This window comes from Larimichthys crocea, chromosome XX (assembly GCF_000972845.2).
Source record: "Larimichthys crocea isolate SSNF chromosome XX, L_crocea_2.0, whole genome shotgun sequence".
In the NCBI taxonomy this organism is placed as follows: Eukaryota; Metazoa; Chordata; class Actinopteri; family Sciaenidae; genus Larimichthys; species Larimichthys crocea.
The window spans coordinates 6,267,888-6,338,779 of NC_040030.1; the positions used below are offsets into that span (position 1 = coordinate 6,267,888).

A 70,892-nucleotide genomic window follows, 5' to 3' on the forward strand; every position below is an offset into this window, starting at 1 on the left:
GTGTGGACAGTGTCCAGGAATCACACTCATCCCCTTCATTGCCCTCTTATCCTCCACTGATTTTCCAGTTTTCACAGCCAGACTCCATGGAAAGTGTGAGTAAGCGTTTCCTGTGGAAAAAAAAAAGTATTCTCAACATAATAATTTGGCTTGTGCAGCCGTGCTACTGTTAAAAGACACACGTGGAACAGCAGGAGAGTGGAGATGAGGAGAGAAAAGAAAAATGCAGCGTCTACTGAGAGATGACAGATCCACATTTAACACTCCTCAGGGTGTTAATAGAGAGGATAGATGATGGAGGGGTCGGGCAGTGCAGGGTCAAAGGTCAGTGCTGTGAGGACACTGCACAAGGTCTGCACTATTAAAGAGATATTTATGGAGCCATTAGCCTGAGTGAGGCATCAGCTTACAAGTCCGAGACACAATTAGGACACATTGGTTTGCAGATACGGTGAAGAACAGATAGCACTAGGAGCACACGTAAAGTTCGATCCAACATGATTTAAAGCTGCTATGTGTTGATTTTACATGTGCACAGCAACTTTCAGATTACTAGTGTTTATTGTGTTTTCATATTTAGTTTAAGAGAGACAGGAAATGGGAAAAGAAAGAAGATCACATGCAGTAGCGACTTAGCCTTAGCACACAGGGCCTTTATTTGAGACAGCTTAAGAGAGACAGGAAATGGTGAGATACTGCAGCAACTTAAAAACTAGAGCAGCCTGTGACACTTTCAGCCCTTCATATTATTACCACTGGCAATTGATGTACCAAGACGTTTTTTAATTAAGGTGGCCCAGATAGGTGCATTAACTTATACAAGGGGTCAAGGCATGAGCATGATCTCAATCATCTCATCAAACTGCTGTCGAGAAAGTGCTTCTCTCAAAAAGTTTGCAGCCAAGCTTACCAAGCTACTCCCACAGTCCAAAGACATGCACTTTATAGGTTAATTGGTGACTCTAAACTGTCTGTAGTCATGAATGTGAATGGTTGTTGTCTCTATGTGCCCTGTGATGAACTCCTCCTGGGATAGGTTCCAGTCCCCCATGACCCTGATGAAGATAAGCGGTTACAGAAAATGGATGGATGGACCCTCCTAAATGTTACACAGTGGACCTTTAAATCAAAGTACTACATATGTTGAAGAGAGCTGCATCTTTTACTCTTCAATCTGGAGAGTCGATGTTGTTCCATTTCACTGTCTATGCAGAAAGTTGACTTTTTACTTCTGGAAATGTAATGCCTCAGACTATACTAGTTCATGGGAGCTGGAAAGAATAGAACAAAAAAACACTTTACAGTCTTCTGCACTTCTGATTGTGAGAGACAGTCTGCCATGAACTATTATCAGACGAGCCGTGAGAATTTTACACCTCAGTGCCTCCAGAAATTCATCACCCTTTTCACCGTGTTCCACCTTATCACCAGCAGCTATACACAACAGACAGTAAATTAAGCAGTCAGTCTCTCCTGCAAACCCAAAATAAAGAGGCCGAGGCATGTGAGGGTTGAAAGCAGAGCAGGACTGCCACAGGTGTGAACTGTTCTCCTCAGCACCTCACAGGCGCCAGGCTGATATGTTCAGGCTAATCTCATCTTCCTATAAACTATGATTACAGTGTAAAGAGAGGGGGTGATTTAAGAACACTTTGTCCTATCAACCGTGAATCTTTGGTTTACTACTGTTGCCACGCCATGTACACACACACGCACACACTTGTCAGTGTGTTTTTCTGTAAATGCTGACACACACACAGGTTAATTGAATCTGTCTGTCCAATGGAGCATTCCTCTCTCACATGTTTATCATCTATAGTAATGTTCTGAATGCATATTGGTCGCATTCCTGACCTGTACTCGCCTTCCACTGGAGTTAAGTTGTAGCTGAGAAAGATATCGAGCCCCTCAGGCTGTTACTTATAGTAAACAGACTAATGTCATGTGAGTTAATTCAGGCATGGAGTGATAAAAAAAGGGGACAAGCTCTGCTGACTTTACAAAACAACAGACTTTCTTACTTTGCATCATGCCCTGTTTCGACATCTTGTGTGTGTGACTCAGAGCGGATTTCTGGCACGACTTACCGGCTTCAAAAGCTCAAATCTCCCGCAACCACTGTGGCCTTCACCAGGATTATCAGACAACATGTTATAAAGACCACTTCAATAAGATGGGTATAAAACAACAAGTTAAAAAAGATTTAAAACAGCCAAACATATAAAAACACATACATATCAGCCAATGGGAGGTACCCAAGCCTCTATGAAGGAGGTGTTTATTGAAAAAGGCCTCTTTAGTGTGGCTGCAGTCTGGGTTCTTTTAAACCACTTTACAAAGTGCTAAATATATTAACTGTGTCTTAAAATGTAAAAGCTGCAATAACATAAAAATAAACAATGAAGCAGCAGTGAGACACACGTTAAAACACAGAATGTGAAATGACATAATGTGACTGTTCATGTATGTAATCTGGGATTTATGGAATAATTCATTCTCTCTATTGGTCGACATCGTGGAACATATTAAGCTGTCAAAACAGGTGAAGGTTCTTGATCTTTCCTCAGGTGTCCCGGATACTGCCATGCTACAAACTGTTCCCACGTACACTGAGCTGATATTGTGTCACCTGAATTTATCAGCAGGCACATCTCTAATCTAAAAGGCAGCATGCATTCATTTTTTTTACTGTGAATGTGTCATGTACAAAGTAGATGACTGGAGACTGAAGCCAACAAGTTAGAGAACTCAGTGTGCATTTGCCAAAATTTCTTGATGGCCTTGCTGCTGTTATAAAAACACTGATGTAATGTTCATTTAGCACTGTTACATGGAGTTCCATAAATAATAAGCACTCTGAGTTAAAACATTCAACACAAAACTGGCCAATCAAAAACAAGAACACAAGCAATAAACAAGACCTTATGTAAGTTAATGAATATGTTGCCTCCACAAAGGCATTTACAACCTCCTCCTCCTCCCACTGTCCCTCCACTAACACACTTCTCTCCTGTTTGGAGAACAGTGTGTTAACATACTGGCTCTCTGTAACAGTCCCATTGTGTCGTCACTCAGGTGATAAAGCTCTAATTTAGCTGTTGAGGACAGAAGAGCAGGCAACATTATACCTGTAGCACATTCTGTACTTGACGGTTGTTTTTCAGGCGGAGGAATGAGCGTCCATCATCAGCATAGACGCATCGTACAGAGCTAATGTGTACACATTTAACTCAGCAAGGCGATGAAGGGTGATTACATCCATTTAATTGTCACTTTAATGCAATGATTTACTGTTCTGTTTGTCGAGTGGCTCAGCTACTCTGGGAAAAAAAAAAGAATTATGATTTGATTTGACGTACACGTATCGAGACAGCTGTAACATCTGGATGCTAAATGTTACGATAAAGAGAGAACTGTAGACTGCTCAGGCTGAAGAAGTTCTGATCAAATCCTTGCAATAGTTATCTAAAGTAATACACAAGTGAAAAGTATCTTCATTGAGTGCTGTCAATCATTAAAAACATTAGCCACTGTAACTGTGCAGATCTAAATACTGACCCACACACAACTACATAATAAAGAAGTATGCCTTTCTCCATCCACTAGATCAGTCTGATGGAGCATTCCTCTCTCACATGTTTATCATCTATAGTAATGTTCTGAATGCATATTGTTCACATTCCTGACCTGGACTCACCTTCCACTGAGTTGAGTTGGTTTGTGGAGCAGGTTACAAAACTTCAGACATAGTTACATAAATATCTGGTCAATAATGGACAGGCTAAACTGCTGAGAAAGATATCAAGCCCCTCAGGCTGTTATTTATAGTAAACAGACTAATGTCATGTGAGTTAATTCAGGCATGGAGTGACAAAAAGGGGACAAGCTCTGTTGACTCGTCATGTATGTCTCATTGTGACCCTTCCAGTAAAGGATAAACTACCTGTGACATAAATAGGACACAGAAAGGAGCAGTAGTAGTAAGATATATATATATATATATATCTCCACACATGAAAGCTGGACATGTGCCTTCACCATCCTGGGAAAAAAACCAATATTACAGAACACTACTGAATAATGCACATCAAACAGGATTTAGAATACCAAATGCAGACTGATAATGCACATCAAACAGGATTTAGAATACCAAATGCAGACTGTCAGTATACTCCATATACCTGCGGATATTCTTACTGCACCACCAACTAAACGAAAAAAAATAATAAATGGTGAAATAGTTAATTACACTCTACGACTGAAATAGATAATTCAGCTCAAATGAATAAACGATAATTCATGTCAAAAGGTCCTTAAATTAATCTGGCAGGGTTATGGGGGTATGTTGACAACAAAGGTTGCTATGCATTGTTTTAATATATCTCCATCTGTGTTTATATCCTCGAAGAAGTACAACCTACTCAGGTGAATCTAAAGGTAGCATAAGGTCACAGCGCAGGCTACAACAACAATGCGGCACATTTCATCATAACTTTGAGTTTGGACTGTTCTGAATGTGATTTATTTGTTTCATTCCATAGGTTGTATAAGCGTTCTCAGGTTGGTTATACAACTGACCTGCCTCGCCTTGAGCTGCCACATGAGTATTTGGTTTTGATGGACTACAAAAGGGAGCTGCGTGGTGTAACATTAAGTGCAAGCAGGCATGCGGTCTGTTCGGATGCTTTACATCTGATTTGTCAGGATGAGAGCATGCTGAATGCTACAGGGCGTTTATTTCACCTCCAGGCATTCAGTCAGCTTGACAGAAGAAACACGGTGACAGACAAATAACGTTCAGGAAGACCATGTTCCCTGCTGCTGCTGCAAGGTTTGACACTACAAGGTTGCACGTCATGTTATGAAGAATGACTGTGAGTTCACTGAGTTTAGAGTCCGGGTTAATCTCATTGGCATTGCTAAAGTGTCCTTGAGCAAGGTGCTTGACCCCGACTGCTCCACGGGACTGTGTATGCAGTGGGCAGCTGTTAGGATTTTAAAACGAGGTCTTCATGTAAAGCCTCAATAACTGATGTCACTTCTTCAAACCTGTGTCATGGTAGATGATTCAAGAAAATGATGCCTCCATTAAGGACACATTAAATCCAGGGTCCCACTAACACGTAGCACAGTGAAGTTTATACTGTACACCCTCGCTGAATAAATGTTCTGGAGGTCACACTGAAAGTCTCAAGACCTAAACAAAGAAAATGGAAGACCCTGTTCCCAAAACAAACGCATGCAAACTCATCAAATCATACATACTTACGCCAAATATTGCTTATAATTCAAAAATGGACTAGGTTGAGACTGAACAACTGCTGTCATATTTAAATGTGTTGTCGTGTGGGTTGATCTTTCATAATCGCTAACAGGACAATGATTTTACTCATAATATTCATATCATGGACTTTTATGGTATCTCATATCGTAATCGTCTATGAACCAATCATCTTTTGTGAAGCGGTCCATACCTTATGGATGGTGCAAAAATAAAAGCTACAAGAGGGTAACACTGTCAATATGTTGTGGTGGGCGACAACCCAAATTTGTGCTGCTGCTTTGTTCAACGCATTGTTTCAGTGGATTTCTCTGATTCAGCAGTTACACTGTTTTATGCTCACTGTAGTTTCTCCTTCACACTTGGTAGAAGAGGGTAAGGCGAGTTGGAATCATCAGCTGCAGCTATCACTGAATCCTACACACTGGACCTTAAAGGCATAAAGAGCGGTGTGTTTTGGAGCCTGAATGATCAGTCACCAGTGTGGTGTTTGTCACTTTGTGCAGCCTCAGCTCCACACAGATCCAAATCAATATTTTCTACCTCCAGTTATGACAAAGAGGAGAAGGAGCAAACCAAAACGGCTCTCTGCAGGCTGTAATGGTTTGATGGATTATGCATGTTTCTCATAATCTTCACAGTATCTTTGTACTAAGGTCTAAACAGGATCTAGACCAGGTCATTTGCTTCTAAGTTCAGTCTGGTGGCTTCTAAAGGAAGAAGACAACCCCAACTATGATAAGAAGCGGTGAATAAAAACACTCACTTTCCAGATATTATAATAATATGAAAAATAAGAAAATCCACAAAACAGCAGAGAGACAGTCAGTCTTTGTGACATTCCAGGCTATTTTTGAGCTTTACTGGAAAACAGAGCGAACCGTCCACTGGGCTACTGCTGAGCAGGAATGCGTCAAAGCAGCTGAAACACAAAGAAAGAGAGACGGAGAAAGTGTCTGGGAAGGAAACTCTGCTGACTTCATTCGCACTGGAGCGGCTGTATTTGAGATTGGGCAACTCCAGGACAGGGGACTCCCTTCACAAAGTACAACCAGATGGCTCGGTCATCTAGCCGCTTTTGAAGTGTCCCTGTGTATGTATGTATGTATGTATGTATGTATGTATGTATGTATGTATATGTATGTATGTATGTGTGTGTGTGTGTGTGAGAGAGAGAGCGAGAGAAAGTGTGTAACCCCGGGCGTAGTCATCCAGACACACGTGAATATTATTTTCTCAGACCAAAGCAGTCTGTTTTACTGTAAGTGTGGGAGCAGACTGGAGGGTGGAGGCCAGAATCAGACTGGCTGGGCTCCTCCGTACTCCTGCTGAAAATAATTAACTGCAGCAAGAAGCCACATCAACAAGTCTTTCATTTGCTCTAATCAATAAATGACTATATTTAACGTTTTAATCATCTAAATCTGTGTTCACCAACATCTTTGTTTTCTTCTAGTCATAATCTAAAGATGTGTTTCCTCTGTTTATCTTGCCTGTTTTCCAAAGAATACTTGTTTTGAGTTGCTGCCGTTATCTCTCCCTCTGTGGAATTTATGGTGAAATGCAGGGTTTGGTCAGATCTGAGTTATCATGATAAGGCTGGGTAGGAGTCACAAGTGTCTCGTCCAGTGGAGTTCTTTATAAATAGTTAGTTTGAGCCTGTTCTGCAGAGCTTCCCCACGATAAAATGCTAAAAATGGACTTTACATAAAAAATCTACAAATACCCAAGATAAAGAAAACACTGATATTTAACAGAAATTAAAGTCAAGATCAGTGACGTCTGAGAGTTTTTATTCACTTTTTATGTCAAATCATGTGTCAAAATCAAATGAGTTTTTATTCACTTTTTATGTCAAATCATGTGTCAAAATCAAATATAATCTGTTCACCAGTTCACTGAGCTTTCTTTCTTTCTTTCTTTCTTTCTTTCTTTCTTTCTTTCTTTCTTGTGGCTTCAGCTGTGGGAGGACGTTTGACAGAACTACAACAGCTGCCGTTGTCAGATACTTCCGTTCACGCAGATTAGTCTTTCTTCAAAGTGTTGCTCCACTGGAAGTGGAATAATCTAATCTCACAGGTCATGGCAGGGGCCGCCGCTTAAGTCAGGATGTGCAAAATCAAACTCGAAAAGTGTCAGACGATCAGGAGATACAGTATACAAACAACCAAAACACACTTTAATGCTGCATCATTGATATTTTACTGTGTATGAATTGAGTTATTGAGAATATTACCATATCACCTTGACCATTCATTTTAGAATTTTTCAGATGCATGGCTGACTAAAACAGGTTCAGAGAGGCCAATTGTGCTGATATAAATGATATTGGGGTGATGAGTCTTTAGATTTTGACCATTTTTACACACAGCTTTAGAATTTCAGAGCAGACGTGGCCTAGAGTCATTTAATATCCAGTACAGTATCTGCTTATAATGATGTTTGACAGCTGAGTATCTCACTGCCGCACTGCCATGAGGCCTTCATCATGAGGTAACACTGAATTTGGATAGTTTTAATGCACACTCCCCGCTAACTTTGGTGGCCAGCCTCGTTCTCTGTGCCTCACATCTGCAGCTCATTTCAGGGTGGTGATTTTCAGGCTGCAGTGTCTGATGGGGGAGCGTAGCATTGGACCATCACAGCATCCAGCTCTCTGTTTATCTCTTGACTCTCAAACAAAAGCCTCCCAGTTCCTGTCTGCTTAGCGCCTCAAATCCACAATCTACTCTCCCAATCTGCTCTTGTCCATGCGTTCCTCCTGTTCTCCTCTTTTTACTGCCAAGATGTGATCCCCCCTTCTGTTTACACTGCGACGAGAGAGACCGATTTCTCATGAGGCTAGGCTGAGAGAGCCGTGTTTCCTGACAGATGAAGTAAATCAGCGGGGCCAGATTAATTAGCCACAGGCTGAAGAGTGACCACAGCTCCAGGAGCTTGTTTTCTTTCTGCCCTCTGGGCCTGAACACATGCTGACTGGGAAACACATTTTGCTGCTGGCTCTCGAATGCAACAAGCATTTGTTGACTAATCATTTCTTTATCTGTGGCACAGCCTAGTGGTTAATGAGTGCAACTGAGTGTGTTGTTAGACATTACTTAATCCATAGTCTTGAACACAACACAAGACATAGAAACTAGGTAATATTAGTTACTATCCCAACAGCAAAAAGCACAGCCCCAGTCAAAATATTAAAGGTACTGTGTGTAGGATGTAGTGTTATCTAGCTCTCACTGTCTATAACGTGAAAGGTGTTGTGATGAACACACAGATAATTATAACCTGACTCAGTTCCTCAGCGTTTTAGCATCTTTTAGCTCATTGTTTTGGTTTTCCTCAAATGTATTATTGTTGAAATACACACTGCACTACAGTATCCTGAAGCAATGTGATAAAGAATTTGTCTAGACTCTTTATAAATTTATGTTAGAACGTTAGAAATTAGCCCGTTGCTTCAATAACTTATGGTTGTGAAACTTATCATTCATATTGCATTGCTTTTAGTTATTAAACTCATTAGTTATATCATGCTTAATACAGTTAAATCATTAATTGATGAGCGAGAGTCTGGATGAATTAGCTAATTTTACCAGGTTACCCACCCAAGACAGTATGTTGTTGTGCAGGCGAAGAAATTCATCTGCATTTGTGGTGATTAAAACATAAAAAAACACCTACAATGTTTCAGTTTTACATATGGAACCTTTTAGCTTCAAGAAAAGCTGAATTATCATCCATGTATCTTGTATTATGCAGCAAAATACTAACCAGGAGCCGTGCTGTCAGGATGAATCATGTACTGTTCTTGATTTGTTTTCAGAAGAAGTTGGCAGCAGACACATGGACGCCGCCATGAGGACATTCAGTCCAGCATTCATGTACTCAGGTGGCAGGACATAAAGGACCTGTCCCTTTGTATGAAAGCCAGAGTCGTACGAAAATATGAGGACAACAAACACGTCAATGGTACAATTTATTCAATAAATCAGCATATTCATTATAGTTATTTTTGTGAGATGATTCATCGGTTTTTGTAGCACCTTAAACAGAAAAATCAGTGCAGATCAAACCTGACTATATTGACTTTAATAAGACAACACTTAAACCAAGAGAACCAGTGCTTTTTCAAAACAAACCCACCGTTTGTTCATCCTGAGCTTCAGCATTCCTATTATGGAACAAGGACCATTTCTCATCTTAACTGAACATTCCCTGCATGCCTGCCCTCCTATCTCTGCTTTTTCCAGTCCCGTCTGCAGACTCAAACTACTTTGAAACCGGCCATGTTTTGCAGTGGTTATTTTAAGCCATCAAGTAGATACCCCATCTGCATCAGGGTCAGATATTTAAGACTTTAAGGGAACACTACATGGGAAGAAGGAGAGATCTGCGCTTCAAGATTATTTACAGGCAGAGATTATGATGAAGCACGCTGCATTTTTGTAGCATGGAAACGAGTCAAAATATCTTTCCGTGACTGAATTCAATTTCTAGGAATTTGTATTTTGATTAAACGAGTTAAAGCAGCTTGGCATATTTATGGAGCGCAGCAGACGAGCTCCATATTCAGTAACATGCAGCCCGGGCATGTTTAGGGAGATGACGGGAGTGAATTGAGAGATTTGGACGAGGCTCTGAGAGGCTGTTAAATTGCTTTTGAATGCTTCGTAAATATGGGTAAAAAAACAGCAAACATACAGGTGCAGCGCTCCATGAGAGCTGACAGGCGGCCTCTCGCGTTTTTCAAAGCTGTGCGAGGTAACTGTTACTGCTGGCAGCTCCACATAACAAAGGGTTTGGAAACTGTAACACAAATACACAAAAATCCTGAACGGTGATGTCAGTGAACTCTACCTGGACAGTGTTTCATACTTTATACTAAAGGAGGTGAAGGGGTTTTAAGAGGTTGTTGTATGTCATTCACTATCTCAGGTGAATGGTCAACTCTCTGTGATTTACAGAGTTTCCTGATGGACAGTAAAGTACACTGCTGCCAAGTGTAGCTGCTGTTAGCTAATGTTTGTTAGCCAGGCTGCTCAGACTATAGACTGTGGGCTCCCTGATACTCGAGTCATGATTAGGAAGAAGCTGCCAACTTCACGTTGAGTTGAAGGAAGGATTTACTGTTTTATCTCTGTGCGGACAGTAAAATAAACTGCTGCCATTGTAGCTGCTGTTAGCTCAATTTGTTAGCTGTGCTGTACGGACTGTGAGCTCAGAGCACAGGAGGAAGAGGTTTTCAGGGTCAGGGTGTGGCTAAATGCTGGCAAAAACTGGAGCATGGCGAGGGGGCGATGTACGCTGGCTCAACAGAGGCAGAACACGGCAGAGAAGAAGTAAATCAAGAGGACGACAGTGACCGAAAACAAGAGTAAATCTTGGACTGACATTTATATGTTGGCGTTTACCAATCTCGTGGTATTACACTCTGAAAATGTTGGCGCCGTATTGCAAAAAAATACCAAATCTTACATAATGTTACTTTAAGAGGTGCCACAACCAATCAGGAGCTGCTACTGCAGCAACAAGGACAAGAACCCTCGAGAACCTGCCCAGTGGATTTATGTCTGTGTCGACATTCTGTGGCAATGCACAAAATAGTCTGCCCTTTATGTGTTAGCTCCGACTCAGACAATTGTGACTGAATTTTTGACATCAAATTCAGGCCTAATGCAGCTTCAATATGAGCTGGATATACTGAATTACTTTAAAATGTCCTGTCTGCAAAGAGATGACAACAGTAGCAGCTGAAAGGTCGACCACCAGTGAGAAAAGAGAATAGAAGAATGCAGCTTAACTGTCAGATTTATATGTGTTTGATCTGAGAAGAAACAGAAACAGAGATCACAGACTCTAAAAACGCAAACTCTTCATCTTCTAATGTGCTACCACATGTCTTGAGCTTATCTTCCAGTGTTCTGGTGTTAAATTATGTTCAGCTTCGAAAACAAAACCATAAAGTCGGCATTTGACCTGATTCAACCTCCGCACATGAATAAGAGTTATGAAACTTCCAAAACAGGTCATGTCAAGCTTAGAGGAGAGCCAATAAAGAACACTTTATGGAATTTATAAACAACTCCCTGCACCTCCTTCTAAAAATACTGAGACCTTTCCTCTAAAAGCAAATTAAGTGGAGCAACAGACAAAGCTACAAAGAGGGAAGCTTTGGTGTCTGTATCAAACAAAGGCTGTCGCCAGGCGTGGACGTGCATCACGAGAACCTGACACGAAGCCAAGCGGCATCTGGAGAGTGTCGCTGCGACAAGGACACTGCTCGCTACTCCTTTTGGTGTCACTTTAAAGAACTGTTAGATATGTGAGGAATGTTGAGTGAGCAATTTTTAAATACTACTCAGTGTTTACAGTGCTCCTGACTTGCGAGCACTTTCCAGCAAAAGCAGGATTAAATCCGGCAACCTTTAGATGACTGTGAGGCCGTGCTGTTCGTCTGCTTCCTCTCCCTGAGCTCCTACATTTGTTCTCTCGCTCAAAGAAATACCTCTAAAAATTAAACATCTCTAAAATTAGAAGGGCACTCCTGTCTTGTAGTGTAAGTTACACTTCTATTTATTAAAATGGCAAACAAACTCTATTTAAGACTTTTATAGCTGCAGTTCAGAGTTAAGATTACACAGTGGGACCTCCTTTGGCAACGACTAACACTAGCTGAAAAGAAAGCAGTGTTTACCGGGCTGGGACTGGAAGAGTTTACAGTGAAGGAAAACAAAGCTTTGTCTAGAAGAAGCTCTGTGTTAGGATTATCATTTCCTGTTGGCAACTTAATTATCCAAATCTAGCCAATCTAGCCACACACTATAAAACCGCACATCAATAAACAGATTAAGGTGGTCAGGTCTAGCCGGTGTAGACGGGGTGTTACAGGTAATATCAAAGGCTGTTTGAAGTCCAAAAAATGTTTTCCTTTGCTGGGACCAGTCCACGCAGATAGTTCTGCCTCTGTGCCAGATTAAATAATCATACATCATACATTCTTGCCATTCTTTGGCAAAGAAACATAACAGACCACATGTGGAACCCCTAAAAGTGATCGCTTACTTACAAAGTTTATCAGAAGAAGACACGCCAAGTACCGGCTTCACCAACAACATCATCTTTCTTTTGTTCCACCATGTTTAGAAGTTAGAGTTAGAACTACATGTACCAGAACAGAACAGAAAAATGTATACTGTTTAGGCACCCTCAGAATATCCTCATGACACACTGCAATATTAGACAGATATCCTGACGTCTGATCCATCAGGTGACAGGTCACAGACTGACAGGTCCAGCTCTGGTGATCAAAAAACTGCAGTTTGTATTATAATCCTTCAACCAAGGTAAATCCAACTGTTCACTTATCAAGTATTGATACATTTTTGATACCATGTTTTTAAAATGATTTTAAAATTAAATATTATTGAAAGTACCAAAGGCAAAAAACAGATCTACAATCAGTATCAGATCTACAATATTTAGTATTGTATTGAAGTTTAAAATTCTGGTTATCGTGACACCTTATTAGAGTGTAAACATGATGAATTTCATTTGGGCAACTCCAACAGAGGAGTGAGGAGCCCCACTGTGTAATCTGTACTTGCAGGTCTTGAGGCGACAGTGCTGATTTGAAATGTGAGAACTTTGTGCTTGTGACTAAACTGTGTGTCGACTATCATCATCGTATCTGATGTGCTGACACTTTTTCTGTGCTTGTGTCAGGATTGTGCAGCAGCTCTGTGAGTCTTCAGTCTTTTGTCTGAGCGTTCGAGCCAGCTCCTGCTCCAGGCGACACTCACTGATAGCAGAGGTAGCTGATGAGGAGTTTCGGTATGTGCAGCTGATCCATGACCTTCAGAGCTCTGGTGCCCAGCTTCTTCCTCACCGCCAACCTGCTGAGCTGCTGCAGACTCATGGGAGTGGCTACAAACAGAAAACGAAAAAGTTATATATATATACGCGTCCATCCACCCATTTTCTTCTGCTTAGCCAGGATCGGTGGCAGCAGGTTAAGCAGGGCATTCTAGACGTCTCTTTCCCCAGCAACATTTTCCACCTGCGGGATCTCAAGGCTTTCCCAGACCTGATGGACTAAATAATCCCTCCAGCGGATTCTGAGTCTGCCCTGGGTTCTCCTGCCAGTTGAATGTGCCCATAAAATCAAAGGAAGGCGCCCAGGAGGCATCGTGATCAGATGCCCGAACCAACTCAGCTGGCACTTTAGCAACTCCAGGAGCAATCCACCATATTCTGACAGAGAACCAGCCTCAACTAGCTAAAACCCGTCATCTATGAACATATCTAAGTTTGACTGGCTCTAAATTGAACTTTCATAATATAAATTTGGAAAGAGTTTCTATGTTCTTCTATGTGATAGTATTCAAAGTCTAAAACCTGCTCTACATTCCTTACTTCGCTCTGTGCTCCACTTTCTATATAAAGCTCTGTCACTTGAGTCAAGAGATGTAAATCATCACCTTCTCATATGCTTCCAGTTACAGTGGCTAACCTATATGTGACCAGCTGTATATATCAGCATCATGCTAAACAACAGGTGGCGTCTATGTAAGACCCGCTGAGAGTGAACCGCGATCCTTGCTCGCCATCTGCTGGTGCTCTGTTGACACTACACTGTTGTACAGGCTTCATAGGCAGCTACACAACCTGGGAGGTGTATGTGGCCATGTGATTTGTAAATAACTTACTCTCATAAAACTGTAAGCAGACTGCAGAGGGAGAGCCCGGCGTGGTGTAATCAACAGGTTTCCTGTTGTGCTGGTCTCTGGCGTAGATGTTGGCACCAAACTCCACCAGGATCTCTATCATTTCAACTCGCATGTTTTTAGCAGCGTGGTGAAGCGGAGTCTCATGGAGCCTGGCAGCATTCACTTTAGCACCTGAAAGGAAACGGACATTAATGTCCATCTTGAAGGATACAGCTGATGATATTCTTTTATTGTAAACAAATATCATGAAACAACAAAAAAACTGTGAGTGTGTTCCTCTACTTTCAGCTCCAAGTTCATCGACCCCTACTGAGGACAAAAAGCTTTAATAACATCAACAAATATATTGTTTATGTTTTTAAAATGCTCCGTCATATAAAACAGTGTTTCTCAAACAAGAAAAAATGGTGCATTTGTTGGGGACTACTTTCAGCGGTGGATTAATCCACATTCAGCACTCTAGTGAGTATTTCCAGCAGCAGAATGGTGTGTGTGAGAGTCTAAATAAACTACAGTGTGTGTGTTCATGGTAATGAAGGAACATGTCACCCTGTGCAACAGCTCACTGATGTTTTTATGGCACAGAGGAAGAAGATCTGTCAGGCTTTGATATACACAATACATAGAACTCTGCGATCCTTATCCCTCATGTTTTTTTATTTGATTTTTTTTTTTTTTTTTACAAATCACATTTCTGCCAGCTATGTTCCAAGGAATATATGTCATTTTGTTATGTCACTCATCAGAATAATTCAATTCACATTCCTATGCGATAATATACATTTAATAACAAACTCTACTCTGCTCTTACACATACAATAAGCAAACACTGCCTTCATTAAAGAATAGATGTCAATTTGTTTGTTTTTTGGTATTTGTGGTGTCAGAAACAGAAACATTTGGAAACTGGCACAACACTTAGTTGAATGGTTATTAGTGAAATCTAGACAATTTCTACTTAATAGGTGAAAACTGCAGGCATGGCCACGTGTATATTTGGTGTCTGGTACCACAGTTTCAGCTAAGGTAGGACGTGGTATTATTTATAGGCAGGCTAACCTTTTGTTTGGTACTCTGACACTCACCTGCATTGAGCAGCACTTTCACACAGCTCGTGTGCTCGTTAGCACAGGCCACATGCAGCGGGGTCCCGTAGTAAAGGTCGTACGCCTCCAGACAAGCATCCATGGCAATTAGGAGCTTCACACAGTCTGCGTTTCCTGAGAAATAACAAGAATGTATTATGTTATGTTTGCTTATTCATAAAGATTAATGGCAGGTAGGTAACTCGAGGCACTCACCTCCCATGCAGGCCTCATGGAGGGGCGAGGCCGTGCGTGAGGTAAGGGCAGGGTTGGCCTTGGCGCCGTGCTCCAGCAAGAGGCTCACACACTCCAAACTACCAGACGAACAAGCATCACACAGCGGGGTGCTCCCGTCTACGTTCCTCGCATCCACCTGAGATGCATCATGTTAAACAGCATCTACTCTCCTCAGTGGCTCAGTTTGTCTAATAACTCTGGCACGCTCCTTACCTGAGCTCCGGCGTCCAGCAGCAGCCGAACACACTGGGCCTGTCCACGGAGGCAGGCCTCATGAAGAGGTGTGATGGAATCCACCGCCACCATATTGACCGAAGCTCCGCTCTGAATGAGGTGCTGCAGCTCGGAGGCCTGGCCGAGGGACGCTGCCTTGTGCACCTCTGTCCTCTCTGACCAGCAGCCTGCAGAGAAACAGGACACAGCACAGCGTATAATGATAATAATAATAATACATTTTATTTAAAAGCGCTTTTCAAGGTACTCAAAGACACTTTACATAAGAAGAACATCAAATAATCAAAACAAAAATAATGTGCAACAACTTCAAAAAGTGATTGACCATATTTGTGTCAGTTTACATAATCTGTAGATATGGGTAATAATTAATCTATTGTTGTTCTTGGGGTATGCTGTATAAATATACATGTGTAACTTTATTTAGTGTAGTAGTAGTTATTAGTGTAACTCCTTCTGACAGCGTTTATCAAAGCTGCCATATAAATTTCGTCAACGTAGCAATAAATACAGTATATTATTGACATTTATAACATTGTTATAGCTGTGACATTCTAGAAAAAAATCATATTGATAACAAGAAGCACAAACTAATACACTTTCTAGTAAACAGCTGCTTATATATACACTTAAACATGTGTACACACAGCTAAACATATTATATGTTGTAATGACAGCACCACGTTAACATTACTCAAGGCTGTAAGCTGTTCACACACACATTCTGCAGTAACGCCGGTGTAAAAGGTTAAATAATAATATTATTATTAATAATATATTATTATTAGTATTATAAGTTATAACACGTGTTAATACAGACGTTAATAACAGCTACAATGCCGCTTGCTAGCATGTTAGCCTGACCGCTGACAGCTCCACCCTGCAGCACATGCCGACTCCGAACTGGGTCAAGATCCGAAAACACGACTCTGTCCCCGGACACGTTGTCTTGACTTCATACTCACCGATGTCTCCAAAGAAATATGGCCGTTCATTATCAATGTCCATCTTGTGTCTGTTTTTAGTCAACGCTAGCGCTGCGACACGAGACACGGGGTGTTTGTAAACAACCGCGTCCCGGTGATATTTACATACGGCAAGAGTCACGTGACTTGCCTGGACCTCGAAGTGTATGTTGGGATTTGTAGTGTTTAGGCCATGGTTGTACAGTATATGGAGTAGTTACATCGATGGAGGCAGGACACCGTTGTAGTTATGAATGTTGGCTTCAAAAGCACAATGGTTGCGGTATTATGTGATAAATGAACAATTTATTCTATGTCAGAATAAATGCTACATAAAACAGTATTATATCATAATATAACAACATGTACATCATTAGCAGCAGGGATGACTTCAATCCTGAGTCACATGACAATGCACATGCATTCAAGAAATATGGTGGATAACCTGACATGTTTTAAATTCTAAGCACATATGCTGTCCATGATGCTGAAGTCATATGGAAAACACCAGTCTCTCACACAGGTTATAAATCCGTTCATGTGTCACTCCAGTGATGTGGGATGATCACAGTACTGGAGGTAGCTGTGGATGCGTTGGGATATGTCCAGCTGACCTATGACCTCTGAGGCTCTGGAACCAAGCATCTTCCTTACAGTGATTCTACAAAGCTGCTGCAGGCTCAGAGGATTACCTGTGGAGAAGAAGAGGTTTTTATTGTGATTCAAAAAAGAAGAAGGCTGCTGACGGCTCTCTGGAGCAGTGTGTGAACTTACTTTCATAAAACATGAGGCAGGTGTGAGTGGGAGACGCAGGTGTTGTGTAGTCTATGGGTTTTCTTCCCAGGTTGTCGCTGGCATACACGCTCGCTCCAAACTCCACCAGCAGCTCGATCATGTCCATCATGTCCACTCGTGCCGCATGGTGCAATGCTGTCTCGTGGAACTTAACTGAATTCACATTGGCACCTGCAGGAAGTTGAGACGAGCTCAAGCCAGTTTGTTTGGATTTATGGATTCACAACAGCTGAAATGATGTGTGTGTTTTGGTATTATAATTGTGATAAAGTAAAATTCACTTTCATGCAGTATGACAATAAATCCTGCTTTCTTAGGAGCATTTTGTTTGCTTGGTGCATTTTTAGCTATTGTAGTTTCTCCTTATACTAGGAATGGGATGGTGAGTGAAGGGCGCTGCATTCCAAAACCAAGCTAAATCCTACACACTGGTCCTTCAAATTATTTAACACACTTTGTGTGATGTATTCTTTCTGACCTGCCTTAAGCATCTCCTTGACACAGCCCATGTGTCCTTTAGCACATGCGATGTGAAGGGGTGGACCAAAGTGGACGTCAAACGCCTCCAGCTGGGCACCACTGGATATCATCAGCTTTACTACTTCAACGTTACCTGAGAGGGATGTAAAAGTTTTACTTAGCTTGAAGGCGTATGATGGTGTATGACTGGTTGAATTTGTAGTTACCTTGTATGCAGGCCTCATGGAGCGGCGAGGCAGTGAGAGCTGTAAGGGACGGGTTCACCTTGGCTCCGTAGTCCAAAAGCATCTTGGCGCACTCCAGGCTGCCAGAAGCACAGGCGTTACACAGAGGAGTGCTACCATGGATGGTCCGTACATCCACCTGGAAGAACCAGAGACAGAACTCCATTTTATTTTATTCATAATTTAGAAGTCAAGTCAACATCTGTATGATCTAAATATTAATTTTTATCAATTGAGACTGTGTCAGAAAGACGCTGATTCAGATCTATGGTAACGTTTGAGACAGCAAGTCTCACAAAGGTAGTATTTATTCTGTATTAGATTGCCTCACTTTATACCACTCTTCATGATAAGGTGTTCCAGTTTTGTTTGCGCATGTTGTTGCTTCATGTCTACACAATTCATGTTTGTTCCTCCATAGAAGAGTGGCAGGTTTATGGAGATTTATCTCACCTGGGCTCCAGCCTCCAGCAGCAGGCGGGCGCAGTTAGGGTGAGCCTGAATGCAGGCTTCATGGAGTGGAGTGATGTTGTCCACCGTCACCATGTTGACCGATACTCCACTTTCTATCAGCTGTTTGAGCTGCAGGGCCCTGCCGTGGGACGCTGCTTCATGCAGGGCAGTCCGATCTGCCCAGAAACCTTACACATACAGTGACACATAAAAAATACAAATATATGGGTACAATGAAAGCTAGTTTTTAATAAATATTGCAGTTTAAAAAGGTTTTTTTAACAGTTTTTTATGTACTCCATAAAACCCTATTTACCTCCTTGTATTTGTTTTCTATGGAGGTTAAGAATGATTGTGTTTGCAATTATTTTAATGTCATTATCTTAAGATCATGAGTTAATTATTTGGTCTATCAAAGCTAATTTTTCTCATGACAAAAGATTTGTTTATCTTGTTATCTCAAATAATAAAAAAAAATCAGGAGGGGTATTTTTTGAGAAACGATAAATGATTTTGTTAATATTATCTCAAGGGATGATTATTGAAAAAAAAAAAAGTGTCCGGTTAATTTTATCACCTGAGTCCAGTCTTCACAGGGAGGATTCATAACCGAGCAGTCAAAGCATAAAGTGCAGTTTTGTTTGCTACAGTTACATTATTAGAGCTGATGATTCATAGTAGCAGTATACAGTAGCCAAACATTAGGCCTAGAAGTAATAAAAGAAAACAACTTTCTGTTCTGTCTTGATAATGGGTTATCTTGTTATCAAGAGAAATAATAAAGCTTATTTTCTTAGGATTCTGAAATAATTAACTTGGGATCACATAATTAAATATATATTTACATGTAAATATCTTAGGGCTCAGTTTTAGGGGCTTTGTTATTTATTTTTTTTAATTTCCCCTGGGACAGATCATAAACAGATACAATATTGCTTAGAATTTATTTGTGGATGATATCTAACTCCACCAGTCATTCAAATCTAGGGGGCTGTCAATTTTCTAGGCTCTTGACTCGTCACTAGGTCAAGAAGATTTCAGATTACCCATCCATCTATCCATCATGCGTTTCTATTCTTTTCTTGTAATAATGCCCTTTATAAATGTATAAATGACCTTTTGTTGTATATCGTACATTGCCCTTATAAAGCACATTATGATATTGTAAAGGGCACTGTACACATACATTTTACTTACTTACTTATATGTAATAGTAAGAAATGTTATAAACATTACTTACTGTCTTTACACTGTTTAAAAACCTGCATGATCATAATTTATTTATTTTTTAGCTTTACCTCGTTTAACTGTTTGTGAAAAAAAACATTTAAAAAATGTCTCTAGGAAATAAGTAATAATATAATAGGAGTGGTTAAATAATTATTAGTAGTAGCTGTCTTTGCTACCATTAGCTTCTCAGACATTTCTACAGAAACTGCTTTATATCCCTAATATGTGCCCTGGCAGAGTTTGTTCAGCACAATAAAATGTGTAACTGTTAATACTAATAATTATTTAGTGTCATGTAGCCTGCTTTAACTCGTATTAGCTTGTAGTCATGGTTGGTATGAATGTACATACAGACAGGTGTGCTGATGCATTATTATACCGTCTGCAGTTCACACACAACACAACAAGTGTGTCACGAGCAAGACACACGCCCTGCACGCACATGAGCACGAGCTAATATGATTAGACGTCAACAAACTCGACGTGCGTTCCTGGCGGGCTTTAAGGCAGCTGACGTTTTCTGCTACGTAAGCTGAATGAAAATGATCAACAGAGCTCACCGATATCACAGAGAAACGACCGGCGTGCAGCTGTCACCTCCATGTTTTACCGGTAAACACTCTGTTTTGGGCTCATCTGCGGCTGAGGGACGGGGCTCATGTTAGCTGACGTTGCTAGTGTCGAATGGAGAGGCAGCAGAGGATTGTGGGAGTCGTAGTTTACAGCCTGTATTGCTATTAATACATATTTTGCTGTGGTTTGGGTCACAAATAGACCTTTTTCACAGCAGCCATTTTGACATGAAGTAGTGAGGTAACACAGGTGTTACCAATGATACTGATTAAGGTTCAGTTCCATTTAGTGTATCAGAGCCTTTCCAGTGAGTCAACATGCACCTCACCCTGACTGTCTGACCTGAATGGACCAGAAGGTCTATTTAAGTATGACATTATAAAGTAGTTTTTTGCAAATACCCCCACTTAGTTACTATGGTTACGGTGACACTGAAACTTCAGATTCTCATTAAAATCATGAATGTAGCCTGATTGTTCCTAAATGCTGAAATCTTGGATTCTAACATAATTGCATATGACAAATCTGAAGCCAAATAAAACGTTAAGTCTCAGAGCCCTTCATAAAAATATTATGTATGTTAAATTGTCCTGTGTGAAAATCATCATCATGTTTTGATATTTATCCTCGCTCTTATTGATGAGACATGACCTGATAATATCTTATACAATATATATGTGTGTGTGTGTGTGTGTGTGTGTGACTTCTGGTTAATATCTTATACAATATATATATATGACCTCTGGTTAATATCTAACACAAATAGTTCACAGATCAGAACATTATCCAGAAAACAATGACACTAGTTATTAAACTAGAAAGTCAGCCTAGTCAATCATGTGACATTACATTAATGTTTAATACCTGTCTCAAAGAGTCCCTCTATCAAAATCTAGTTTTAAGACCGGCTTTTAGTGGCCCAAAGCAAGATTTAATTTATGGCCCCAATAGACTCTTAGTGCAGTCAATTGCACACTAACAACCGACTGAACGTGTGCACATGATAGAGATGGACAAAGTATTAAACATCAAATCTTATGCTGTATTTGAAGGTTGACAAGTAGCTACAAACAGAAACATAATGTGAACAGTAAACACAAATAGTTCACAGATCAGAACATTGTCCAGAAAACAATGAAACTAGTTATTAAACTAGAAAGTCAGCCTAGAAACAGAAGAGAGAGAAAGAGTTCTTATCTGAACTTTTTAGTTTGGATTAGTCAGATTTTTCTTGTTTGTCATGTCAGAGGTGCTGTGGTCACGTTAACTGAATATTCACTTAAGACTACAAAGACAGTTTATCATCTGCAGCTAAATGAAGATATTAACCAGAGGTCATGTCTCATCAATAAGAGCGAGGATAAATATCAAAACATGATTTGCACACAGGACAATTTAACATACATAATATTTTTATGAGGGGCTTTGAGACTTCACGTTTTATTTGGCTTTAGACAAAAGTTTGTCTTATTACACTGTATTTATTATAAGTTTGTCATGCTTTGTATTTAGAAACCGCTCATAAAAGGTGTAAGTGATCCCTTCCAAACACACCACCCTTTGTCATAATCTTTGTGCCACGCAGAAATCCTTTAAAGTTTCACCCATGGTGCTGCCTGTTCATCTTCAATATAACTGTTCTTATGCATTTTACGGCAGGAATAAAACTGTAAATAAAAGATTGTTTTGTGTTTTGAATACATCCAGCATTTGATTATCACGATGCTAAACACGTGATGAGGCAATGAATGAATGAATGATCAGACACAGCTTTAGTTTTTGACAAAGTTGTTTTTTTACTTTGCAGTACAGAAATCATTTGAGTCCAAGATGTTTTTTTTTGTTTTTTTTAAAGTTGTTCACAACAGAGGATATCACAGGGCTCTCATCAGTTCAATACTGCTGCAGTACACATTTGGTCCATCTTAAGCAATTACAGTCAACCACACTTCCCATTAATCTGCTGTTAATGCTCGGGTCATCCATCACTTTGCATATTACAGGAACTAATATACCTCCTCTGATGTGTTATAGTAAATCAAGCTGTTGAAGACGGGTTCAGGTGGTTTATGCTGCAGTCTACAGTCGCTCTGTGGCTTGGCTTACGGTACATGTTTTGGCTGTGCTGGAGATTAGACAAAAAAAAGGGTTAAAAAGACAAAGAGATCAAGCCCGCGCACCTCTTTAACCATTTTAATGTCACAGATCTGACGTCTGAGGTGCTGCCTCACATATTGCTGTGATGTTTACTGGGCCTGAATATGCCTGACAAACACTCAGTTGCCCACATGATGGATTTCAAACACACATAGCCAAGCCACCACTCTCACCACGACATGAAACAAAACAAAACAACAAAAAAAAACCTGCAGAGACTAAATAACTGATGTATGGATATTATATACCTTCCAAACACCTTTTATACAATGAGAAAAATTGGACACACCCCACCCCCCAGATACACAACCACACTGTCAAATACTGTTGATTATGAGTTATCATTTGATTTGGCATCTTTGGACTATGCGTCATCATAACATGATGAAGCAGAAGACTGCGGGGTCTTACTGTGTGTTAGGCATAACCATTGTTTAGTGCAACAACCATCTGAGTGTGAATAAGCACAGCCCCCCCCCCCCTGAACCCTATCCAACAAAACTAAATCATATCTCTCTATATATCATGAACTTCTTCAATGGGCAAACCATATTATTGGATAATCAGCGGGCCCACTGCTGTGTACATTTTTGTGTAGGTTTTCTATTTTAAAGATTTCAGTTGTCGGCAGCGTTGTCTTCGATAATCAGGAGTGTTGGCGGACGTGTGTCGGCCCTACTCTGCGGCGTCGCCAAAGATGTCCTGCTTCTTGCGCTCCATCTCGGCAAAGTCAAATTCGGAGCCCGTCATCCTCCGGTAGATGTCCTTGATGTCGTCGCAGGTGGTCTCGAAATGAGTTGTGGCATCGTATGAACGGGAGATGAAAACCTAGAGGAGAATACAAAGGTATAACAAGTGGTTTATTGAAAAGGATTCTTTCAGTGCAGAGAGATCATCAGCCTAGGTCAGGTATCAGAGTTGTCTCAAGTCAATAAAAAGGTTATAAATAAAGTTTATTTAAATGTAAAGATAGAAGGAAACAGACCACAGAGGTGTTCTTATTTAGTTAAGACACTTTACCGGGTCAACTAAATTTACTTTTCATTATTCTATTACATTTAAATGTGACATTGTATTTACAGCTATGTAGCTTTCCAATTATAGTAATAATGACAAACTGCTGGTGAGTCACGTCACACAGTTAAAGCTCAAGGTTTCAGATATCATCTAAGCTGATGGTGCTGACAGCTCTCGGCCCTGAATGCTGAGCTAACGTTAGCTGATGAGACGGTTTCCCAGAGTGACTGTGAAAGCTGCTGCTGAGCTTTGAATCCTCCGCAAGTACCGCTGATTCAAATATTGATGAGACGTGGTTAAAGGTATGTCAGAGATGTCAATTAGCATAGGGACAGTTAGACAGGGCAGTTAAAAAAATAGAATTATGTGACGTTCAGCTGATCTTCTGTAAACGTGCAACAACAGCTGTACGGCTCTTTAAGTTCCATCCCATCTCACTGGTCGTACCTGGCTGTCAGTGCCGACGTCAGTGGGTGCATACTGGTCACTAATGCTGATAAACTTCTGCTCGATGGGCTCCAGTAGGTCCAGGGCTGGCTTGATTTCCTTCTCAGGGTCATCTGTCTCCACCGTGGTGCTGACGATGGCGATATATTTCCCCTGTGCTGCCACGTTGTGGGCGAAAGAGATCATACAAACGTAGATATCTAGAAACAAGAACAGGTCAAAGTTAAAGTCGTTGTTCGCCTTGTGGACCATTAAGTCTGAGTCGTCTGCTGGTTTCCTTGCGTGTGCTCACCGTGTTTCCTTTTAACCTGATTCTGGGGGATGATGATCTGGCAGGAGTTGGCGTTGCCGGTGTTGTTGATGGGGTGACTCAGGATGCAGATGGCTCGGATCACCTGACCCACTTTGGTGACGCGGTCCATGGCGTAGCTGGGGTCGCAGATCAGCTGCTTGCACCTGGCAATCTGTTGCGGGGGCGAACGCAAGCCGAGTGGTTAGAGATCAGGGAACACACTCGTGATGTGGAATCCAACACGTCTGAAAACAAAAATGCTCACCTCTCCCTCAGACTTCACTCCCACCACCTTCCCATTCTCCACCACGATCTCCTCTATGGGCTTGTTCAACATATACGTCCCACCGTAGATGGCGCTCAGCCTGGAATGGAAACACGATGATCAAACTTCCTTCTATAGCGATACAAGCTGAACGGTCTGAGTAGTGAGCTATTTAAAACTGATATTGTGATGATAGGAAATGATGTGACCCATGGTATGTTTAACACTGACACATCCATTGATAAGGCTCTACACTCATTGTCAGTGAGCAGGTTGTATCAAATGGAGAGCCCCCTACCTGGCAAACCCTTGTGGCAGTTCTCCCAAGCCGTACAGTGGGTAGAGGTACGGGCTTTTGCCGTATCTGGCCAGAGACTCGCTGTAAAGCTTTATCCTGTTTATCGTCTCAATGCAGGGCTGATCCAGGTATCTAAGGGAATACAGACAGGGACCATTCATAACGTTACACACTGGAAGGGGGGGACAAGTCGTCATACTTTCATCGAGAGTATCAAACAACGTGAAAGACCACTGACTCGTCTGTGCGGTAGAGGGCGAGGGAGTGGCCGGTGAAGTCCATGACATCCTGGTCCAGGCTGAACTTTTTGAAAATGTCCCTCATTGGCGTCTTATTGGGGTCGACACCTTCCATGGTTCTGGGATCTTTCTCGTCGAAGTTGGCGATGAAGCCCAGGAACTTTCTGAAGCGCCGTTTCTCAAACAGCCCCATCAAACCTTCAGGGAGAACCAAGAGTTTAGACTTTGAGTTGGACCGATCTTAGACAGTTTCAAGCAGGGAACACATTTTATACCTGCTTAGTCATTTTCACTGCATCCTCTGATAACTCACCAGAAGCCAGAGCCTCAGCCTCAGTGGAGGGGACTTTATGGATTTTGCCCAACTTGTAAACAAAGCTGCCCTCAACAACTTTGAAGTCCAGGTAGCGAGTCACCTGTGTGATCAGCAGCATGCGGACGAGCTGACCTGAGAGGACAAGATGCAAACGTCGGCGTTACACACTGCTTGCAGTGACTAAAAAGGTCCTAGCAAAAGCAGCATGTGATATGCAGGTGAGTGATCTGAGGTGTACCATTGGCCATGAGGAATTTAGGGATGAGGTCCACGTTCCAATCACGGCCTTTTCCCATCGACTCAGGAGGTGCTCCAGGAAGGTTGAAGCGTTTGTAGAGCTGTAGGAAGGCACAGAACCAGACTTCACTCATGAGAAACAGCAAACAACTTACAGTCAAAGGGGAAGTGCACCGATTGTACGCATCAAAGTTAGTTTATGAACATATAGTTCTGAAACTTTACAGGCTATTATTGCCTCATCAAGTCAGAGATCAACTTACATCTTCAAGAGGTGTGATGGAGGCACTCTCAGCTCCGTAGTAGGCGTTGCGGTCCATGTGCAGGACCTTCTTCCCCTTCACTGACATGATGCCTGAGAGAATGCATTCCTGATGGGAGAAAACAAAAGAAAACAGAGGAGAAGTTAGACCAAGATCGGTGGGATGCTGGGAAAATCCACTGACATAGCAAGTGTTCTTTCATCATGAATTCCCCTATACTGCCTACATGAGGCGGCCCCCGAGAGTCTGTGTTTTGCTTTTTTCTGTCACGCCATCAACTTTTATGTCACAAGAGGAATCACTCTTGTGTTGCCACCATTTTCATGTAAATTGCAAAAATGTGTTCCCGGTCAGGCGTGGCTGTTCTTTTCATCCTCTGATCTGTGGGGATAAACGCCGTTGGCTGCACGTTGGTCGAGCTGGAACAAACTACTGCAGACAGTTTAGCAGAGTTTACACCTACATAGGCTGTTACTTAATCAGTGCTTTTGTTTTTTTATTAGACCATTTAACTCTAAGGTGTAGTGTAGACAAAATCTATTTAAGCCATGAACATGGAACTAATGAATTTCTAATAAGGTTAGATATCTGGATTAGTACATGTAGTGATAGTTGGACTGCAGAAGTGACTCAAACTGTATCATTAGGACACATTGGGTGTCCGGTCTGTGTCAGTATGAACCAAAGCACTGAGGCACAATATTAAGTAAAGGCTTAAAAATAATGAAAACTATAACTCATGTATCAGACTCAGCTCACACTCCAATGTGGGGGACTCATTTAAGTTAGCTGCTGTTTGTGTATACTGCTACTCTGACAAATATATTCCTTTAATATCTCCAGCTATGACCTCTGTAAATCAATGAACTGGACTTCTTTATGACAATATTGGAATCACGCGGGGCGTCGTGATAGAGGAGTGATTTAAAAACACACAACATATAACCGCAAAGTCCATGGTTCTACTGTAGCCAGGGACCTTTGTTGGAAGTCACACCCAACATTTCCTGTCTCTATACTACGATCTGTCCAACAAAAGACAAAAAATAACACCTAAACAATAACCATCTACGTCATGTGAAGTACCCTGGTTTGTCAGAACTGACAGCCACACTGAACAGCTACATTTTAGATAATATTGGAGCATGCATCATAGATGATCTTTAAAAATATTCCCCACAACAACGGTTTACATTCTTTTCATGACTTTGTAATACAGAGTGAGAGACGGGCTGCATCCTCGATTCTGCGACAGCTCTTTCAGACCTCCACTCTGGCTCACATTATTGATGCATGACTTGCGTTCCCCTGACTTTTTAAACACAACAAGCTGAAGGGACAGACATCGTTGTATCAAAGCATTCAGTTCTGACACTTCAGTGAATCCTGGTGGATGACTGCAGCGTTCACAGTCAGTCTCAGAAGTTATGAGGAAGGAAAACACGCTCCGAGTCTGGAATTCCCACAGAGCAAAAGGTTTTAATAAGATTACAGCAGAGAGACTGTAGACGGGAGAAAACGCCGTGTGCATCATGTGACTGTGAGGACTTACTCCACAGCAAGTTTTACTACTGAATGACAGCTTACTGTACATGGCACAACCGGTTCCTCAGCTGACTGATAACGACAGGGCCGCGCAGTTTGCTCTCGCTTTGTCAAGTCAGTCATAATGCCATTCACTCAGTACATGTGATCATTTCCAACATCAACTGTGGAGAACGCATTAAGGCTAAAAGCTAACCTGACATTCTGTGAGCATAAACACACTGTGACGGTTTATGTGGCACATTTTCAGAACAAGCCCAGCCCTCTCTGTAACATTAACCATACCTCATAATTACTGTATCAACATACAAGCCAAGACTGGCTTAACAATGTCCTCCTCTTCCTTTTTAAAGGGTTATTTTTAATGCAGCACTATGGCCAAAGCTTGTTTATCGAGTTCTCGATGTTTTTAGTTAAAAGGTCCAGTGTGTAACACTTAAGGGGATCTATTGACAGAAATAGAACATAATATTTCTAACTCTGTTTTCATTAGTGTATAATCACCTGAAAATAAGTATGGTTATGTTTATGTTACTAGAATGAACCTTTTATATCTACAGAGGGAGCGGGTCCTCTTCCACGGAGTCTGCCATGTTCAACCGCCATGTTTCTACAGCAGCCCAGAGGGGACAAACCAAAGGTCTACATAAGAACAAATTTCATGGCCACTGTAGTTTCTCCTTCATGCTTGAACCAAGAAGGAGAGCTGAAGAGTTTTTAGTTGGTTGCAATCTGAAACTTTACGACTAAATGTCCAAACTCAATTAGTCCAAAACTCAAAGATATCCAACTATTATACTCATCTGCGCAGGAAAACAGCTGAACTGAACGTTCCACGTGTGTTTAAGGGCCTGATGTAAAGGTGTCATTATCAGGCAGGAAAAAAAGGAAAACTATTCGCTTCTTTAGAATTTGAGGACTATTTGAAAATCACGACCCATTCCTGAATGGTATCTATTGGCCTGGTGACATAGTGAACCTAGATTTAACTAGACCTAACTGCCCCCTTTATAAGCTCAGTAACATATGTACTACTCTACATCCTGCAGCGTCCACACTAGCTTCTTCATAGGTGCTTTCCCAAAATAACACGTCGAAGTGAAATCTGATCACGTCTATTTGGAAATATCCGGGTTTCATCTACTGTATGATCCTGCAATGTCACCGACTTCAAGGACGCGGAGTCAGGCTACTGATGAATCTTTGGCAAAGACAGTCACTTTTTGAGTTGATGTGTCTGGAGACAACCTGCTGCCGCATTTATGAATACAGGCTTTGACACAGAGCTGGAGGCAGCCTAGTCATCACTGTTTCTGCCAGATAGTAGTGGCCATGCTGACGGAGAGGAAAACACACTGATCCAATGGACGGTCGGGCAGAAAATGCAGCCAGTATAAAACCCCGGGACCTCAGGGGCAAAGTCCCAGCTCAATTTTTAACGCGCAAAACCAATAAAAATAAGACAGAGGCTGAGAGGCAGCAAAGTCCAATGCAGGAGACAAGGGCTGGTTGAAAAAGATACACATGGACTGAACGTCACAATCAAAGCATGATGACGCCAGCTTTGATGTTTAAGTGTTTCAAGTCACAAGAATGTGTCGGTCCACTGGACTAGGATCAGCAGAGCTATGAAATTACATACAATCATCGGTCTGAAGGTTTTCTCGGGGGAGGAAACTAACTAAGTATAGAGCAGAAAAAATTAATCAGCAATTAAATCGGTGCAGCGGTTGTTCCCAAGCAAAACTGTGACGGATTATCTGCTTTTAGATTCTCTGATGTGACAAGTTGTTGCTTGTCTCTGATTTATATCAAAGTAACCTGAGTGTCTTTGGTTAGTTGGACAAAACAAGCCACGACACATCAACTCTTGTGACAGCCATTCATCACTCCATCTTATAAAATTAGACAGGAATGTGCTGGTTTCAGGGGAATTTAGAATTTTATGACTCATTTCTAGCACTATTTGGTTAATGTAAAGCTAGTTGTGCAAACCTTTATGTTCTGGTGGTTGTTAGATCATCACACTGACCTTATTTATTCATCACGTGAAGAGAAAGAGAAGTATTGTGTCCTTTGCTTTCCTTCTAAATGTCAAACTCTGCTAGCTTTCTAACACAGAAAATCTGCTGGAGGTTGGTTGGTGACAAAAGTTGCCGCTATATGTGTCACCTGCCTCCAGATCAGCCAATAGGGAAATCCAATTGCAATAGCATGGTTTCAACCAGTAGAGGGAGATCACCGTGCATATTTATAAGCACAATATGAATCATTAAAATACAACATTTGGACCTTAACTGATCAACAACCTTAATAAATGCACATGTACGCTGGACTGACAAGAGTGGTTTAAAACCAACACTTCCTCTTTGGTGGGCACACATAGCAGAAGCTGGATGGTCCTACTGTGGGAAAAATAACTATTCAACATATTTACAATGCTGCTACTCACAAGAAATTTAGACTAGACTTTGTTATTAACTTTTTCTCCCCGATCACGTTTTTTGACAACCATCTATAAGTCATATTCAGCACCGGTTCTGGCCACATTTGCGCCACCCCCTGTTTTTTCAATATTAGAGAGGTCAAGTTCATAGAGACTAACACAAGAGTGTGAGTATTATTATCATGTTGATGGTGTATATCATGTCAGAAAAATAATTCAAAAACTTTGATAATTACAATTTTCTTCAAGTGAAATAAATCCTTGTGTAAGAAGCTGGAACCACACAGTGTTTGATATTTTTGCTTGAATACTGCCTTCAGGGTTAACTGATTATTAAAATTGTAAACTAATTGCAGCTACATTATTAGCAAAACTTTTGGCAGAACATTATTCCGATCTATAGTTTTTCTTTCGGTAAGAAAAAGATCTGTCACCAATATTTCCCCAACTTCCACTGGTGTTTTCCACCAGTTACAGCTGCTGTAAAACCATCACTGCAGTCTCTGTACATTCCTGAACTTTGCTTCTCTAATCCTCAGACCACGAGCTGCTCACTTGCGATCACCAAAGTGTATCATAATGTGAACCAGACTGCAGGTACAGTTTGATATCTTAAATCCAAACCGCTCCCGTCACGTGTCATCAGTAGTGGACAGATGGGAAACCCCATCCCCCAACCACTTAACCCATAAAATGACCAACGGGACTACTAACAAACTAATTATCTGTATACTAGACATACGGCAACAGGATCAATTACTCATACCAGTTAACGAATCAGAGAGGACTCTCGTCTAATGTGAGCAAAAGGACAAATACAGGAAGTTGGATCAACACTGTTTCCTGTTTTGATTAAAGGACTGCTGGATCTCGGTGTAATCTGCTGAGTCGGTAGACCCGGCAGTGATCGTGTTGTATCATAAAAGAGGGATTGTGTCAGATATACAGAAGTGAAGTCACTGATTTGCATAACGGAACTAAAAATCATGTGAAAGTACACTGTGCCACGGCCTGCTGAGCTTTTTTTCTCTTTTTTTCCGGCTGGCTGCCAGTCAGTCCAGCTCGGAGTTAACTGAGCTTACAGTGTACTCCGAGCGTACTTTCGGTTCCTCAGTCTTGGTGGAACCACACCCAAATGTGAGCTAAAATCAAACACCCTGCTCTGGCCACAAAAAAAAAATGTAGCTGCTCTTGACCAGCAGCAAAAACAAACTGTGAGCCAGTGTTAGGTTAAGTTTACAAAAACTTAAACTGCAGTTAAAGGGAACATCAGCTTTCAAAGTGTGTGCTGTCCACATGAATGCAGGGCTGACAGGAGCTGCCCCATTGGCCAGCATTGTGTCCGGTGTTTTTCATGTCACGCCTCAAGCCACGTAAAAGTGACAGAAAGTCTGACAGAGGCCTGTCCGGATTTTCTCCATCAGACTACAGCGTGGTTAATGATGACACATTTCATTTCCGGGTAAACAAACCATACACATCCCGTAATAAACGCATAAACTGCCACTTCACATTAAGCCAGATCAGTTTCTTTTTTAGCGTGAAAGTTAAAGGACGTGAGAAGTTATTTCTAAAGTTTTCTGACAGTTAACAATACAAAGTAATCCAGCTATTGTGTTAAGGCAGCCAGTACGCTCTCTCTCCCCTCTTGTTTTCTCGTTTAAGTCATTTAAAATGGTCGTTAACTTCGCAACAATTCGCTTTATTCGGCTTTATTTCCCCCCGGAGCCGGAGCGTCCACCGCAAAGGGCAGAGCGGAAACTTAAGATAGCTGGAGTTAGCCGGTTAGCTTCACGCCGTCACGACTACTTTAATCAAATATCAGCGGCTAATGTTACTTTAGATAAAACGACACTAAGGTGAACGTGTACAGTGCACGGGAGATTAATAGTTAAAGCACGACACGTCGCTATTCTGTTGTTAGCGCGCTAATTAGCTCCAATGAGGTGGTTTAGCGCTAGCAGACTAATCGTCCGCGTATAATCTTATCTTGAGGGAAAACTGGCGCCCAACTTCCAAACAGCCGGCTGACAAACCCGACTCACTGCTTTCAGAGTGCAGAATATTCAGTAAGCGCAGAAGCTGAACGTATTTTGTGTAAGCTGCCAGCTGGGTGTCGTTAATCTTTCCATACATTTGATAACAGCTTCAGAAAGCGCAGTGCTAACAGTTAGCGCTAGCTGACTAACAGGTAGTAGCTAAGCTAGCTACTTAAGGCTAGCCGGGCTGATTAGGCCCAGTCAGCCCGCAAAGACAAACTGTCGTCGGTCGCGCAAATCACTCCCACGCTACAAAGCCGCGGTCGTCTGATTAGTCTCTCACCGTCAGCCCGGTGCCCAGGACGATAACGTCGTATTCTTCATTCATTTTTTCCAAATCTTTACTTCTCCGCTCCTGAATATCGGGGAAAGAAGAAAATGGAGATCTGCGGGGCTGGAAATGAGAAGGGGCTGCTGTTCAGCGTCAGGCGCCTCCGGGGGCGTGGCTTCACTGCTGTCAATCATGTGGAGGAACAGGCGCAAAGTGTGTGGCTGGGAGAAATACTTACTATTATATAAAAGTACGTGCAAGAGGGCGGTCAAAACACCAACAGAGGACAGTTATAAGAAGTTAAACCTCTTCATAAGTTCACACATTGTTATTAAGAATGACAGTGTTCTGTATTTAAAGTTAGAAGGAGGAATTCCAACACATCAAGTTGTAATGACGTGTACTGCAATGTATTCTCACTTCACTATTTGCCTTGCTATAATTGTTTAAATCCAAGTGCGACACACCTGTTTAGTAAACCCAGTTACAGTCACCAAGTCAGTCTTACTCATGCTCACTCACTGTATAAAGTCAGCCAATGCACTAATAATAACTGTGGAACAGACATTTAAGAAAAGACACCATCTGATTTTCAGGAGGCTAAACCCTCAAAAGTTTCATTGTAACATTATTTAACGTACATTACATTCATTTATTTCACACGTATTTACATATATAGACAATAAACAGTACTTTTATACAAAGCAGCATACACACCATTCAGCCACTGTAATTATCTGATGTTTACAGCTCAGGTCTGACCTCCCGGCAGCTGTGATGACAAGCCTGAGCCTCGTGATGATATCAGATACAATCAGACAAAGTCATACCCGGGTAGGTGAGCATGTCCGATCATGTGTAAACCTTGGTGCATAGCGTTCTCCAAATAAGGTTCTTATTCCCATGCAGCACAATGACTTATTTTTCAAGTCTCATGTCACTTACATCAGGTCAGGTCCAATGTAAATATTACTAAAGACTAATTCAAGTTATGTGACTTCCACAGTGTCTTTGTGAACTGTCTACAATTCTGTAACTCAAGAATATCCTAAACACAAGTAAAGCTTTATTAACCTAAAGGGATGGACTTCAGTCACACTCATTGTTTCACATAATTTTCTTTACTTAAGTTAATTACACATAACTAAGTGCTCTGCGTCACTGTTGGGCTGTTTATACTGCGTTGGGCGAGTCGCACTCGAAGACTTGTACTACGTGTTGTTTCTTGGCATGCTGCCGCGCTGTTATACCAGATGCGTCCGCTGAGTCTCTGAGTCCGAGCTGCATGAGAGTCTGGGCTGCATCTGCATGCTGCCCGATGCAGGCCATGTGGAGAGCTGAGAAGAGAAGAGAAGAGAAGAGAAGAGAAGAGAAGAGAAGAGAAGAGAAGAGAAGAGAAGAGAAGAGAAGAGGAGAGGAGAGGAGAAGAGAACATATTGACATTGTTTTATGGCCCTATGGCATTACAAGTCATATATTAAAGCAACAATATGTAACTAATATGTACCTCTATAACAGCTTTCATTTCATTTTATGTCATTTTATGTTCCACGTGTAAATAACAAATCATCAGCCATTGACGGTATATAATTAGCACATGTAATCCAGCTAACGTATTAAATGCTACTAACTTATGTATTAAGACAAACCGAGTTAAATTTATCCAACAATAAATAATGTAACCATACAATTCAGAGGTGTAACTAACAACTGCTTTCTACTAGCCAAGAGTGATGCAATGTAAGGGTCAACTAACAACAACTAAGTGTAACCAAAGCTCAGCTTGGCTGGGCTGTGCAGTGTTGGTCTGGTGCTGTTTGATTTATGGTGTTGGCTGATTCTGCAGCAAGCTACCTACTATCATAGAACCAATGGTCCAAAAAAAATACAGGAACATTACAGACAGTAATGATTGTAATTTATTGTTCAGCCTTCAGTCTCGTGTATTTCTTGGACTTAGGAGCACCTTCAGCCAGAGACTGCTGGTACCAAGATGCTCCACAGAGCAGCACAAGAAGTCTTTCTTACCTGTGAGCATCAACCTGTACAACTCCTCACTAAATTCTCTATAAGGTTTTGATATACATATTGCACAGTTCACTGTTACTTGGTTTTTAATCTACTGTTACTGGTTCTATTTAACTGTTATTTATACATGTGTATATAGTGTGTATATATTGTTTAAAATAGGATATTGTATAGGGTATATTGTTAAAGTTTTGTTTTCTTACTATTGTCTTCTTGCTATCACTTACCGTTTGGGAGCTGCGGTAACAAAAACAATTTCCCTGCAGGGATTAATAAAGTACTTCTGATTCTGATTCTGATTTCAGTTTTGGTTGATGTTTGTGCCTCCAGAGCATGACAATTCTACTTACCATTATTGAGTTTTTTGAATGTTACATAGTGGACCTTTAAAGGGCCTGAAAATCTATTTTCTCAGTCTTAGTCACAATAGTTTGGGTTATTTCACATTCTGTCTGGTCTGTTTGGTCAGTGATTGTTGCTTATTTGGAAAGACTTTTTTGGGGCTTTAAGTTTGTTTAAAACAAAAATTGTGACACACTGCTTACCACTTCTTCCCTTCTTGTCCCGAACATGAAGATCTGCCCCCAGCTCCAGCAGTGTTTTTATCGAGGACGTGTGGCCTTCCTGGAAGCACACGTTGAAATGAGGAAGAAGGGTTTATGTGCAGTGTCATTTACCAGCTGTGTTAGAAGGTTTGTGGATATTTCCAGTTTGCATTTTTTTATTACTGCCACTTCTGCTTTATTTACTGCTCACCTGCTATCTAGTTGTCATGCATTCTCAAATATTAGAGTTACGCCACAATCTTTCCACATATCCCCAAGCAACTGTTAGAAGTATCCCCCTGGAGTACCCCTGTTTGGGAATGATCTTACCTTTGCAGCGTAATGCAGGGCAGTGAGCTGCATGTCAGTCGCCCTTTGGTTCACGTCAACATTTAGGTCCCGTACCAGGAACCGCAGCGCCTCGTTTTGTCCAGTGACAGCGACCTGGTGCACCGGCTGAGCCCCGACTCTGTCAGCTGCTGTTGGAGACGCCTACAGTGCACACAAGTCAGCATCAACATCAGTTTCTACCCGAGCTGAAACATTAATGAACTGAATGCCTTGTTCTACCTGGTGCTTCTCCAAAAGCAGCCTGGCCACAGAAATGTGTCCATTCCTGACGGCGTCCATGAAAGGAGTGACTCCACAGCTGTCAGCGCTGTCTGAGGTGTAGCCACATCTGGAAGAAGGTCAGTCAGGCAGAGTTATCTATGAGCTGTAATCATCATCATGCTGAAAAGTAAATACCTATACTTCTATCAAAACAGGGATTAAACTGTCAACCTCCGGGTCATAATTATGTCCAACCTTGTGAGTCTTCTCAGTATTGCAGAATATTGCAGAATTTCCACCTACCTCTCCAGCAAAATCTTAATAACCTCCTCACAGCCGTGCATTGCTAGGTTATGAACAGAAAGAGTATTAGTTATAATGACAATGAAAATAGGTACACACGTATCCATGCGCTGGAGCTGAGGATGTCTTACCTGCAGTGTGCAGCGGCGTCCTGCGCGTCTTGCTCACCGTCCTCCAGACGTCCGGTGCCACGAGGAGCAGGTGCTGTATGACTGGAGGGTAGCCCTCCCTGCAGGCGATGTGGAAGGAGTTCCAGCCGTCTTTGTTCCTCAGGGCAGGGTCGGCCCCGTGGTGCAGCAGATCCTGGATCACGTCGAGGTTTCTCCGAGTGCAGGCCATCATCAGGGGAGTCCTGAGAGGGAGAGAAGAGGCAACGCTGACAACTGCTCTTACCCAGGGACATCTACTGAAGTGGGCTTTCACATTACAAGCTTACAAGATAATATACAGCTGTGTTTTTTATATAGTGAATGTTTAAAATATAAAAAATACGGAAAAAAATTTATATTTGATCAGAGAAAAAAAATCTGTGCAAATAAAAGAAACTGCAATTAAATTTGTAAATAGTTCACATTATGTTTAAACTTTAATTAAACCCAGATCAGTTACTAATTAGTGACACCGGTGACAATTAACAATAATCTGATAATTGTCACTGTCACATGGTGTAGAGCGTGCAATTTAATGTAGCTTAATCTTAATCTTATTTCATTTATTTATTTATTCAGTTGAGGCTTTGTTGATAGTCTCTACTCGGGATTATTTGTAACATTTTAACTGTTGTAAGTATATGTGACAAATCATGCCCTAACAACAAACCTAACATACCCTAACCAGGATGATTTTGTGTCTAAACTTAACCAAACGTTAACCACAGGGTATAATATTTTTATATTATTTTATGTATTATTTATTTTATTTGTTAAACAGTTGATAATCTGATAATCTGATATGTTACAAATACTCTATCTGCAGGTGGAGTATCCAAAAACTTGTCTTGTCAAAACTTTATTTACTGTGCAGCAGATGGAATCCTGTTTTATTTAAATTGACAGTGGAGTGTTTCTTTAATGAGACGAGAGTTTCTCAGGGATTTATGTTAACAAAAACAGATGTTTAAGGTCTGTGAGCCACATTAATTAGTAATATTGACAGAACTGAACGTCGTTTCTTTTCTTTTTTTTTTAGCACCGTTTCCTTTGTTTCTCTGACATTTCAAATAATCTGTAGTATTATTTTCAGAAAATCAAAAAGTTTGCTCCTTCGAGCCGGATTCGAACCAGCGACCTAAGGATTTCAGCATTGCGCCTCTACAGTCCTCCGCTCTACCAACTGAGCTATCGAAGGGAGCTGCTTCCTATTCCGGGATAGTTCCCTTTTCAAGCCATGAGAGGGCGTGCTACATGCATAGAGGGAGTGTTTCATGGATTGTGACCACGTCACACAGTCTATGATAAATGTAGTCACCAGTCCGCCTTCTTCAGACTGTCCACCTTGGCGCCTTCTCGTAGCAGGTAGCTCACACATGCCTGGTGGCTCATGGACGCAGCTTCGTGCAGCGGCCTCTTGTAGTCGTTGTTGTACACCTCCACGTCCATGCCCAGCCGCTTTATGAGATACTCCACAACATCCAGGTGTCCGTGTCTGGCAGCGTAGTGCAGCAGGGTGTCTCCTGACCGACCGAAGTGTTTGCTACTGACAGTCTGAGCCGCCGCCGAGCCGCCCGACGTTATCTGTTCCTCCAAAGAGCTCAGCTGTCCCTCCTGAGCGAGCTTCACCAGCGCCTTCAGAGTGTTGTCGTCCATGTTGGGTGGAGGTTAAAGGCCTTAAAGTCGCTTCAAGCTCAAAAAGACCTAAAACTGTTAAAAGAGTGAAGCTAAGACGCCTGAACACATGCTGGAGAAGTGTTTACTAGTTGTTTTGCAGAGTAGTAGAGTGGCCAACCATGACCTTACACTGTAACTATCTACTACAGAAAACATGAAACTGCACAAACGAACAAAAGCAGTTAATATACAATAAATACGATATTAATAGAATATTAAACTATAAAAACATGAATGCAAAATTAGATAAACACATTTGATATGTTTGAATCTTTCAACCTCGAAGGAAAACGCTTACTAACGTAAAATAATCTACATGCAAATATACATCCGTGAATATGAAATATTGTTAGAACATACGACTTATTCATATACACGAAGACAGCAAAACAATGTTTAAAAAAACGCTTTTAACAAAACTTTAGACCACATGAGTATTGATTGTAATGTGTATGATAATAAACATGTATTATTATTGTTTATTATTATGAATTATTCGTATTTAAAGGGGGAGTAACACTTTTTCATGAATCAATGTCATTAATATCCACAAATCTATCTATTATGACTGCACCGAACAAACTGTTAAAAAAGGGATAAGTCTTGGTTGTCCTGTCCAGCAGGGCGACACCATGGTCATTATGGGAAATGTAGTTTTTTGACGACATGCGCTAAAAGACCCCAGTGCAGCTCCCAAACTGTTTAAAATCAGTTATTTCGCCCAGGATGTAACCATATAACTGATTTAAACCCTGTAAATATAAAACATTTACTACCAGTCAGTATGTGTTACAGCCCAGTGGTTAAAATAAAGCCATGCCAATGTGATTTTCAGTAACTGTGGATTTTTTTTCACCCTGCGGTTGAAGTAAAACGCTCGATCCGATCACTGCTTTCACAGAAAGAAATTATTTAATTATCACTGTTATGATTCCGTGAAACTGGGTGGGCTAATCCAGTTTTTGGCAAAATGACAGCAAGGAATCAAAGCGCTGGTGAACATGATGAGTCACATCTGGAGGGAAGAAGGAGAGAGAAAAAAAGGTGGGAGAGGAGAAAAGTGGGATTGTTGGTGAGGGTGAGTCTCAGTCCTCAGAGGTTTTACAACATGGACCATGAACACCAGGAATGAGACTGACCACCAACACCACCCATTTTACTCTCTGGTAAGTACATTTCTGACACTTTGAATGTGATTGAAATCATACCACAATTTAAAACAAGTGATAATGTACAAATCAAACCAAGAGGGACACACCTCCTTACTTTATCTCTGTTTTTTTTAAAGTGTATTTTTTACTAAGATCAGGCGTTTTTTCACATACACTTTACACTGAGAAACATGTTTCTTGTATTGTGTGCTCATGCATGCTTGCTCAAGCCTTTTGTTAACCAAGAGAACTTTGTGTTCTTCTACACTGAAAAGGATTTATCTTTAAAATAATTTGTCTTTTCAACTTTTTACTTCTGCAAAATCTGCAAATGCATCATGCAAGGCACACTTTCTATGTACTTTCAGTGTAATTCAGTACTTTTCTATTGTTAGTAGTTACAGTTGTTTTTACTGTAGCCCACACTGTCCTGTAAAACTGTCTCAGACATTTCTTTGAAACAAAAAACTTTAGCTCCATGGCACATTAATGAATCATAAATGTTTCAGACATTTTTACTGTGAGTACATATTAGTCCTGAACAAATTAAGTTTCTCCAAGTTTGGAATTTTTTGCAGTGTGATGATGGCTTATGTGGTTTGGTTTGGACCCCCAACCCCCATTCACAGTCACTTGGACACACACACACACACACACACACACACACACACACACACAAACTATACATGTAGCCTAATAATTCATCAATGCTTTAAGGAAAATAATTCTGCTACAATTCTGCAGAGACAGGCAGAAAACCTTTAGACTCATATTTAGGACAAAAAATATAAAGATTATAAGTGGCATAAAATAATGTGACAGTTTATATCTAGTAAGTACAATTCTGCAAAGAAAGAACAGTCAGTCAGTACAGTAAAATCTGGAGAGTCATGAGTGGATTTCCAATTGTTCGAATGCAGTCCAGAGAGTGTGTGTTTGTCAGCTCTGCCTTCTGGAAGGAGTGTATGTGAAGCTAATCAGCTCCAGATGTGGTGGGCTGCTCTAAACAGCGACAAACAAACTGTATGTCCTGTTTTACTGCAGCCTTCTGGGGAAGTGTTGTAAGAGATAAGAACAGAAGAACAGAAGAGATTCCTGCTGAGGGTTCACACTTTACACTGAACGCAAAAAAGATCAGGTCAACGAAACCTGCGTATTCTAAGGGGATATCATATAGATATATGGTGTGGGGGAGCTGTGAGACTGTTGAGATGTGCCTTTTGTTATTGCTTGTGTCACATTTATCATTCAGCAGTTATATAAATGTTTCAAAGGCCGAGAGGCAAATAGATTCCTCAATGCAGCACTGGCAACAGGAAGTAAGGAAGGAAGTGGAAAAATGATTTTGGACAATGTGCTGCCACATGTGTCGTCCAGTGTCTGCTGGCCTCAGGCCTCAGAGAGTTTAGCGCAGGTCAGAGTGTGTCATAGTCACAAACATCATCGAAACACACGTCACAAAATGTATTTCTGTGTGTGCATTTTATTTAGTTGAGCCGATTTCTCTTTACATTTCAGTGTCACCACAGCTTTTGGTGACAGGCTTCTTGATCTTTGTGTTTGTTCAGTGCATCTGTCACTAGAAACGTGTCTAATGTTGTAAGCAAGCTATCATTGTGGAGAAATGCTGTTCCACCACAGTGTTACGTAATTCAATGGAGAACATGTAAAATATTTGCTGGTTAGAGAGAAACATTTTGGCTTATGAGGAACTTCTATTGCCATTGAGAGTAAAGTACAGCTAAGAAAGGCTAATGTTTATGTAATATATAAATGTGAGGATTACTATAGAGTGTATAGACAGTATATAATGTATATGTACAAGTGTGAGAAGTAAAACTGAAGTATGTGATAGTGTGTGTTTGAGAGTATGTGAGTGAATATGAATCTGAATGAATTATGACGTACATGGCTCCATATGTAACAAATTGTTCAGCTGTGGAGACAGACTGCGTGTTTTACTTTGAGTTAAAGTATTCTGCTGTCTCAAGACAAGTGGAAACCTGGTTACTCATCGAGTGAACTGCTGATTCCAGAGAAAATCTAGCCGAGGAAACTGGATTGCCACTCAGTCACACATCTCATCAAAATGAGATTTTCAGTAATCCTGCCTTTATATTCAAAACATAACACGGTATCCGTTTAATACTTTTTAAACATGATATTTTGTTATTAAAAAAATCTCTCTTTCTCTCTCTCTCTCTCTCTCTCTCTCTATATATATATATATATATATATATCCATCTCTCTCTCTATATATATATTAATCTAAATAATTAAAAATATTTATGCCACCCATGTAATTTTTCCACTGAATGATTAAGGTTTTATCTCGAGCATGGCTGCCATATGTGGGTGGGGAAGGTAGGACCAATGGAAGGTCCCGTGACTGACGAAGAAATATTATTTTTTAAATATTAAGCCATCATTAATAGAATATTTTATTTTCACTGTACTACTATAATACTGTATTATTACCCAACCTATTTAGTTGAAATGTTTGATATTTGCTTATAGCAGTGAACTGCGAGTGAGAAGTGCTGATCATGTCATCATATTACTAAAGAAAAATCTGGCCTCTAAACAATTAAGAAAGAAAGAAGCGAAAGAAGAAAAAAAAGGCTGATGGTATGTCACACAACTTTTTTCCACAAAGAATTTTGTGTGCAGTCCGTGAGTCTGGAAATGAACCTGGTATCTTAGTCCAGAGTGAAAGATGTTCACCTGACATGAGATACTTCATATCTTCACACTGCATTCCTCAACTGTGTTTGGCTTCTCTTTTAGCTGACATTTAATCAAACTGTTATCAAGCCCTTCATACTAAATCAGTTATTTAAAGCACTGAATGGATCAGTCAGGTTCTGGAGGTGTGGTTACAGCAGTTGTGCAGGGCTGGCATGGCCCGTGGTGGTGGCATGGTGGGACCCAAAGTGATGAAGCCCTTTTCAGATTTCTCCTACCACTTATTTTACGTTATACATGTGTTCTAAGCATACCAGGAGCTCATAATGAACTCAGTTTGTAGCCCTTTAACTCAACAACACAGCTAAGCGATGCAACATTCTAATCTTCGGTCTGTAATCTTTCTAAACATCACAGACTTTGTAAGTCACTTTCAGCTGTGTTGCCAGGTTTCAGAGCTATTATCCCTCTGAAGGAACGCCAAGTCCTTCAACGCTCCATGCATCGTTATTAAGTCCAAGTAATATTTCATCTTTTGTTGCTCTAGAAAGTAACTTCTTATGTGGTTAAACACTTCTCTCCTTCTGTTTGTCTGTGTGTTTTTAGATGTTGCTGAAGCGAACATGAAATATGGCTCTCCTAAGAAAAAGTAAGTGTAAATAAAATGTAATACAAACATAACCAGGCTGATTTATGGCCACAAATTATATCAATTTATATGAGACAAATAAATATATTCTGTTCCTGCTGATAGACACCAATAGTAACAAACTAAGCTGTTTGTTTGCACTTTAAATTAAATTTGTGGCCAGTAAAGGAACCCCCAACATGTACTAAGTGTGTGTGTGTGTGTGTGTGTGTGTGTGTGTGTGTGTGTGTGTGTGTGTGTGTGTGTGTGTGTGTGTGCGCGTGTGTGTGTTCTGGGGGAGGGTGTGATGAGGTAACCAGATGACTGTAAGTAGTTAAATTTACATCCAGTGTGTGAACAGCAGTGTGGACTGAGAGCAAACTGAAACTTGGCTTTACACAGAATGTTGCATCTGCCACAAAATCTGTTAAAACTTTAGAGATGTGAAATTAGTGTTCGTTCAACATTAACAGACATCAACATCCACAGGCTGATGAAACATGACCGAGGGACCTGAACGTACAGTATGTTAGCAAAATAAGCTCAATCCATGAAACTTAGAATCAGGTCTGGAATGATAATAAAATGTCACAAACAGTGCATATGTGCAGTCATTGATCCAGGAAAGTGAGTTCACCTTCAGTGTAAAGCTGCTGCTGCAGGTAGCAAACTGTGCACATCAGTTATAGCAGCCAAAATGATAAAAGTAGCGTCTAACTGGTTACAGATGTACATTTGATCTTCATTTCTCTCTGCTCTTGCTGACAACCAGCTGGTGGACAGAGTGAGGCTTTAGAAACACGACGTGTATTTGAGGAAACATTACATTCAGCTTACACAGCTTATTATGCCGACGTTTAGCCCTAAAATATTTGTACAGTTCTTTAAGGGAAAAAGCGTTGACAACAGTTTTGATAACGAGTGTAAAGGAATAGTTTGATTATTATATTATATAGATTTTCTGTACGTACACACAAAAAAAGTCTTGCTTGTAGATTCAGAGTTTTGTGAAGAAACTGATGAAACGCAGATATATGCTGCGTTAAATAGTGCCACTGACTCAAACATTTTCCTGTCTGGAACATTACCCAACTTAAAAATACCATATCATGTTTTTAACATTTCACCATTCACAGGTAATCTGTTGGTTATTCAGAATGTATTTATTATAACCTGGAAGACAACAGCATGACTGCTTGTGAAACTTCCAACTGAGGGAACTCTTCCAGTCTGATTGGATGCCTGTCTCTACACCTGCCTCTCTTGTGTTTCAGTTAACCGGGTCCTCCTGGTGCTGCTGGTGCTGATGGTGTGTCTCCTCCTGCACAGTACACTGCTCAGAGCCTCCACCCGGCCCAAACACTCAGGTACATCCACACGGCGTGATTTATAATCAGGCAGGGTTCATTATTGTATTTAAGTGTCACATGGTTGATTTAACATCATCTGAAAATGAAGGAAACAATCTAAACTGATTCCTCTCAGATCACTGGAAGAGCGTCGGAGTCGCAGCGCAAGCTCCCGCAGTCAGAGTGTCAGAGGAGGATGTCGTCCCCGTCATCATCTGTGCATCGGAGGAACGTATGGGCGCATCCATGGCAACCATCAACAGCGTCTTTCACAACACAGACGCCAGTGTGTTCTTCTATATTGTTACTCTCCGTGATGCTGTGAAACTGACCAGGTTTGTCACGTGATTAGAAGCCTGCAGGCGATTTATGTTTTATACTGTAAATGTATTGAATCTGTAATTTTTCCAGAGATGTGTGTGTCTTACTTTCTATGCATCTTTCCAGGCAGTATATAGAGAGGACTGAACTGAAACGCATCAGGTATAAGATACTGGAGTTTAACCCCATGGTCCTACGAGGAAAGGTGAGGCCAGATTCCTCACGACCTGACCTGTTACATCCGGTGAGTTCTGGCTTCGGTTTTGGTTCATGTATTGATACATGCGGTAAGTTCTACGTGTACAGACGCAGCTCTAAAGTGTGCTCTGTTTCAAAGAGGTGAAATAACTTTTGCTTTTGTTTTACAGCTTAACTTTGTGCGCTTTTACTTGCCTCTGCTTGACATCAGCCATAAGAGGGTGATATACTTAGACGATGATGTCATCGTGCAGGGTACGTATGTGCTCACAGCAGAAATAAATCAACGTGAACTTCATACTGTCATTCTGACTAAATGTTTAAATGTTGGCTGACTGATACAAATAAAACAGGTCTCAGTATAGATATGAATGATAATAACCTCTGTCATGAAGGTCTCCTGTCAAATTTCAAACATTTTAAAAAAAGTTTTAATGACATTTGGTGAGAAATTAAGTGTATGAATAAATTATTATTTTCAAGTATGAACATTACAATATCACATCAGACTTTAGTAATATCTGAGGGTAAATTCACATGTTACAGCAGCCCAGAGAGGCTCGGATGTAATAAAACTGAACAGATACACAACTATTGGAATGTTGTATGTCATAATAATACTTATAATATAAAACATATAATACATAAACGTAGTACTGTATGCAAGGCATTTCTGAATATTTTTGGTATTTTCAAATACACTGTACTTATGAAATAAAGTGAAGTAAAATGTTTCTCATCAGGTGCTTTTGGGGCTTTAGAACAGGAGGAGCTGGGAATCAAACCACCAACCCAACAATTAATAGATCACTCCTTCCATCCCTGCCCAAGCGTATGTATTTTGTGAATGTATTTATTAAAAAATAAAAAAATGTCCTACATGTCATTTCAGGTGATATCAAGGATCTGTTTGATATCAAACTGAAGCCTGGTCATGCTGCTGCTTTCGCCACTGACTGTGACCTGCCCTCCACCCATGAGATGGTGCGCAGCATCGGCATGCAGGTGGATCATCTTATCCCTTTGTGTATTAACCTGTGCCTGTGTCTCTTTGGACCATCCGAGAAATTCATACTGAGTGTAATATCCCCACAGAGTTCATTTCGTACCTTTTAAGAGATTTGCTCATTGAAATATGGCGTCCTCTCCTCTGAGCTCGTCCCATAGACAACCTACATGGGCTTCCTGGACTACAGGAAAAAGGAAGTGAAAGATCTGGGCATCCACCCCGGAGACTGCTCCTTCAACCCTGGAGTGTTTGTGGCAGATATCAGCGAATGGAAGAAACAGAAGATCACCAAACAGCTGGAGAAATGGATGGAGGAGAATTTCAGGTATGTAAAGAGAGAAGCAGTTTATGGAAACCTTCGTGATGCACTTTGCCACATGTCAAACCCAGAGAGGAGGCTCTGGGGAAATGTCAACATTTTCCCGAGTACTCCTATGAGAACTATATGAACATGATATATTTTCTTGACTACAAAACAACAAACTACACACAGTTTTCAGCCCCTCATTGGAGATTCCTGTTTCATTCCTGGTACTTTGATTCAATTATGTGAGGTTCAAAGATGTTTTACGTTCATCTGAGAGATCTTCTTGTGGTGCACTTATCATGCATTTTAAACATGTTTCCCTGTAGTTCATCTCACAACATTATGTTAACCTCATTAGCTACATTAGACACTTTTCATCCAAAAATCTGTGGTGGTTTATTATTCCCTGACTGTGCGTCTGTCTGCTGTTAAATAAGATTTAATTCTTTTTTTTCAACTCAACAAATAAGTAGTTTGGTTAACTTCAAGCTAAAAGAGAATCTCACAAGCGTGACGTGGAAGGCTTTGAGAAGTTTCAATTTATATTCTGACACAGCTTTATTTATGAAAAGTTGTGACCATTAAATATTATTGTAACCAACTGGCAGACTGCAGTGTCTACTCTCTCTTATGACCAAAACCAACAGTCATATTTCAAGCCTTTGGGAAGGAGTGAGTGAGGAAAAACAATGAAAGCAGAGCATGCCGCTGCAGATTTAGCTTCACAGGACTGGCTCTCTGTAGCTGTTTTTTATCTTAATTGATTGAAGTCTGTCCAGTATAACCAGTAAAAACTCTATATATATATATATATATATATATATATTATATGCAGATTTTGTGGATACCCACTTGACGGAACACACAACCAAAAGAAAATTTGAGTAATACAAACTAGTCTTTAGTTAGCATCACTTTATCACCAGTTCTTTCTTATTAATTCATATTAATTATTTGTTAATATTTATACTGTATAAGTAATGTCTCTTATCTTATTATATCGTTATGTCAAGCACTTTGGTCTGCATTTAATTTCATGTAGGCTGTGACATATTTAGGAATGCACGATAATATTGGTATATCATCTGTATCAGCAGATTAAGGCTATAAAATTAAATATATGTATAATCGGCCCATTAGATAAACACTTTATTATGTGAAATTATGTGCATACAGTACGCCAGTGAGTCTGCGTTGTGGTGTGTTTTTTTTTTTTAATAGTCTGAAATGGATGTTGCTATTTGCAGTGATTGCTGTATCTGTCAGTGGCTGTCATGATAACAGTATACATAATAATATGCTACACATTGGCAAAAGTCCAGTATCGTGCATCACTAAACATCTTTCTATCTTTGAAGAGTTGTGCAGTTTTTGCCTGATCATAAACCTTCTTCCTCCTCCCTTCTCCACTAGACAGAACATATACAGCAGTGCTATGGCAGGAGGCGTGGCAACTCCACCCATGCTCATAGTCTTTCATGACAAATACACAACACTGGACCCACTGTGGCACGTCAGACACCTGGGTAAGATCATCACTGCTGTTCACATGCAGTTTAATTTCAGTTTCATTCAGTAATAGCAAAATATATATCGTAGCCTCAGTTTAGTTTCTTGTGTCCAGGCTGGAGTCCAGATGCCAGTTACTCAGACAACGTCCTACAGGAGGCACATCTGCTGCACTGGAACGGCCCATTTAAACCGTGGAATTACCCCGCTGTTCACATGGATCTGTGGGATAGGTGGTTCATCCCAGATCCCTCCGGAAAATTCTCCTTGGTACGACCTGAGAGCAACAGCTGAAGTCTGTGGAACATACCATGTTTGAGCCACAGGGGGGACATGAAGCATGTGAATGTTCAGGACTTACTTGAACAGTAGAAGGTGTAACAGGAAATGTGCAGTGAATTTAAAACTGATGAAACCTTTGTCGAACATTGTAGGAGAAACAGTGTTGACAGAGTGAGCGCTGATAAATACACAAAATGTGACTCATCTGTTGGAAGTGACAGGTAACTGTAAAGATATTAAATATTACATGTAGGACGGTGTTTAAAGGTAAAGTGAGAAGCAGTTTGAAGACATTCATTGTGTTAAGCAAGAAAGTGTTTCTCTCAAAACCTGAAGTAAATATTCAGACCTCCAATTTTCACATTTTCTCATCTTTATTGGGTTTAATGAGTGTAAAAACTGTACGATAACTGTGAAAACTAAATAAATAAATATAAAACAGCCCAGAAGATGAATCCTAATGACTTTGGTAATCCTCTGACTTTTCATCTAGCACCACAATGACCAAAACCCAGATATTCTTTCCAGAAGTTGGTGGAGATCAAACCCTGAAGGAGAGTGAATACTTGACTTGCATTTGTCAGGTGCCCAGAAACACAACTCAAGATCAATGCTAATGTGGGCTTATGTCTGCTGGATGTGTAAAAAAAAGTTTTAAAAGATGTGTATCTGTCAGCTGTAGTTTTGATGCTCTTCTGATTAACACAGCTTTAATTTAATTTATTTTAATTTCATGTAATTCTGCATAGACTGCCATGGAGAAATGTCCTCTGTATCGCTGTTTTTTTCTTCCAGGTCATGTCCAAAATACCATCCATAAGACAATCCTGCTGCCATTTTTTTTAGGAAATGTCTTCCATGTTGTAATTTGTAGAAAAAAATCATATTGTTTCAAAGTGTTGCCACTGTGATTGTGTTTAAAGCTGAAGGAATGGATAACATCACGTCTTTAGTTCAGTTAGAGGTGTGAAAGGTTCACAAATATATATATTTATATTTATATACCGTATTTACCTCTTTCTAACAAAGAATGAAACAACTTTAGCTTCATCTGTCCTTCAGCAGTTTACTATTTAAGTTGGATTTATGTAATGAATTACATCATTTTACTTTTCCCCAGCCTAAGTAGTGGTCGCCTCACAGCAAGAAGGTACTGGGTTCGAACCAGCAGAAGCCCATCTATACCTAGGCTGGGACCTCTCTGTGTGGGGTTTGCATGTTCTCTGGGTTCTCTTCGGGTGCTCCGGTTTCGAACCACAGTCTGATAACACGCAGGTTATGTGACATACCCAAAGATACAAATGTCCCTGTGTCAGCTGCAACCATGACCCTGCAAAGGATTAACAGTTATGGATGAATGAAGTCATGTAAAGAGTAAAAAGTCCCATGAAGCAGTCATGACTAACTGTGTGAGAATGAAACAAAGAAAGGAGCTGCAGGGGAGCAGATGGATGTTGTGTGTCAGGTGGTGTGCTCACACAAAAGTACAACAAATGCACATCTGTGCAACAAAATCAGTACATCGACACAGGTCTGAGTAGTCGTACAGGCACTTTAAGTAAAGACTTTTGATATCTGAATGAACTGTATGAGTTGAGAGTCTCCATCAGGGCCACCAGAGGGCGTGACAGCCCTGGAAGTGCCTTTTAAAAGATCTGCAGAGCTGCCTTTCTCAGAAATCTTCTGCATCAGCTGCAGATTGTTATTACAAGGTAACTTTTCTGTTATTATCTCTTTAAGAGCCCACACAGATCAGACAAAGGAAGATCCCCCTCTGAATGGACAACAGGTCAGAGAATACACACATGTAGAAATGCACACATCTAGTAATAAGTACGAATCTGTATTCTTAAAAGATTGTTTTTACCTTCTATTAACTGTTGTTTGTGTGTTTTGGGTGTTTTCTCCGCAGCGTGTGATCTCTCAGAGGTGTGATTCTGGATCTGATTCAACATTTAACTTGACCAGACACGCCTGTCGAATCAAAACTCACTTTTCATTCCAGGTGTGAAGATGTGAAATAAAATCCATTCATCTCACGGTAAAGTCACCGTAATCACATCTAAGTCTGAAAGATTAGCAGCTAACCTGCATGAAGAGGTGGATCAACACTGGGAAGAGGAGTGTTTCACAGTCGTGATTCACAGTAAATGAAAGTGACTAAAGTCTCTATGTCTCAACAAACAACTTCATGCCTTCAGGTCAACAGTACAGCAGAACCTCTGAGTGCAACCAAGAAGTACAGCTGATGTGTGTTAAACAATAATCAAAGGGAATTAACAGGGAAGAGGAAATGCTCACACAACAACAACAATGGTTAAAAAAAAAAGTCTGTCATGGTAGTTTTTCTCAGGGTCAGGGCGCTGTGAGGTGACCTACATTGGTTGTCTTCCAAGACACAGCAGGTGATTTCCTTTTCAGTTGTTGGGTCTAGTGTAGATGTGCTGCCTCACTTCGCACTCTGGTTGCCTGTTTGATCTTTGGTCCTTTTCAAGACACAATAGTGTCCAATAATACTGAATTATTGCCCAGTCATAGTTTTTTTTTTTTAAGTTTTTTTTTTTTTTTTTTTTTTAAGTTTTTTTTTTTTTTTTTGGCCTTTTCAAGCTTTATTGTATAGAGACAGGAATGTGGAGATAGAGATGGGGAATGACATGCAGCAAAGGGCCGCAGGTCCAATTCGAACCCTGGGCCACAATGGCAAGGGCCAAGCCTTTACATGAGGCGGATGCTCTACCAACTGAGCTAACCGACACCCCTTGTCCAGTCATAGTTTAAGTATAACTACTTGTTCTAACACAACTTGTGCTGATATAGTAACACTGTCTCTTATTTCAGTGTTTTTATTTCACTTTTACTTTTATTCTTGGTGTGTAGACATGGCAGCTACCACTCTGAACTGATTCAGTCACCATACCATGTGGACACAATGTCTGCACTGGAAAATGTCCAAAGTCCCATGTCTAAGAAGACAGAAGTTCTAAGCTGTGGGTCAACAAAGGAGATGTTTTCTGCAACCTTTCTGAGACCTCTAGAGTCATTCTGTACTGAGTCAGATCACAAGCTTCATCACGTTGATTCTCTGGATGAAAGATCAAATCTGAAAAGCAGGACAAGCAGAGGCCGAGATCCAGTGTGCTGAAAGAAGTCTGACTCAGCTAATTGGAGAGAAGCAGAAAACAACAGAGAAACAGGCTGAAGGCTTCATCAATGATCTGGAAGAGGAAATGTACAGCGGATGATAATAAGTGCTGAGGTGGAACAGCTCTCACATACTGGCGATCACCTCCAGCTCCTCTAAAGCTCTAACGCGCCACCCACAAACGAATGGACATAGTTCACTTATCATAAAAGGGGAGATGGAGAGGTTGTGGGTTCCAGCAGTGTGCAGTGATGTGATTCTGAATCCTGATACAGCAAATAACATCTCATCCTGTCTGATGATGGGAAACAAGTCAATCAGGTGATGAAAGAAGACAGCCAAAAGAAAATGTATAGATACTCTGTACTAGAGAAGCAGGAAGGAATATTTTAGAGGTTATCAAAAGATTGAGGTACATCACACAGACCTCTGAGAAGATTAGATGATCTGTACGTTTGATGAAAAGAAAGTTCTTGGATCATCAGACCACCTCTTTTTGAAGTCAAAGCCCCAGAATGTGTGGCAATTTGTGAAACTGTGAAAGGAACTCTACCCATATTTGTTCATCATTCACACTGAATATACTAATCATAACAGGAGAGTTGCTGCCATGTAAATTTCTTAAATCACTGTTGTATTTTGTTCAGTGTGGAGGAGAGCTGAGTTGGCATCCAGCTACAGACGAGAGAGAGGTGTGGGCTGGCTCAGGAGAGCAGTGCCAGGTGAGCTGTACCTGGACAATGTGCACTTTAGAAACAAGGCAGCTAGAAGCGCGCGTGAGGGTGTTATTTACTGCATTGAATTGTGTGTCTGGAGAAAGTTGAATACAGAACCAGTTATCTGTTTGGACTGTTGTTTCTGTGATTGTGCAGCGAGACCTGCTACATTCATATTCTTTTTGATTTACTTTTCTCAGGTTTCTAATTACTGCAAATGATAATTTGCCTGTTCACGTTAATGTTCTTTCAACCTACAAAAATAAGCTCTAAGTGGAAACACTTAAATTCTTGCAAACTGTAAATTTGAACAGTGTAACACTTCAAATTCATCCTCAGAATATAATGTTTGACTTCCAACAGTTAGCCTGCGTGCTTTGGGAGTTCTGAAAGCAGCTCATCTTCAAAAAACTTCAAACAATTTTAGTTTTGTAATCCATTAGTTTGTATATATTGCTGCTAAATAAGTCAAGTTGAGCATTATTACTATGATTGGACCTGTTTCCAGATGGTGCAGTGGTTCCCGCTGTTGCCTTACAGCAAGAAGGTTCCTGGGCCTTTCTGTGTGTGTAGGTGTGAATGTAAGTGTGGTTGTTTGTTTCTCTCTCTCTCAGCCCTGTGATGAACTGGTGACTTGTACCCTGCCTTTTGCCCAGTGCGTCCTCAGCGACCCTGGTAAGGATAAGCATCAATTTTACAGAAAATTGATGGATTTTGATGTGGAATTTTATTAAATGAAATCGCTGTTAAATCACTGATAAAACGAGTCAATAAAATCATCCTGTTCAGCCTCACTGTACCTTGTACCTTGTTCTGTGAGAGAGTAATTATTGAAATATGTGAACACTTTGCGAGTGTGTACGGTCAGTCTGCTACTTTGTGTCAGTTGAAGAAATTCTTTCTGTGACGTCACAGATTATAGTCTTAAATCTCAAAATTCATTCACCCAAATGTAAATCCTTATTAAAGATGCTAAATTCTCTGTAAGCAGTGCTGTAACTGGTATGTGTACAGAGCTACAAATTACAGTATATACCCAATTTCAGGTGTACTTATAATGATGTCATGCTCATTATCACATCATTCAAACATTTATTGCTCATTGGTTGTTATGTTCACTATTTCAGGAATGTTTTTCTACTGCTGCATCAAACTGGTGTAATCATCCAGCAATCTGGGTTTAAGGTCGCAGGTATTTAGCTCTCTCTCTGCATGCGTGTGATTTTAAAGTATCACTCTCCTCAACACTCCCTTGAACCTGATGAAAGTTTCTGTGACGTTGGGTGGTGGCGGTGAACGCATCAGAGGCGCTCGTGTGTATCGTTTCACGTCAACAGGGGGGTCAGAGTTCAAGTTCAGGTTGTTGTGGAGTTGTTGGGTGCTTACACACCACTTTGGCACGATGCCATAGGACATCTCCAAAGCACAGACATGATGGCCACAGTGCTTTTCCTGTTATTATTCTGATATAAGAAACCACATTTTATTTGTACTTACCTGCTGTTAACGTCTGAACTTTCTCGCGGTAATCTACTACTTTGCATAAAGTCATCGTGGTCTTGTGAAATTAAGATAATGACATTTTATTCATTACAATGAACCTTGTAGTCCCCCCTTGGGGTGCACCTGTGTTTACCTGTGTATATGTTCTATCTATGCAGTTACAGTACAGTACAGTTTACAGCACAGGTCAGCCTTAGTTAGACATTTTTTCCACACCATTAAATGACAGTCATGAAGTTTATCCTTGCCACCATCTCCAAGTGCTTGCTCATGGTGGGAACTGTTAGGTCTCTGTAAATAATTTTATGAAGACTACAGTTTAGACCTGCTCTAAACTTCTGTTTATAACTTCACTTATGATTTGGCTTCATATAAATAAAACTGAATTGAAAATTGAGTGTAAAAGTGTCTTTTTGTAACTGCTTAGTCAACTTTCCACCCTGAGGGGCGGCAGTAGCTCAGTCCATTGGGACTTGGCTTGGGAACCGGAGAGTGGCCGGTTCAGGTCCCGCATGGACTGGTAGCTGGAGAGGTGCCAGGTCACCTCCTGGGCACTGCCGAGGTGCCCTTGAGCAAAGCACCGATCCCCCCCAACTGCTCCACTGGGCGCTTCTCAGGTGGGCTGCCCATCACTCCACCATCTCTCTCCAAAATTCCATGTCTATGCCTTGTACTGCATGTCTGTGTATCTGGGTTAAAATGCATGTAAAATAAATAGAGTGTAAAAAGAATTTCCCCGTTCGTGGGATTAATAAAGTATATCGGAAAAAAAAAAAGGTTAAATCGGGTAGGACAGCCGTAAACAAAAAGAGCCTCAGTGGTGTGCCAGTGTCAATACAAGAAGTTATAAGACACACACGAGTGCAGACATGCAGAGAATGAATAAAATCCATACAAATAAAAAATAAAAGAGGACATGAAGAGGTCCATCAATAGTCTATGTGAGTCATGAAATGGTTTAACCAAATCTGTTTTATTTCCTCTTTCCATTCTGTAAATAAATGTATCATTTAGATTTTGACAATGTTTGACTGCTTCTTTGTTAGGCACCAGGGCCAAACATATTCTAATAATTATCTGACATACTTTTACTCCCAGGATTTTCTTGTCAATGTTTTTCATAAATTGAAACTGAATGTTCTTCTTGTTACTGTTCACCCTTGCCCACAGTCACTTTGGTCAGAATAAAAGCTCTTAAAGCTTGCTGTAAAAACAAACTTTCTCACACTTTTATTTTGTAGGCAAAATTTTTCAAGAGGAAGGGAATCTGTAGATCTATTGAACTGGAGATCTATTATATATATATTATATATAGTAGTATGCATATTGCCAGTAACTGTAATAAGATGAAAATATGATTATGATCATTTTAAAAAGCAGGAAAAAACTATGTGAAGAAAAAGTTAAAAACATTTGGTTGATGATAATAAAACAGTGTTTGTGTTTTATAGTCACCATAGAAAGGGCAGAGAGTCCAGTCATCCAGGTCTTGTGTTGTGAGAAAAAGGCTGTGCCCTGTGAGGAGACTATGTGTGAGACTGCACGTATGCTTTTCACAGCTGGCAGACAAGACAGGAGGAGCAGAGAGAGAGAGAGAGAGAGAGAGTGTGTTTGTGTGTGTGTGTGTATGTGTGTGTGGGTGTGTGTGTGTCTGTGTGTGTGGGTGTGTGTGTGTCTGTGTGTGTCTGTATGTAGGTGATACATTTGTTGCAAGCTGGAGGTTATAGATAATACTGTCACATTTAAGTTTTAAAGAAACCTTGTATATCCACATATGAGCCTGTGTGTACGTGGGTTAGGTGTGTGTGTGTGTGTGTGTGCATGTATGTGTGTGTGTGTAGGGGGTGTGGGGTAGGATATGGGTGTGTGCGTGTGTGTGGAGCATGGTGTGGAGTCACGTTTATCTTTGCATTACGGACACAGCAGACTGTGTGATGTCACTGGCTCCCTGACAGGTTTTCCACAGATTATTTTCCTGAGCCAGGTCCACGTCTGAATGAATCAAATGAATTTCCAGCATTTGAACTCATCATCAGTGTGGTCATATTCTAGATTTTTCTACTGTCTGGACTGTACCTCCTCTGTGCTGTAGAGCTTCATTGTTGCCTATCTATCATTTATATATATATATATATTATATAGATATATATATATAATTTCATTCTGAAGTGATTGTGTGTGAAGTTGGATTAGGGTTAAGAAGCAAAAATATGACACCACGGTCTGTGGACGTTCTCAGCCATCCAGGTCATCTTTCTTCCAGAAGGGTTAAATCTGGGGCAACTGGACTGTATTCTAAGATGTTCTTCCTCTCATCCAAGAAGAACAGCAATTCACACTTAACCTCATGTGACTCCAACAACCATTGACCACACTAGACCTTAGGTGACCTGAATGACTGCTGTTCATGCCAGACCTCATGTGACTCTGATGACTCAAATGACATCAGTGAGCACTAACGAACCAAGTGGAAGCTATGGACGGGTCTAAGATCCTGCCAAGGCTAAATACTTGGATCTCCCCACCAGTCAGTCAGAACTGAAGAAGGATGAGAGGTGTAATGTCTTCACGGATCTACAATATAGTTCAGTTGCCCCAGATTTAACTCTTCTTGAAGTATGACTCCACTGTATCATATGTAGTACATATCTATCCCTAAATTTGTTAGGCCTGGGTTTGTGTTAAAACACAGATAGGTTCATGGTCTCAGTTAAGTTCATGTTCATGGTTAGGGTTTTAATTTAAGTGCAATTTAAGCAGTTGAAACATGACCTCAAAGAGGCTGTCCCTCTGAAGTCTGAGCTCCTTACCCTTGAGGGGTCGTTTTGTTGGCTCAGGGTATGTTTGTTTTTCCACTTTATTATGCACGCCTGTAGTACATATATTCTGAAGTGATTTCATAGTACGTCAGAGAGTAAGCGTTAGAGTGTGTCATTTTGTTGGCTCAAGTCAAAATTTTCGTGTTCACTGACATTATTAATATTTTCTAAAGCTTGCTGCTTTACATTTTTTTCGCTCTTCTTCTGGATTTCCTTCCTCAGGGTGTAATCACAAGTCATTAGAGCCGTTAGAGGTGCATGTTGAGCGCTTCGATTTTTTCATTGTGGTCAACATTTTGCTCTCTTAAGGTTTCTGCCCTCTGCCCCATGCGATTATCATTACTGGCACCTCAGTTACGCTTACGGACCACATCACTGTTGTGCCAGTCAAGTTAAAGCTCACCTTCAAATGTAATATTGCAATTATGCAACAATTACCAACTTAAATGAAATATATAATCAGAAGATATTCATATTTTTGTTCTCAAAATGTTCTTTCCTCACCCTTTCCGTTCTGATATCAGTTTCCATGGAAATACACGAGGTCTGATTACTACCTGGAAAACAATCAGTCACAGGACTGAAAACAAAAGATTCATGTCTGGTTTTGGTCCTTTAATGGAATATGCTGACAATAAGAAAAATATAGAATTAGGTCAGTCTCATCCTTTAAAGGAAGGCTGCATACCAAAACTTGATGTTCTTCCAAATATTCCCTTGCCTTTCCCTCACAGTACAGTATACATTCTCTCATAGCTTCCATATATTCAGTTATGTAATAAAGCTATTTTTGCAGCCTGTAATACACAACCGTAGAATGATTCCCTCTGACCCTGTCTAAATTTACACCATGCTTTCACAGTCAATCAGTGTACAGCTGCAGAGATGTGGGGCAGCCTCTAAGAACACTATGTTTGCCAGAACATGTGATTGCAGTGTCATGTCTAGTTTTCTCTAACATGAGCTGTCCTTGTATCCCACGTTTTGTTTCTACCCACATATGCAAGTTCAAAGACAGTGATCACTGGAGGTAAATGTTGTTTTGGTACATGGCCCATTATAGCAAACCATTTTGTTCTGTCTGTAGACACTCAAAGTAAATGAAAAATGACATGAGGAGTCACTGTGTTCAAGTTTGTGTGTGCTTTTTTGTCTGAAGTTGAACTCTGGCGTACTTTGTAGGTGTGCAAGGCTTTGCATGGATCAGTATACAGTAATTGCGTTGTGGTTTGCCAAGGACGCTGTCTCTTGTCAAATCCCTGCCCAAGCTCCTCTGCTTAGGTGCAGTAACACATTCTTGCTCAAGACAGTGACTCACAGCGATATTCTTGTCTCAGCAAAAACCACCTAACAGCAGATAACTCCACAATGTGATTCCTGAGAGCAGAATCAGAGTTTAACTGGGCCAAAGGGCAAAAAGGATACTCACTAAAATACAACCAAACACACGATGGGCTTATAGACATATGGTGGAGTGATGGGCTGTCACGTACCTTACTCAAGGGCACCTTAGCAGTGCCCAGGAGGTGAAACTGGCACCTTTCCAGCTACCAGTCCACACCTCATACTGTAGACCAAGTTCAACCTGAATCAACCACCCTGTGGTTCCCAAGTCAAGTCGCTACAGACTGAGCTGCTGCCTCTATAAATTTAGTTTGGCTACTACTTTTGACTTTTTTCATTTTGTTATAATGCAGTCAAACAAGTATTCAGACTGAAGTAGTGGAAAATATTTAACTTAGCTTATCTAAGCTTAACCATGGACATGGATGGAAACATAGATGTATGGGCAAAGACATGGAGTGTGGTTGGAGGCGAAGTGGGCTAAATGAAGCTTGGCTGGGGACTTATGGAGACTGACTCACTTCACAGGCACTTACCCCCCAAATCCACCAGCCGTGGTTGCCGCAGTGATACACAGCTGTTCTAGTCAATGTTTCAAACCCCACCGGCTCTGTCGTGGTCCGGTTCTGTAACACTCCTGGTAGGGTTTGAAGTCGCGTGCAGGATGGAACAAAACAGGGCTGCAGCTGCGAAGGTGACAGAGACGTGTCCGGTGGGGTTTCGGGGTTAGGTTGCCACTTGAGCTTGACTGGAAACAAAGAGCAATGTTGACTGTGTGTTTTGTAGATTACCTAGCTCTAGTACAGTCTAGCTCTGTTATTTTAATGTGGTTGTGCAACACAAAAGGAGGATATCACGGAGAACCTCACAGGCATCCTGGGAGTGAATAAAATAAACACAGCCTTCTGCAGAGCAAATTTTCAGTCATATTGTTTCTCTCATTATTAGGTTTTTAATTGATTGTAAATTAATTGTGCTAAAACTTTGCAAAAGGGTCCTAATAGGAACATTAATACTTAAAATGCCATCTTCATGCATGAAGAAAAAAAAAACTCTCTGCATTGCTAAATTGTTTCTATAAAGTTAGGGAGTAAATGTGCTTTTGTAATCAAAATGAGCTAATCATTAAAAATGAACAACAGCTTTTGACAATGTAATCTTTAGGTTTCTGGGCTTGTTTTGTGGCTCTTACTGTAACCAGTGTAATGTTTAAATATTTCCCATACTGCTACAATGGAGTCAGATAACAGAAATTTGTTCACACAAACAGACAAAGCTTTGTTTTGACTGTTCATACATCCACTGCAGGAAAGGTAGATTTCTACACCAACAGTAGCAGCAACTAGACCTGAATGCACTACAGCCACACTTGCTTCACTGAAGGGGACAGTGAAGTACAACAGGCAGGTTGAGAGAAAGTAGGTTGACCAAGTTAGCTCTTATTTTAGTGGAGTATTTCTTAGAACTTCAACACAAACTACACAAGTAGTACAAGAAACATGGAGTATGGCAGTAATAGCTATGTACTGTTGAAGCTGTTGCTATTAAGCAAGAACCCTAACTGTGGGTTTGGAGCATCTGAAATACAAACTAGAACAGGGAGCACAGCAGCCCAAAAACCTTGAAACCAATCTCTAGTTATCTACCTAGTCTTTTGTTATCTTAGTGTTACAGCCCAAACTGTTGTCAGCTGACAGATAACCACTGTGCAAACTCTTCTGTATAATCACTCTGAGCAAGTCACTGATATTTCTTTTACAGACAACATATCAAATCAGAGCTGACTGACTGACAAGCTACAGTCTCGTCCATTTAGATCATTCCGTCATAGTCAAAACAGTCTCATCCAGTCTGATCTGTTGAGAGTTAATGTAGAAGTCACACATTGTACTGATATAACTATTGGTGCTGGTTACTTTCAAAACAAATCATCAGTTTATGAATTATGATGCTTTGATTTTCATAGATTAAACTATGAATAATAATCATCCAAGGTTGTGAGGGTTCTCAGCTATCCAGGTCATCTTTCTTTGTGAAGAATCTTGGATGAGAGATGAAACGTCTTCACGTCAATTTCTCACCTAATCATCCAATGTTATATAATATAATAAAGTAGTTTTGCTTTAGATATACACTATTTATATTTAGATATAAACTTGGAACTTGGAACACCAGACCTTAGGTGAACACCAGCAGCAGATGAATGATGATATGTTATGTGGCTCATTCCTTTAATTTCAAATAAAGATAAATATTTGTCACGTTTGCCAGAGCCATCTGAGAAATCTTTAGCACAGAGACTGACTGGGTTTGTTTTTAGCCTAGCTTAGTACAGAGACTGGAAGCAAAGGAAACTACTAGCTGAGCTTTGTTCCAAAATATATTTCCACACGTCCTCACTTTGCACGTGGTGTGTATGACGTTGGTCCGGCTCAGTTCATGCTTACTGTAGCTGACAAAGCAATCTGCCGTTTCACTTCTCACAAGTCACTCTCAGTTGGCTATCAGCTGCATTTCAGCAGTGTCAAATACATGTGCCTTTCACCTTAACAGGTGTTTCAGTCTGAAGTATGTGACTGGGTGTGTGTTGGAGATACAGCCTATCAGTGTGTTAGTTACATAAAAGCTGGCCCTGAGTCGCGTCGCGTGCTGGAATGTAAATGTTATGACAGTGAACAGGTACATGAGGCGAGGACAGTATCTGTCTTCTGTCTGTTTATCACACTCACATAAATGGACAATGTCTAGTGTGAAATAATATGACACAATAGTCTGGTTATCCTTTCCATTAATATATTTAATATATTTATATAAGACTAAAAAGAATAAATAGTTCTTCCAGTGGAAGAAATGCATAAAAACAGACTGACATCATCTGGTTTCCCCTAAGTTCAAGAATTATGACCCAGTTCTTAAGCTTTTTATTACCTCTCTTTAATTATTTATTTACTCGTATGGCCTGCAAATTACATTTGCGTCAGTCATTGTTTTCAGCTGCAGAACAGCTGTTTTCAGCATTAACCCACAGTAACTTCAAATGAGAAAGTTAGCAACTACCTAAAGAACATGGGCATCTAGTTTAAGTCCAAAATACTTGTTTTAAGAGTTGGTGAGGACCAAACCAGACCAGAAACTGATAATTGGACATGGAAAAGTCATCAAACTTGAAAACAGTGCTAATGTCTAATCTAACTGCTTGCTAACATATTGGCTCTAAGAACTATATAAAGTGCTAATATCTTTGTAGTCATGTTTTTGGTTGGACCTACTTTGGGCACTAGAAGCTCTAAAAACAAACAGTTACCTGCTTATCATCCAGGAAGGCACAGCATCACATTCATTGTGTTTGTGTCCACTTGTTGAATGGAAATCCAATATTCACTCTCCTTTTAGCTCCGTTTTTGGTATCCACCAAGACCTGTGAAACAAATTTGGCTCTTGAGCTGCTAAATGCTCTACCAGCTTAACCAGCTAGCTGCTATGTGATTTTTGGTGTTGAGCAGGTGGAGGACATGGGGTTTATCAGAGCTTTTTCCCTGAAAAGAGCTGCTGCATTATCAGTCATAGGAGCAATGAGAGTGAAACCAAAACAACCAGCTGAAAGATGCTAAAATACTCTTCAGGGCAGCTGCAGGGTAAGTGATATTAATGGGAGTGACCCCTTTCATGTTACATTTGAAAAGAGCAGACACTAACCTGGATAGATTTTGGTTGTAGCATCAATCTACTGAAGACCTATGTGAAAACTGAAGGATAAAGACCTCCCAGCTTGTACTAGGTGTACCTGAAATGGCCACAGAGCTTGTGCTGCTCTTTTATGTCAGTGTCACATCTCAGATTTATACTGAGTATACTCTGCAGCTGTGGGGTTGCATTCCACTGAATGATGTGGAACATTTACTGCTCTACAGTTTGTGCAGATCTGCCATGCATAAAATGTTTCGCTTTTTTTTTCCATTAGGGAACATGAACCAGATCTGGCCTCCTGTGAGTTTCCACTAGAAATCATTGCAATAAGTCATCTATCTCCAGTCACTTGACCCGCCAACATTTCGGTTAGTGGTTTTCAGCGTAGACACAATGTGATTCAGAGTCTCAAGATGATTTCTCTGCTTTTTTTTTTTTTTTTTTAACCTCTTGGACAATGAAAGGTATTTTACTGGTCTAGAAACTGACATGAAGTCATCAGTCTGTCATTATACATGACTCTCAGACTACAGGTGTCACCTAAAAGCCAGCCTAAATGGTAAATGTAAAGTCATTCACTGGTATGTGACAGTGGTATGTGTTTCTGGCTGGCTGACATACATCAGCTGGAGGCAGGACGATATGAGATCATTTATGCTGGCTGACTTTTTGGTATTTGTTATTTATATAGTGATAAAAACGTAAGAGCAAATTGATAACAGAAAGGCACGGGACGAAATATAAACACAGTTTTGAGAACCTGAACTGTCTTGAGTGACGCAGCATTGCCCTTCAGATAAAAAAGAATGGTCAAAATTGGGACAACAGAACAGAGATAGCCGAGTTTTGGTTTCTACCATAGCGAAATACCAGATCCTAATGCAGCTCAGTAGCTTCTTTCTTACCCTACCTAACATTTGGAAGCTCCATCAATGTGTAAAAGCAGTTTTAAGCCTATTGCATTGGCAAAGGGTGTTCTTATAGTTGTTTTAAACGAACTAGTTATCGAGATGTTAATATTCACTTAGTCACTTATCTATGTGCATCAAACATTAATAAATTAAATGGCTGCAAGTATTCTTGATACCTATAAAATGTATAGCCAGCCTCATGTGTCCCTATGAGGAACTCCTGGCTTAACAATTCTACAAAAGAAATAGTCCTCATGACAACTGTTGACTGTGTTTGTTTCTGCTTGGGGGTGCTTAGCTTAGCTCAGCTTCGAGGCATAAATACCGAAGGTGAAAACAAAATGCAAGCTTGGCTCCTGCTTTCAGTCTTTATATAACGTTTAGCACCTCCTGGCTTTAGCTCCGTGATTAGCACACAAACATCAGGATGGTATGGGTCCCATAAAACAAGAACACGAGTTAACACATTATATATTAAAAATATTTATGTTTTATTGTATTTAAGAAGTGTTAAGTGTAGTTTCGGGCAATATGCTCTGCGACTCTATAAAAACACATAGTGTTACTGATCTTTCTGGTTCAACCCAAGCCCTGAAAAACAGTTCCAGACCATTATCCCTTTTCAACATCACCAAGTTTCCAAAGCACTTTATTTCAGGCTGTATTTATGGGAAAATAATACACATGTTGAAAGTGTTTCATTCAGCCTGTGTATACTGTACTGATGGATGGTATATTATGGTCAGAAACTGTATAAATAAAGAGAGCTGTATAATGAATATATATGAATTCCCCTTGTCCTTCCTCAATCCTGTCCTTTACCTCACGAGAAATTAACCAATAGCTTGTCGGCTGTTGACCAAACCTCCTGTCATTTATTAACTCTGTCAGGTCATACGACCTTTAACGCTAACGTGGCTGCTGTCAGATCACACCATTTATCCGTTTCTTAATCTTTCATCCCCATTAGATTTGTTAGTTTTGTCATTTAATGATTGACTACTTTGTTGACTACTGGGTCAGAACAGTTTGATCCAGGGCACAGGAACATGGAGGAAAGAAAGTCATAACAAATATATATACTGAGTTACATATTTTACATTTTTGTGAATATTTAGGCTTTTTTTTTCTTTTTCTTTTTTTGCCTTTTTCAAGCTATTATTTGACAAAGACAGCTGAAGAAGTGACAGGAATGTGGGGAGAGAGATGGGGAATGACATACAGCAAAGGGCCACAGGTCGGATTCAAACCCTGGCCCATTGCGGCAAGGACTGAGCCTTTGTACATGGGGCAGATGCTCTACCAACTGAGCTAACCAACAGATCAATATTTAGGCATTAAGTCCTGTGTGCTTCTATCATGTTTGTCTTTATGCCCTTTAGGGATGCACACACACACACACACACGCTGAAATTATACTCCAGCATCATACTACAGTATAGTTCTTTATTTTACAGAGAGAAGCACATTATCAAACAGTAACATTTAAACTACAGTTAAGACTTCCTCTCCTGCCATGTTGAAGGAACAGTGGAAAAGATAAATAGTCTTTGGTGACATACAGATATACAGATATAACACAAAGATAACTTAAATACATTACTTTCTTTAAATAGTTTGGCTAAATATATATATATAAATTTATATATTCACAGGTGCGCACGATGTTCAGTCATCCTGACGTCACATGGAGTGCACTGACATCTTCAGACAATCTCAAATTCAACATTTACAAAGGAAACCTCGTCCAACTTTCACAAGTTCATTATAACGTGAGAAATTCAAGAAACTATCGACACGTGTTCACGTTAAAGTGCTTTCCTGTAACCCTAAAGGAGATCATGTGACTTTCAAATGGAAAATCAGCAACAAAAAAAAACAAAACCTACTGCATCTACTGTATCATACAAAACTAACAGAAACATTTCATACGCAATAACTCTGCACTGTCTGCACTTTCTGTTTGCAATAGAGAGCCGCGAAAGCTCTGGGTGTTTCTACAGGGAGGTATTAGCGGTCGTGCACAGTTTGCTCGCACAACTCGACTTGACGCAAAGTCTGATGTCACAAAAAGATACTGTGCAAAAGAAAATAGAGCACAATGGTCCGGAGCACTGATCAAACACAGGAGATAAGTGTCCTGATAGGCTACGTACAGCAGCTCAAACACACTCAAACATTTTATAAAGCAGAGAGATCCACCCGGGTTTTAGAGCGTTTGAAAAGCCTTTTAATGATCCGTCACGAGACATTGATTAGCTCCATTACAGCAGAAAGAATGGCATGTTTCACCTCAGCAAGCCTTTGAACAGATTAGATTTAAGACTAAAGAACCACTGATTATTACCCTGTGACCTCCAGGCCCCCATGATCATAGACAGAAGGGAGAAGACAGCCATGACGGGGCTGAGACACTAAATATAAAAAGTAACTGTTGATGAATAAAAAAAAAGGCTGAAGACACAAAGTAACATAAGATAAAAGACACAGATGGAGATATAAAAGAATACATAATTATATGACATAGGTCACATCCCGTAAAGTCATTTGATTCGTCAAGTATTGCCAGGGATTTGGTGAATACGAACTGTTAGACTTTTAGGAATACTAAACTTTAATGTTTGTGAAATTATATGCAGAATAACAACTCCTAAAACACTCCTGTGACTGAGTTCATAATCTAAGTACGTAGATCAGAAAGTGGGCCAACAGTCTGGCCTGTAATCCTACCATGAAACACTCAAACACTCTCTGCAAGTTAAGATCAGACTCCTGTATAGTTAAGTCTTGGAATAGTGTAAAGTATGTAAATAATATATAATATAATTGTGTTTCTCACCTAGGTTTTATAGATATGGTTGCATTTTTTAGGAAAGTTTAAAGCCCGTCAAATTTTAGCATGCTTAAAGAGTAGGACTTGACCTCAAATCATCATCCACCCACCATTTCAGACACAGACATATATAGAAACAAGGAAACACTGGGGTGTGTTTTTATGTATTCCTACCAAGCTACGTTGCGTACATATTTAAAATTGGGCAGTCTTACGCCTAACATTTTGGTCGCTGTGGTCTCTAATTAGAAACCCACAATGTAACAGTAGAGCCGACATCTCGGGACTAATTTAAACCCATTTAATGTCCTACATGTGAAGAACAAGCGTGCCCGTTGCTGCCAACAGAATTGTGTGTATACCACAATGTGTTGTCAAGTATTGATTTTATTTGGCCAAGATATTCTTCCTCCACCCCAGAACAATGGAGGTGAATGGAATTCTGTCTGTGATGTTCAAAACAGTAACGTTTCTTTTCGAAATATTCACGTTACTCCAAAATATGCTGCAAAAATATGGGAACATTGTTGGGTTTTTCTAATCTTGTGACCCTTTAATATCTGCTTCAAGGCTGCCTGTGTGCATATGTATGTGCCACATGCCTTGTTCTTTATTTATTAATGTTGAATGTGAAGACCATGGGAGGCTCAGGGCCCCCCCTCTCCTGCTGTGGTGGCACATAAGACTGAAGTGATTAGGTCAGGTTTATTAAACTGCTGTCAACCTAAAGTCCTGACTTGCGAGGGAAACTTATGAATCACGTGAAGGGGCTAATATTTCAGACTTGGCGTCCCTTGGGGGGAAAATGCCAGCAGCGGTGCGACGAGGCCCTGATCCATGGCTCCAAGGTTCACTTTACCACCTACTGTGTTGGCCCGACAGGCTGCTATAATGCAACACTGTAACTGATCCTTTGCAAAGTCAGTTTCTTCCAAGTCACTGGATGCTTACCCTTTGCTTCATTTTCAGCACAGAGTTTATGTGGTTAAGTCCTGACTCAGAATGCTCTTAAACTCGGGTGTAACCCAAGTCCTGTGGCAGGTTTCAAATGTAAACTGTGGTCCTGAAAGACAAAGTCCTGCTGAGTGACGAATCCCCAGCTCAGCTGAGAGCTTGCAGAATATTCCAGGGATGTAAGCGTTCATATTGGAATTGTATATGCTGTTGTGAAATAACCAGGGAGCTCCAAAGTTGACAAAAAGGGAGTCAAGAGGTAAAAGGGTTCACTGGGTCATTAAGGTCTTGGAGAATACATTGGTTTTGACAGGGCTCCGGCTCTGAGTGCAGGTTGAAATCCACATTAGGGGCTTAAGTGTTTGATCAATGAGCCACGGGATAACCATCACTGGGGAGGTCAGCTGGCAGACAGGACCAAGCCACTCAATGGTGTTGAGGACAAGCCTTCATTCTTACATTAACAGGATTAAGACGTCAAACAAAGGCCACTTGGCTTCTTTTGAACGTTCATGAAGGAGAATCACAAAGACTTTGACCAGACTTGAACGTCCTTCAGAGGTTCTCAGGATGGTGGGACAACTTAGATTTGGGGGTTCAAAGACGATTCAGTCATAATCTTGAATTTGATTCTTCAAATCCATCAATTAGCACAAAGAGTAGAGACGCACAAGAGTCATTTCAGAGGAGTATAATTGTCATTTTGAAATAGATAAACATATGGACTACATCAACTCTAATGCCAAAGCTACCAGTAATACATTAAGAGATAAATAAATGGATATATAGATAGACTTGCTGTGGGTGTTTGGAGGTGTCAATTAACTCATCCATAACTATGGGGGCTCCTGGGGTTAATGGGGGATGAGTCTTCTCTTCCACTCTGACCAATGAGCTGATAGAGTCGGTGGCTGAGGTTCTGCACTTGGCATGTTCCCAAGACGCAACCCACTCTCATCAGCTGGGCATGTTGGGGGTAGTGGTGACCGCCTCTCGATCCTGAATGGGCATGGCGACGAGCTCTCAGTGCTCTCCTCTCGCCCCGTGAAGCTTCAGTGGGTCGTGCCCATGCCAGGCTCGACAAGGCTGCTTTCATGCCTGAAGCCGGTTGGTGTCTCAGGAAATCGCGCAGCCATTTTGGAAAATGGCCGGGGGCTGAGGATGGGGCTGTGACCTGAGTCTGGCTTCCCAATGCTGATGCTTTATCCTTACTCTGGTCAATGAGCTTGTCAAGGAGGTCCAACCTGAGGAGAAAAGAGAACCCAGGTTAAAAATCGGAGCAATCAGCATGCTCACAATAGCTTGGCTAATGTTCACCATGTTTATCATTTTTGTTAGCACCCGTTAGCATGCTAACACCAAAGTCACTATGGGGACCCATGACTCAAAATTTGATTGTAATACATCCAATTTAGTCTGAACCAAAGTGGTGGACTGACTGAGCTACTGGCTACTAAAGTCAAAACACATAGAAACCTCAAGGTCTACTTGTTTTCTACACCTGTGGATGGATTTTTTTGGACCTTCAGTCATGCAAGCACCTGCCAGCAAAGTTTCTATAGCAACTAATGCTGTAAGGTCACGGGTAATTCTGCAGAAATCTGATTAGCCGTGCAAAGCAGCTTTGATAAACAAATCATTTTGCCTGCTGTCTGGACACAGCATGGCTCTCTGCACATCATCCATCCATGTGGACACCATGCTCATCTCTTAATGCACTACATAAAAGTTAATGGCTTTTCACATCTTGCCTAAAACAACATGTGCTCTGAGTCAGCCTCTCCTATTACATTATACAATCAGAACCTGCACTTCGCTGCATTTTAATGCCCAGCTGGGCTTCAGCGGTAGCTATGAGAGATTTCGCCTGGTCAGCCGTGTCTCAGTAGTGCTGATGGGCTCCAGAGGTGAACATGGAAATCTTGGTTGAAAAGTTTAGAGTTAGGTAGTCTATTTGATGTGTACCAAGGTGTTTCAGGCCTTAATAAACCTTGTTTCAATACAGTGAAACTGTAAATATCTCTTGCCAAATATACATATTTTCTCAGTAACTTCTAGTAGTTTGGTTTTATGAACACAGGTTGTAAGATATCAGTTTGTAAAACTCATGCCACCACCTCACTTTTTGGAGCTTAAGTCTGACCAAAATTAGGCAAGTAAAAAAGATTTACAAAAAACATTTTTTTTTAGTTAGCACATGAGACTAAATGACGTGTTAAGATGGACGGGTTCTGTAGTGCTGTGGACCGGTGGGTACAGGCCGTTCAGCAAACACAGCGTTGACCAACTGGCCATCTGTTCATTGTTTGACAAAGACAGTCACTTCTCACAACTTGACCCTGCAGCTCTTCGCTGAACTGTCGCCACTGTGTTTGTACAGCACAGAGTGACTCAAATCCCTGAGTGTTAACCCATCACCACCACTCAAGGTCATAGAGAAGTAAATAGAGTGCTGTTCTACTTGGCAACCGGAGATAAAAAGCAATAGAAAATGAGATTTAAATACAGCATCAGGGTAAATATATCTGACGTTTACTTTTCTGAGTCAAAGGAGAGAAAAGATTCCACTGCATCAGGTTTGGCAATATTTTCCCATGTTCTAAGGGGCAGAAGCCTGATCTAATAATAAAAAGTGTGTTCTACTTGTGAAATGCTGACTTGTGTTATTTCCATTTAGAACACTCACTCACTGTGAGAGATGTGAGACGCCACAGCAGACAATTACTCTACCAGTCCATGCTATGGTGGGTATGGGAGTCGTCCGTGAAATGTGAAGCCTTTGGTTTATTCAACCAGTTCGGCTTACTGGCTGACTGCTGACAGGTCTTGTAGCTTGTAGGAGACCTTCTGTCCAACAGTGGCAGTGGCTAAATAAATAGTTGCGCAATGCCAGGCCACAGACGGAGGCAAGCACTATTTCCAGGACAGGCTTGGTGTGCCGTGGTGCCACATCACCAAGTTACACCCACCTGATCTGCACAGTAAAAGTCACATTTGACTGCACAAGAAAGCTATTCACATGGGTCCCAAGGCAGCAGCGGTGGCCCGACACCAAATTTCCATATTTTTAAGTCTATAATAATGATGACTCCTATTCTGGCTTCATTCTTCTACACAAGACAGAACCTGTAATCTGAGGTATGGATGACTCTGCATTTTTTTGTAATTTGGATCATGGTCAAAAGTTTAAATTAAGAACAAAACAAACTCATCTTGTCTAACGTAGAAAGATTTTATACCCAGGGTGGGATTAACCCACTACGAAGCCCCAGTATTAAAAGTTACCTGTTGGCCCCTGTCCACCAGGTAGGTAATAATGTTGTTGTCTCCTTAACCCTTTGCAAAGACTCTGTCATTTGAGTTTATAAGTTGCTTTAATGGACCCTTTGGGGCCCAAAATGGTCTGGAACCCTGGGTCAGTTACATGCTTTGCCTGGTAGCTAATCCAGCTTTGTTTATGTGTACTGTGTAGGAGATTAAGTTATAAACCCTGTAGAGAACTGACTGTATTGTAAGAAAAGCTGTCCATTTGCTATCTATGACAGCAAGGATTGACCTTTCTATAATGTTTGGTAGATTACCCAGTAAATGTGGTATACTTAAATAATTGTCTTATCTGAGCATCTTAAAATAATAAACGTGTTGTGTGTATGCAATGTATTCCTGGCCAGGTCACCATTACTCATAGCTGGACAAGATGCTCAGTCTTCCTAATAACTTTTCTACAATCTACAATCATAAACCCTAACCTTCCAACTGTTCCAATCACCAATGGGCTACTGGGGACATCTGTAGTGGCTGGCAGATGGCTACAAAGATCCTGTGACAATGCTACAACAATTACAAAGAACAATTCTCCCCGGAGGAGTGAGGATGAAGAAGGCAGATAATGTCTGCTCTTTATATAAGGTTCAATGTGTTTGTGTTTCATGTCTAGAGGTCTTGTTTGATTTTCAAGTTTTGCAATGTAGTGGTTTAGCTGCTTGCTGCTAGTTTCAGTTTAATTCAAATATGTGTTACTATTTAAACAGTAATCTCTACAGGGAAATTGACATGTCAAATTTTATGTTTAATAGCTGTCTGAAATATGTGTAATGGAGGCGAAAGCCAAGACCAAGCCCTGAGTCAGCCAGCCCAGAAGCAGCTCCTGTTACATCCTCCACAAAAAGACTTCCAACTTCTGTGCTTTTTCTTCCAGGACTTCTGTCTGATCTCACAAGACAGGCTAATTTGGCTATGAAGAGCTTAATCCCACAACTCCAAGTAACGTAGTTCTCCATGATTGGCAGACGATCAAAGATTTTTAATCTTTAATTGTTCAGCCCACTGTGGTTTCCGACGCCTTGCATGGTCTTAGCTTAAGGGCTTTAAACTAAAATTCCATTTGTCTGAAGATGATTTCTAAGGAACTGGTGGTTGGATAATAGGCCAAGCTGATCCTTTTACGCTGCCTTGTTTGGTTTTTATTTTGTATAGATCTCACAGCATTAATGCCTTTAAGGTAAAGAATCAAAACCCATGTTGATGCCAAACTTCACATAACATGCCCTTCCTATAGGGAGTAAGCGGTCCCTTATCCTGAGGGCTGGGTTAGGCTAGAAAATAAATAGTTTGTGTGAACTACGTCGCATGTCGCAAAGCAATAGTGTTTATAACTGTTCAAAACTGCCAGAGAGGTGCAAGAGTGGGTGAAAAGCCGACTCTCAGAGAGGGTAAAAGGCTGAAATAATCGTTTAAATATGGGAATGTTGACGCATATTTACAGAATGTTTCTCCTAGAAGGCTTTCATATTGTTGCTCTCCAATGTGCACGTGAAAAGTGATGGCAATGGACGGCCAAATGCACCATAAAGTGGGTGTAAATGTCAGACATAGCCTCACCAATTCCCCATTTCCGAAGCCATTAAACCATCTGACAAGTACTTCCGATGTAGTATACTGGCACCTTACCATAACCCCAACCCTACCCCTACAGAGGGTAAGCGCTCTCTCACCTTAACCCTAGTACCATGCTGATGATACACTACATGATTGCCACAGACACTGAAGCTTACCAAGGGCAACCTTAATCAGCAGTAAATATGGCACATTCATTTATAATCTCCCACTAGGCAACAGTATGGAGATTGTTGGTAGCAAGAAGCAGGACAAAAATAAATGAAATGTGATTTATGTCACAAGAAACAATGGTACTATTTGTTCAGGGAGCAGTTCTGCTTTCATAACCTCCTCCTTAATGGGTTGTGATTTATTTTATGCAAGCAAAAGTGGACCATACTTAGAACAGACAGGAAATTACACTGATAGACGGGATACCAAGTTAAAAACTATATGTCTGCTCTGAAACTGTTATTCCAATGTGAGCAGATAAAACACTTACAGTCAAATCATCAAACAACTACAGATTCCCTCTCCTGTTAGAGAAGTCGTCTTTGTTTCCTCTAAGCCTTTTGATCCACGCTCCTGATATAAGATACTCCTCTTATACATACAGTATACATGTGCATTCATGCCTCATTCATGGTTTTCTGTGTTTGAAACCCGCTCTTTAAGGATGTGGAGTGTGGAATTTAGGTCTTAGCCATTAATCCACAGTGGAATTCTAGGCCTGTTTGGTCACAGCTCCTCCTCACCCTCCTCAACTTCTGCTTGGGTTTGGTCAAATTGACCCTCGCAGAGCCATATGACTGTTTATACTGTACATATATCTCTGAGCATATATCTCTGAGTCCGAGACAAAATTCCTGTTTACAGCATGCAACAAATTAAAGAAGACATATTAGAAGAGGCCTCTCTGGGGATGATTTACAGCTGAGGTAATCCTGGTTTCAATCATTCTGAAAGCATAAAAGTGGTTTTCTGAGATGTGTATTTCTGATGTATACTCACTAAAGAGAGAGCAATGTTGTTGTCGTTCCTTGATAAGGTGTAAACATGTCAGAATATGGATAGCAAATCAAGAGGATGAACCTAAAGCCAACTCCAGCAGAGTGGCTCAACAAACATCCACCAGGCAGGAAGCCACCCTGTGTGAGATGAATTCAGTCTGTTTCTCAGGTAAATATTATGTTAAGAGTATCTACGTTGGACGTCTGAACCCCACGCTGTTCAAATCCATGCCTAGAAGAGTGGGTTAATGATTTAACAAATCATTTTGGGGAAAACATGACTTTATTTG

General features: G+C 40.7%; 6 protein-coding genes and 1 non-coding gene across 8 annotated transcripts in view; 1 reads left to right on the forward strand and 6 right to left on the reverse strand.

Annotated features, from left to right (window-relative positions):
* Positions 1-9,241: 9,241 nt before the first annotated feature.
* asb13a.2 (ankyrin repeat and SOCS box containing 13a, tandem duplicate 2) lies at positions 9,242-16,742 on the reverse strand. Of its 2 annotated transcripts, none has more exons than XM_027272070.1 (6): positions 16,526-16,742; positions 15,540-15,727; positions 15,306-15,462; positions 15,090-15,224; positions 13,984-14,175; positions 9,242-13,201 (listed from the first exon to the last, which is right to left on the reverse strand). In XM_027272070.1, the coding sequence occupies exons 1-6, from the start codon at positions 16,566-16,568 to the stop codon at positions 13,074-13,076; spliced, it is 843 nt and encodes a 280-aa protein (XP_027127871.1). In that variant the 5' UTR covers positions 16,569-16,742; the 3' UTR covers positions 9,242-13,073. The 2 variants fall into 2 exon arrangements, with proteins under 2 accessions (XP_027127871.1, XP_027127872.1); XM_027272071.1 differs by lacking the exon at positions 16,526-16,742 and adding an exon at positions 16,381-16,453.
* Positions 16,743-16,821: 79 nt separating this feature from the next.
* On the reverse strand, positions 16,822-20,435 carry asb13a.1 (ankyrin repeat and SOCS box containing 13a, tandem duplicate 1). Its single transcript, XM_019257880.2, has 6 exons — positions 20,268-20,435; positions 18,478-18,665; positions 18,007-18,163; positions 17,799-17,933; positions 17,300-17,491; positions 16,822-17,217 (listed from the first exon to the last, which is right to left on the reverse strand). The coding sequence occupies exons 1-6, from the start codon at positions 20,308-20,310 to the stop codon at positions 17,069-17,071; spliced, it is 864 nt and encodes a 287-aa protein (XP_019113425.1). The 5' UTR covers positions 20,311-20,435; the 3' UTR covers positions 16,822-17,068.
* A 1,616-nt stretch (positions 20,436-22,051) lies between these two features.
* gdi2 (GDP dissociation inhibitor 2) lies at positions 22,052-32,293 on the reverse strand. The gene is made up of 10 exons (XM_010736918.3): positions 32,125-32,293; positions 25,812-25,919; positions 25,550-25,649; positions 25,309-25,443; positions 24,995-25,193; positions 24,757-24,888; positions 24,459-24,558; positions 24,194-24,365; positions 23,902-24,101; positions 22,052-23,265 (listed from the first exon to the last, which is right to left on the reverse strand). Exons 1-10 carry the CDS (start codon positions 32,167-32,169, stop codon positions 23,113-23,115), a joined length of 1,344 nt encoding a protein of 447 aa, XP_010735220.1. The 5' UTR covers positions 32,170-32,293; the 3' UTR covers positions 22,052-23,112.
* A 399-nt stretch (positions 32,294-32,692) lies between these two features.
* On the reverse strand, positions 32,693-37,459 carry ankrd16 (ankyrin repeat domain 16). Its single transcript, XM_010736919.3, has 7 exons — positions 37,008-37,459; positions 35,672-35,892; positions 35,541-35,583; positions 35,256-35,364; positions 35,016-35,177; positions 34,686-34,764; positions 32,693-33,449 (listed from the first exon to the last, which is right to left on the reverse strand). The coding sequence occupies exons 1-7, from the start codon at positions 37,343-37,345 to the stop codon at positions 33,286-33,288; spliced, it is 1,116 nt and encodes a 371-aa protein (XP_010735221.2). The 5' UTR covers positions 37,346-37,459; the 3' UTR covers positions 32,693-33,285.
* Positions 36,800-36,887, reverse strand: trnay-gua (transfer RNA tyrosine (anticodon GUA)). Its single transcript is given in 2 exon segments — positions 36,800-36,835; positions 36,851-36,887. It is a non-coding gene; the product is annotated as a tRNA-Tyr (tRNA).
* Positions 37,460-37,676: 217 nt separating the features above from the next.
* On the forward strand, positions 37,677-47,270 carry glt8d2 (glycosyltransferase 8 domain containing 2). The gene is made up of 10 exons (XM_010736920.3): positions 37,677-38,532; positions 41,809-41,851; positions 43,105-43,197; positions 43,316-43,514; positions 43,627-43,744; positions 43,869-43,953; positions 44,591-44,703; positions 44,866-45,032; positions 46,428-46,540; positions 46,639-47,270. The coding sequence occupies exons 2-10, from the start codon at positions 41,833-41,835 to the stop codon at positions 46,815-46,817; spliced, it is 1,086 nt and encodes a 361-aa protein (XP_010735222.2). The 5' UTR covers positions 37,677-38,532; positions 41,809-41,832; the 3' UTR covers positions 46,818-47,270.
* A 15,083-nt stretch (positions 47,271-62,353) lies between these two features.
* adm2a (adrenomedullin 2a) overlaps positions 62,354-70,892 on the reverse strand; it is a 14,151-nt gene continuing 5,612 nt past the window's right edge. The window contains exon 3 of the mRNA XM_010736921.3: positions 62,354-65,958. Within this exon, the coding sequence (XP_010735223.1) occupies positions 65,541-65,958 (418 nt within the window). The 3' untranslated portion in view covers positions 62,354-65,540. The remainder of the gene's footprint in view (positions 65,959-70,892) is intronic.

Coding starts and splice junctions, on each gene's coding strand:
- asb13a.2 (XM_027272070.1), bottom strand. CDS start 16,568: ATGGACATTGATAATGAACGGCCATATTTCTTTGGAGACATCG. Junction 15,225..15,305: donor CCATGAGGCCTGCATGGGAG/GTGAGTGCCTCG, acceptor GTTATTTCTCAG/GAAACGCAGACTGTGTGAAG. Junction 13,202..13,983: donor CTGCTTACAGTTTTATGAGA/GTAAGTTATTTA, acceptor TTCTGTTTGTAG/CCACTCCCATGAGTCTGCAG.
- asb13a.1 (XM_019257880.2), bottom strand. CDS start 20,310: ATGGAGGTGACAGCTGCACGCCGGTCGTTTCTCTGTGATATCG. Junction 18,164..18,477: donor TGCTGGAGGCTGGAGCCCAG/GTGAGATAAATC, acceptor TGGTTCTTCCAG/GTGGATGTACGGACCATCCA. Junction 17,934..18,006: donor CCATGAGGCCTGCATACAAG/GTAACTACAAAT, acceptor CATCCCTCTCAG/GTAACGTTGAAGTAGTAAAG.
- gdi2 (XM_010736918.3), bottom strand. CDS start 32,169: ATGAATGAAGAATACGACGTTATCGTCCTGGGCACCGGGCTGACG. Junction 25,920..32,124: donor TCCTGGGCACCGGGCTGACG/GTGAGAGACTAA, acceptor TTCTCCCATCAG/GAATGCATTCTCTCAGGCAT. Junction 24,366..24,458: donor GAGTGAAGTCTGAGGGAGAG/GTGAGCATTTTT, acceptor CCCCCGCAACAG/ATTGCCAGGTGCAAGCAGCT.
- ankrd16 (XM_010736919.3), bottom strand. CDS start 37,345: ATGGACGACAACACTCTGAAGGCGCTGGTGAAGCTCGCTCAGGAGGGA. Junction 35,365..35,540: donor ATTAAGATTTTGCTGGAGAG/GTAGGTGGAAAT, acceptor ACCTTCTTCCAG/ATGTGGCTACACCTCAGACA. Junction 35,178..35,255: donor TGCTTTTGGAGAAGCACCAG/GTAGAACAAGGC, acceptor TGTGCACTGTAG/GCGTCTCCAACAGCAGCTGA.
- glt8d2 (XM_010736920.3), top strand. Junction 44,704..44,865: donor TGCGCAGCATCGGCATGCAG/GTGGATCATCTT, acceptor CTCGTCCCATAG/ACAACCTACATGGGCTTCCT. Junction 46,541..46,638: donor GTGGCACGTCAGACACCTGG/GTAAGATCATCA, acceptor TCTTGTGTCCAG/GCTGGAGTCCAGATGCCAGT.